Source organism: Camellia sinensis, chromosome 4 (genome assembly GCF_055761805.1).
Source record: "Camellia sinensis isolate YWXY chromosome 4, ASM5576180v1, whole genome shotgun sequence".
Taxonomy (NCBI): domain Eukaryota; kingdom Viridiplantae; phylum Streptophyta; class Magnoliopsida; order Ericales; family Theaceae; genus Camellia; species Camellia sinensis.
The window spans coordinates 60,647,180-60,719,268 of NC_138964.1; the positions used below are offsets into that span (position 1 = coordinate 60,647,180).

The following is a 72,089-nucleotide window of genomic DNA, read 5'->3' on the forward strand; positions in this document are numbered from 1 at the left end:
AAGTTTACAAGTTGAAGTTAAACCGAAATGATGTTTATCGCTTGTTGAAACTTGAGAAAAGTTTACAAGTTGAAGTTAAACCGAAATGATGTTTAACACTTGTTGAAACTTGAGAAAAGTTTACAAGTTGAAGTTAAACCGAGATGATGTTTAACACTTGTTGAAACTTAAGAAAATTTTACAAGTTGAAGACTAAGGTTAAACACTTGTTGAAATTTTATGAAAAAATTTACAAGGTGAAACCAAGGTTATGTCAAGAAAGGTACTTTTGTACTTGCCGAGGTAAATCATCAGTTTGTATAACCGAGGTGTGTCACCCCGAGAAGGTTGCACAAGAATTGAAGTGTATACTAAAGATATATTCTAAGTATGGAATCATACAAGAGTAATACAGAGAAGGCACACATACAAGCATTCAGAAAAGAGAGTTATATTAAAAAGTTGACATATCGGCCAAAGCCTACAATTGTTCCAAAAAGAAAAGTACAAAAGAAAGAGAAAAACATGAAATCAAGAGTCGTCAGCAGCAGGCTGGGTTTGGACCTCGGAGGACTGCTGAGAAGACATCTTGCCAACTTTCTCGGCCGCAAGTTCAGCATCAATTTCTTGAAGTGTTTCATCTATGCTCTTGTCAACAGGAGGCACGTCCGATGACGCCTTCTCTGGAGTGGCATCCTTGGAGACTTCCTCATCCTTCTGATCTTGAGTCAAGTCCAGGACTTGCTCATTTTGAGTAGGTGACTTGGCCCCAGCAGCTTCCTTGGGCTTTCTCACCAAAACCTCCTCCTCGGACTCAGAGTCGTCATCGGCGGTTTGGCTTGGAGTTGGGGGGAATGGCAGAGGAAGGACATCGGCATTCCTGAGGGGGGAGTCCTCGGGGACATCAAGCCTTTTCAGCAAGGTCATCCAGCCAAGGGTGAAACCTTTGTTGCATGCCAGCTTCACTTGCTTTTCATAATCCGCCGTGACGTCGGCCACCCCTTCGTTGTAGCCCTTTTCATCGGCTGCCTTGACTTCGGCCTCTTTGGTGGCCAGAGCGTCTTGTAGTTCTATCTGGGCCTGGGCCATCTTTTCTTCGGCCTCTCTCTTCTGGGCCTCAAGAACCTTCTTGATGGCCTCAACAGACTCTGCCTTTTCTTCGGCATCATTTTGGGCCTTGATGGCAGCCTCGACCTGGTCTTCTAGTTTTTTCATGTTTGATTGAAAAATTTTATTGGCCTTTTGAAGACTGGAGACTTCCCTTTTCATCTCGGCTAGCCTCTCCCGGTTCTCAAAAGATTGTACTGAAAAAGAATGGGCATGCTGGATGGCCTGAAAGTAAACAGGACAGAAGTTGTTAGAAAAAAATTACAAGTATGGAATGAACAGAAAGAAAGAAAAAGTTTCCAGATAAAGACACTTACTTGAACGGAGCGTTGAAGCATCAGAGCGTAGTTTTCATACTCACTCAACTCAGCGTTTCGATCGAGATCGCCGGGGAGAAGCAGAGCAGTAATGAGGGCTACGCCGACGTTGATGTCATTAGCGCTATCATTGGCCATAACTGGCTTACCTTCCAATGTAATTTTTGGGGCCCAGGGGGCATCATGTTTTTTGGACCTCGAGGCGGTTGCAAAGGATGACCTCGGCCTCTTTGATTTCGGAGAATCAGATGGTTGGTGTAGACACCCCATTTTTGACCGTCCTCAAGATTTGGACGTCACCGTTTGAACACTCGGTGATCATCCATGTTCGTGTTCGTCTTAAGTTCTCGGAGGTCTCGGCCACGCGCCTTGCCTCAAGACCTCTCGACTTGCCTGTTTTGTGTTTGGTTTTGCACCAAACACTTGTGTTTTGCTTTTGAGGAGCAGGGAATGGCTTGTTGGCCATCCCCACATCTCACCGGCCATGGCTTGAGGCCACCAGCCATTGTTTTGTTTCCATCGGCCAAATGTTTGGTCGGTCGGCAATCTGTTTGGTCGGTCGACCATTTATTTGGTCAATTTGGCATTTTTGGCTGGCCGACCACTGTGCATCTGCTTTTGATAGATATTTTGTGCTAGCTGTGCTAGCTGGCACCCACTTTGCCCCCCCTCCATACACGTGTATGGAAGGATTTCACTCTTGCTTAGCTTGTTTTGTAAGCTTTGCAGGAGTGATCCTCTATAAAGGGAGACCTTCTCCTCCCTCCTCAAGGGTTAGAAGGTTGAGTTCCAGAGCTCTGAGATTAGGGTTAGGGTTGTGTATCTATTCTATCTCTATATCTTCCTCTCTTTGTGTAATTGTGTGTGTTTGTCCTTACTTTTGTGCATAAACACCTAGTGTTACACTTTCCTTTAGCTACTGAGGTACTAAAGAGTGATTTTCAGAGTTTTCTGAGTGGATTTAAGCTTGAGGAAACAGCTGGACCACAGTTCTTGAAAGGGGTCTTCAAGGGTAAGACCTTTGCTCTTTATTCCCCATTTTTACATAGGCTTTTAGCCATCCTTGCATCTGTTTTTAAGCTTAACTTATAACATATAAAAGTTCTGATTTTAAGTGCTTAAAATAGTTGTTTGAGGTTGCTTTGGTGTTTGGGGTTGTTTGACCCCTCTTAGGCCTTGTTTGGCCCCCATTTTGTGCTATTTTGGTGAGCTCCGGGACCACCTTATTTGGGCCTCCTCACCACTGAAATCCAGAGGGATTTCAGTGGTGGGGATGTTGCTTTAAGGTCCTAAGAAGGAGAGGGTCATCCCCTCTCCTTGTTGCCTTCAATGTTGGCCATTTTAGCCTCATGTGTGAGCATCTTGTTTAAGTGCATGTTGGCCATGTCTTAAGTGTTATTTGTGCTTATTTTGCCATGATTTAGCACTTTTTTTAGTTGGTTTAGACACACCATGCTTTCCTTGCATACTTGTCTTGTAATGCCATTATTTGCCTTAACATGTACTTAGCATCTAGACCACTATGCTTATTTGTTTTGGCTTAGCTTTGTGAAGCTTTTATGCATGTTTTGATGTGCTTGAGGTCTGATTTTGGTCGTTCGAGCCATCCGTGACATGCTTTGTATAGCCACCTTGCATTTTCGCTTGTTAGCCTTGGGTATGTGAGTGTTGAGCATGCATTGCTTGGCTTGTTTCAGTGGTTTGGCACCACTCATAGCATCATTTCAGTCCTTGTGGTATGCTTGTATGCTTGCATTTGATGTTCCTTTAAGGCCTTAAAGAGTTTGTGTTTCATGCTCCATGAATGTGTCATTGCGTATGCCATCATGTTTAGGCCTCTAGGATGCCATGTCAATGTGTTTTTTTGGCTTTGTTTTAACATGCTAAAACTCTGATTTTGGTTGTTCAAATCATGTCATGTTTGGTTTTGCTAAGTGTAGTTCAATACCTCTTTGGTGAGCCTTAAGCTTTGGGCTTGCTTGCATGCCTTACTTGCATGGTTTGTTTGGTTTGGCACCATTTCTAGCATGTTTTCAGAGTTTAACATGTTGGTTATATATCCATGCTTGCCCCTTTTAAGTGTGCTTAAAAGTCCCTCTTTTGTGCCTTAGTCTTTAGGCTAACTTGCATGCATGTTTGTATGTATTTTAGACTTCATGTTCTTGGCATTTGGCCACTGTTTTGGGCCTAGTAAAGAGCTGTCCATCTTGGTGTAAGTCCATCAATCGCATGTTGTTGCATGCTCGCCTTGTGTGTTGTTGCATACTTGGTCTATCGCATGTGTTGCATGCTTGAATCGCATTGCATTTGGCATGCATCATTCCTTTTGTCTTGGTTTCTCAACATGTAATATGTCTTGCACATTTGCATGTTGGCATTGCATCTTGCATGCTTGCATTGCATCTTGCATGCTTGTTAGCTTGCATATGTTGTTACATGCCTCGTATGCTTGTTTACTTAGGTTGTGTGCCTAACATACATTGCTTGTGCCTATGCTCATATTGCATACTTAGCTCGCATGCTTAGGTTGCATTTGGCATGCATGCCTTGCCTCTTGAATTGATTATGATAGAGGTTGGGCCTTATGTGTTTGTGTGCATTACATTTGACATCAAAATGCACAACTTGACTCATTTGGCCATCACGCATTGAAATGCGCAATTGGTGGTCCGAGGGTCAAGGACCATCCTCCTTGGAGTCATGAACATGATAAGGAGGGTGTTGGTACACACATTTGCTTGAAATGCATTGCCATGCCATGTTTGCCCTCTGCTGCTGTCAAAACAGGATTCTACAGAAATGGATGGTCGGTCGACTGCCTAAAGTGCCGACCGACCAATAATATTTGGTCGAGAGCTGAATATTTGGTTGATGACCAATTCCCTATGGTCGGTGGTGTTCCCCCCTTAGCCGGTGACATCCCACAACCCTCAGGGAGTGATGCTGAAACATTCTTGGGATTTGTGTAAGTCTCAGAGGTGAAAAACAGGGAAAACAGAGGCAGCTTGTGCATGGCGGCAGATTTCCGGGCAAAGCCAATCCGAGCATGTGTGCATCCCTCTTCCCGAGGCCTTTTATTGCTTTCAGTAGCTTAATTGATTCATTAATTGGTTAAGTGTTGTATAAATTAATTAATTAGCTTGTAGGTTAATTAATTTGTATTATTCATTCGGTCCCTCCGAGCGAGGGTGAATTTGTAATAAGTGTGGGTGCGTGTGTGCATGTCTTCCAAACCCCACTTCTTTCTCCCTTTTACTTACCTGCTTTTGATGGTTAGTATTAGGACATATTTAATTTAGCATCCTTATGCTATGCATGCGTGCATCCATTCATTTGTATTGCATGCATCGGGCTTGGCGCATCATACTAACTGCATAGTATTTCAAATCCAACTTGCATACGTGTTACTTGTTGCATTCCACATGCCACTCTTAGATTAGCCGAGCCTATTCTAGATTGCATCTTGTATGCGATGCATTAGCCATTTAACATGAACTTGGATCATACATTTGATTGCTAAAATGTTCATTGTTTTGGCTTGGAGTACACTGTAAGTGTTTTATGCTTTAGCATCTCGCATGAGTGTGAATGTTAACATGACAACATGCTTACCATGTGGCTATATGCTTATGTGATATATCTGCCTGAATGCCTGTGGGTGAAGGTTGGATTGTTTGAGTTGGAACAACTCCTTGAAATCCGTGTTTTAGCCTACTTGCGAGTAGCAAATTTCAAACCGATTTCCAAACAAACGGATATGCGATGCTTTGTTCCAAATTAGGCGATCTAGTCTATACTTTTGTGTTGTGCGCATCACATAGTAAGATTAGATAATTAACCGGAATAAGAGCACATAATGTTTTCAAAACTCGATATCATGGTTAGTAGAGGCCGATCTTTGATAGGGGGAGCGAGGGTGCTCACGAAGTGACCTTCCCCAAGCGTACCCAAGTTCCGGAGCCGAGGCAACTTTGGTGATGATGAACACGTGGCCTTAGGCAACGAGTCAGGGTTTCCTAAATTTCCAAAAAATAAAACATTTAGGTGGCGACTCTGTATCTGGCAAAGCAGTCCATGTTTGACACTTCTTTCTAAAAATCAGTTTTTCAAAACGATTTGTCGGATTTGAACTCTTTGATGATTCATCGGTCTTGCATTGCACTATGTGAGATTAGATATAGGACCGTGACATTGAGTTCTGAACTGTAGTAAACCCACCAACGAACAGAACAGGATTCCCTCCCGGGACGTTCGGGGACGTCTACAGTTGGGCCTTGACACGCCTTTTCTCCGCGGTAGGCTGGGACTTGTCACTCTCAGCCAGTTTTGAGATTGGCAAAGTGTCCTCAGTGTCAACCTGAGTCACCTTGGCCTTTGGTTGAGCCTTTTTAATTCTTTTTTGTTTTGGTGGAGGCTGGGTTTGCGTTGGCTGAGCGTCAACGGTTGATGGGATGCTGGCCTGGAGATCTTTTGCAACAGCTTTTTGACGGCCCATCTCAGCAGGAAAAATGGTTCGTCACCGGCGTTGTCATTGGGATATCGGGATCAGGTATGGAGCCGAGGTTGACGGCTGCTCAGCTGGATCAGAGGTTGATCCTTGGTCTGTCCGAGATGTGGACGCGACTTGTGGAGTTATGGCAGAAGGTGGAGAAAGACTTTTCTTCTTCTTTTTTGGGACATCGAGAAGAGCCAACTTATACGTGGGGATGAAGTTGAGAAGCAGAGGGGCCTTCCGCTTGTGGACTAGCAAATTCAGTAGTTTCTTCAAGTCTTTACTGGGAAAGAAAGACTAACAGAAGCCCTTTGGTGGCTGAGGGAGAAAAAAGCATAGACATTAGAGCAGAATGTTGAAAACTTTATGCAAGAAAGCAAGAAAATTTGTGAAGGGTGGCCCTTACCAGCTCCTTCCCCGAAAACTGTTCGACTCAGGGAATAAAGATGGAGGTCATCGTTCGGCTGAAACTCCCAATTACCCGAAACGATGAAGTAATCATCCCCCGCTCCCTTGTTGGAGTCAGGGAGGTCGGCAACAATTTTGTATTCTGTAGACCTCGGCTTGAGGTAATAGATGTGGCCTTTTTCTAATTTCAGGCGACACATGGTATAACAGAACTGGAAGTCGGCAAGAGTAATCCTAGCATTCTCTTGTTTGGCTAAGGCTATGGTACCATTAATAACTCGGTACGAATTGATTGCAAGTTGCATTGGGTTCAACCTATAGAAGTGGAGGATTTCACGGAAGAAAGGGTCGAGTAGAAACCTAAGTCCACACTCAATAAACGCTACTACTGGGAAAGGCATGAGGTTTACATCGGGCATGATAGAGTCGTCATCCCCAGCCAACCTCAGATGGACGTCGACAGGAATGGAAAACTCTCGCCTGAAGTATTCTAATTTTGTCGGGGTGTCTACCCTATGCTTCCACATACCCATGATATCGACTTAACTCAAGGGGTTGGATTTCAGAAAGGTGTTTTAAAAGGGTTATTGGGACCTCGACAAAAATCAAAATTATGTGCTGGCTAAGAATTTGAGGAAATAGTTCCAGTTTTTCCTAAAAATCAAGGGTTCTACAAACAAATCCCAAACCTAAACAAATGGAGCAAGACTGGAGGCAGAAATTTGGAAAAGACACAGAAAACAAAAAATAAGAACGTGTTTCAAAATCAAGAACAAGGGTGAACTACCAAGAACATTGTGACAGAGTGTGTGAAAGGGTACAAGGTCAAGAACAGTTGCAAAATTGCAGAAAAATTGTGAGCAGTGCGAGTATTCAAGACATGGGCAAATGGCAAAATCGTGAAATAAACACATTCAGATGCATGATTCATAAATCAAATGTTTGAGTAAAACAACAATGGCGACTAATGATAAAGTAAAATTTCTTGGAGCGTAACAAGAACTAAAAACCAGAAGGAACGATGACTTACCAGAGGGAAAAAGCCGATGTTGAGATCGCCGAAGTCAGGCAAACGGCGGTAGCGGAAAAAGAGCCTCACCGGAAGAGGTGAAACAGTGGTGGCAGCAGAGCTTCAGAGCTTGGAACAATGGAAGATTAGAGAAGGCAAGACTGAGAAAGAGTTTGAATAGAGACGATGTAAAGTGAAAAGACGAAAGGGGGAAAATTTTTGTTAAAAACCTAAAACGGCGGCAACACAGAATTGATGAGCCTAGAAAAATGGATTTGTCAGACGGCGCACGCAGGCGTGAGACGACTTATAAGCACGTAACAAGTACGATCCAGTGAGGGGAAGGCACATGGCTTAAACGGTTGAGTTGTTATGTATAACAGGTCATACGCGTGAAGAAGCCCATGGGATTCTTAATCTTTATAAAGACATATCGGCCTATGATGATGATCTCGGCTTAAGCCGATGTACTGGCAGGAAGTACCGATATAGGTTCTATCACCTCAGAATGCCGAGGTAATAGAACCTAGGGTGCAGTTGTGGGGATATATTTTCTGAGTACCAACACATGGCCAAGGTGATGCCGACGTGTCAGCCGAGATGTCACGTGTCCAGGTCATGACGCCGAGGTTATCTCGGCAAGGCCGAGGTTATCTCCGAAGATATCGGAATCCGAGATAAGCGGATAAGGGACAAGAGTCCTAGAATGACGAAGGACTTTAGCATGGATAAGGATAACACTCTTAGGGAGTTTATCTTTATCTCTTAGAGAGTCCAGGATAAGCACTGAGCAAGAGTCCATTGAAGCCAGGCTTCTGTTGGGACAATGATTGAGTTAACTATAAAAGAGAGGCACCCCCGTGGGTTTAAGATATGCAATTTATATTCTGAACAATGAATTTAGCACTATTGATTATCCTTGAGAGATATACTGACTTGATCGTCGGAGTGCCCCCGGGTGGACGAACCACCGCCGGAATCTTCTCTTTCTGTTGCAGGTCAGCCAGGTGTCATCTATTCTACCAGTACTTTCCAGCTGATTACTGAGTTGGGCAGTGTGATCGAAAAATCACCCACACACTTGGAAAGGCCCATATTTACGTCGTCTTTTGTCACAAAAACTGAACTAGAATGCATAATATTTTGCATGTGTTTGGGAAGTGGATTTTTTTGTAGTTTTTTTTTAATTGTAGGAGATTATTGAAGAAATTTTTTTTTGTGTTTGAGAAGATAGTTGGATTTTTTTGTTGTTGGATGTGATGTTTGTGAGAGAAAAAATAAAATGATTATGAGGTTTGATAAGATATTTTGTTTGGATTTATTTTTTTTTTGATTTTGTAATCAATTTGTCTTTTAGTGAAAAAAAAAAAAAAACAAAAAACAAAAAAATTTCTTCCCAAACAGCACTTATTCCCAATTTATGTAGTCCTATCTCACTCCCCATTCGCAAATAAAACATTAATTTTATACTTGAAAGCATACAAATGAACCGGGACAGTGTTTGATTGGGTAGATTACAATATAAAATAATACAGAAATCATTATTGGGTAAAATACAAAATGAATTTTTAAGATTTGTTTAAAATAGTTGTTCCTTTTGATTTTAAAAATTACAACCCATTATTTTAAAATTTTAATTGCATAACAACGAACTCATTTCATTAATTAATTATAAAGTGAATTAGCAGCTTTTAATGATGTCATAAATATATTTTAATTATCAATTTTGATAATTTTATTATTGTATAGAAAGATTGTTACGAATTTAATTTTGTGTTAATTTTGTTAAAAGACAAATGCTGACAATAGAATAATTGTAATTTTAGATTCGATTTGTATTTTAAGCAAACATTAAGGGATGTATTTGTAATTTATCCATGATTAATTTATAAGACTCACATTCCAATGTTTTATTACAAATTTTTGTTGTCCGAATTTGATTTTATCAAATAAAATTGATGAATTTTTAATCCTACTACTAATAATGCAAACTAAACATATACATGGGATTATATATTTCAATATCCATTGCAAAATAAATGTGTACAAAAACCGATAATTTTTCTCATTAGTCCAGTTGGATAATCAATTCTACAGTAATTTCATCAATTGTTAATTATTTCACTATTAATCCTACTAATTAAACATGGCCTAAGAACCATCTTTTAATTATAACAATTAAGTCCTCAAAATTCGACTAATATTTAAGTGTGATCCTCTTGTCACTTACCGTTAAATTTTTAGGTGAAAAATATACTCACATGAACACATTTTATGGGTATTAATTAGAGAAAATATTTGGATAATAAATTACAATTTTCTCTCTCAAACTTCCATCAAAATTTTACTTTGGTTCATTATTTTCAACTTTGATTAAAATTTCAAACAGAAGAGTGATGGAATGATCACATTGAAACACTGATTAAAATTTGACAACTTAGTTGCAATTAGAAAATGAGAAACTAACGTGAAATTTGAGTAAAAGTTGAAGGGTGAAAGTATAATTTATCCCTCTTTTTTTTTTTTTTTTAAATATTCAATGATCACAGTGTTAAAACTTGCAAAACCTACTTAATCTCAATTTTTAACAGAATAAACCTTTTACGAACATAACAAATTACATAGTTACAAACAGAAAGGTAAATTTCATGTGGAACAATAAGGTCGTTTTATGCTTAGCCCAATTGAATATGACAGAAGAAAATGAGGGCTTGTTTGTAGGACAATGAGGTGGATTAATTACTTCGCATTGTTTTGGTTGTAAATTTTATTATTCAGTTTATACTTTAGTGATCATTCTATCTAATAAAATTGACATATTTTTTAATACTATAACTAACACAAAGCATACATACAATTAAAATTATATGCTTCTATATATATTGCAAAACAAACATGTACAAGAAAGAATTATGTATCTCACTAATTTAACTAGACAACAAATTCTACACTAATTTTATAAATTGTTAATCTTCTCACTATTAAGTACTAGATTTGGACAAATTATATAGGTAATATTTGACAAAATTACATTTGTAGAGATGATTAATTATTAATGAGTCTGATTTTGTTTATATACTTTCAAAATTACATTTGTAGAGATGATTAATTATTAATGAGTCTGATTTTGTTTACATACTTTCAAAGTCTGTAAACAATATATGGATTGTGATTGGTTCTGAATAATGAGTTCTATATCTAAAAGTCTACTGACCCCAACCAAAATTATGGGCTCTACTATTTTAAACTAATCACAATATGTGTATTATTCACACAATTTAAATAATCAACAAATTCATTTTCATTTTTAATGAAGACAAAACCATAATTAAAGGAGGTTCACTTACTTGTTTGTAGTTAACCATGGCTGCCACTTGTCTCTCCACTATCTTCACTCTTCAGTTGCATATATGCATGCACTAGCATACAATAATTCAAGACAGTAATAAGAGCCAAAACAATAAGGTCAAATAAGGTTCATATTTGTACCATTACAAAAATGGAAAATACTATGCAATTAGAATTTTTATACAAAATTTTATAGTCCTGTTGAAACTAATAGAAGCAGAATACCCTCACATCCATGTTTAATAGAAGGCCAGCACCTAGCCAAGCTACTAGTCAAAGAGCTTACCACGGGAGAATCAACCACCTTATTAATAGTTACTTTATTTGAAGATAACGATTAAGAAATTAATATAAACAAATGATACATTGCCATGTATCTAAGCTGATGATATAAAAATGTGAAAAAAAGCACAAGTAATATATAGTGATCCTTATTTTAAAAAATTACTAGTAATTCACACAATCTTTAAGAAAATGCTAATATGTACCCACTTTTTTGTCATAACAAAATTATGATTTCTACAACAAAAGTCACATAATTTGTGGTGAGTGTCTTATATTATTTTGTCTAAAAAATATGAATCAACAAATTCATTTTGTCATTTTATCAATGAAGACTGACTAGTCAAAGTCAGTTTACTTGTTTGTAGGCTTTGCATTGCACCTACATTTGCCTATAAAGCATTTGGCCTCTCCCCTGTTAATAGTCAGCAAGCATTACAACCTTTGTTTTTGAATCTAGGAGCAAAGATGGTCACTAACAATCAACTCTTTCACCTCTTTTTGTTTCTTTGTTTTTTCCAGATTATTTGTTTGCATGCCCAACTCTGCACTCAACAACAGACCTCTGCATTGCTCCAATTTAAGCAACAATTTTCCTTCCATAAATCTGCTTCCGATGTCTGTGATTATGTCTGTGATTATGTCTCTGATTACTTCTGTGAGTTTGTCGGAATCCGTTCTTACCCGAAGATGAAGTCGTGGAAGCAGGGTTCTGATTGTTGCTCATGGGATGGGGTCGAGTGTGACAACAACACAAGTCAAGTAATTGGCCTCGACCTCAGTTGCAGCTGGCTCCTAGGCACCATCCACCCCAATACCACCATCTTCTACTACTTTCCTCACCTCCAAAGCCTCAACCTTGCTTTCAATTACTTTGGTATGTCTCCAATCTCATCTGAATTTAGTCGATTCACCAGACTGACACACCTCAACCTCTCTGGCTCTGGTTTTTCTGGCAAAGTCCCTATAGAAGTCTCCTTTCTGAGCAAATTGGTCTCACTTGATCTCTCTAACAATGATGGTTTGAGGTTGGAAGAACCTGGATTTGAATTACTTGTTCAAAACTTAACCAAGGTAAGAGAACTTAATCTTGCGAATGTAAACATATCTTCAGTGGTTTCCAATTCCTTGCTCAATCTGACTTCTTTAACACTTCTCGATCTTAGTTGGTGTGGATTGCTTGGAAAATTTCCTGACGGAATATTCCATTTACCACATCTGAATAACCTGCGTATATTCTATAATCTTGCTCTCACTGGTTATTTTCCCGAGTTTATAAACTCGAACAGTCCTCTCCAGTACTTGGTCCTTTCATCCACCAATTTCTCTGGAGAACTACCGGACTCAATTGGGAATTTGACTTCTTTAACACATCTCGATCTTAGTTGGTGTGGATTTCTTGGAAAATTTGCTGACGGAATATTCCATTTGCCACATCTGAATGAGCTGCTTATAAAGGACAATCTTGCTCTCACTGGTTATTTTCCCGAGTTTATAAACTCGAGCAGTCCTCTCCAGTACTTGGACCTTTCATTCACCAGTTTCTCTGGAGGACTACCGGACTCAATTGGGAATTTGAAGTCCTTGAAATTGTTGTTTGCCTCTTATTGTAAATTTTATGGATCCATCCCTACGTCGCTCGGAAACCTTACGGCAATGACTGATTTAGACATCGGATATAACAATTTCACTGGCATGCTCCCGTCTTCACTTTCAAACCTTGGAAATCTCGTCTACTTGCGAGTTTCAGGTAATAATTTTGAAGGTACAATTTCGGATTTTTTACCCAGCAGTAAAAGTCTTCTTTCTTTACATGTTGGTTCAAATAACTTCAGCGGTCCATTCCCATCATTGGTTTCAAACCTAACATCACTGGTTAATTTAGATTTGTTGCATAATCAGCTAAGAGGACCTCTTCCATCACAAATAATTGGATTTCCAAATCTAACGTTGTTAAGTTTAGATGATAACTTAATCAATGGTACAATTCCATCTTGGGTCTTCAGCTTACCAGCATTGAAGCAATTAAGCATCCGTAATAACAAATTGACTGGGCATGTAAAAGAGTTCAAATCCACTTATTTAGCTGATGTTGATTTGAGTAATAACAACCTACATGGTAGGTTTCCAAGTTCAACCTTCAAACTTGTGCACCTTAGTAGTCTCATTCTTTCATCAAATAACTTCAGTGGTAAGCTAGACATGCTCTGTCATGCAATTTCCCTTCAAATTCTTGTCCTGTCTAATAATAGCTTCAATGGTGCTATTCCACAATGTTTAGGAAATTTCAGCATAGGTTTCTCTGTGCTCGACTTGGGGAAGAATAATTTTTCTGGCACCATTCCTAATACATTTGTAAAGGGAAACTACTTTGATACTATCAACCTTAATGGAAATGGATTTGAGGGGGCAGTACCAAAATCTTTAGTCAATTGCAAAAGTCTAGTGGTGCTAGATCTTGGACGTAACAAGTTCTCTGACAAATTTCCATATTGGTTGGAAAAACTACAATGGTTGCAAGTTCTAATACTGAGATCTAACAAATTCCATGGACCCATGCCAACTTCCAAAGCCAAATTTCCCTTCCTTAATTTGCGAGTTATGGATTTGTCAGACAATTATTTTACTGGTCCATTGCCAGAAAAATATTTCAAGAATCTTAATGCTATAATGAATGTCGACGAAGCCAATTTTAAATTGCAATACTTAAGCGGTCCTGGCACATATTACTATCGTTTGACTATAGTAATCAAAGGATCAACCATAGAAATGGAAAAAGTCCTAACCATTTTCACTGCAATTGATTTATCGAAAAACAAATTCGAAGGTCAGATTCCACAGATCATTGGAAAGTTAAATTCAATCCGAGGGCTCAACTTGTCACACAATAGGCTTACAGGTCATATACCAACATCTCTTGCTGATTTGACAACGCTCGAATGGTTAGACCTCTCTTCCAACAAACTCAATGGGGAGATACCTCAACAACTAAGGAATTTGAAATCCCTTGAAGTCTTAAACCTTTCGCAGAATCAACTAATAGGACCAATACCACAAGGCAACCAATTTGATACATTTTTAAATGGTTCCTACACTGACAACTTGGCATTATGTGGACCTCCATTGTCAAATGCATGCAATCCAAGTACACCACAATCACCACCCTTGATGTTTCAACAAGAAGACAATACTTCAAGTGGATTCAACTGGGAAGTCATATTATCGGGTTATATATGTGGGCTGGTGTGGGGACTTGTTATGGGATATCTTATGTTCTCTAGAGGAAAACCTCAATGGCTTGTGAGGATCATTGAAGGTGAACGAAACGAAAGAAGAAAGAGATTTAAAAAGCATGCTCACAGGAACAGAGGAAGGTGAAATTAGCCAATGCAAGTGGTGTCTTTTGGTAAGTATTACAATGAATTTCTGCAATCTTTTGCTTGGTCATGAAAAACTATGGCTTGGTTATGGTTTTTATCTAGTCTATTTTTAGTTTCTTAGCAGTTTATTTGTATCATACATAAAAAAAGCTAGTTTATTTCCTTTGATGTTTATACAAAGCACTTGATTGGAAATCATCATGTGAAAAATTAAAAAATAAAATCATGGATGTAATAAATGAGTAGTGAAAATAAAGGTTTGTTATTGACTGTAGTAGCTGCAATTGAAAAAGGTCCAAGACTTGGACACTTTTTTAATATATATATATATATATATAAATTTACTTTTATACTCTAAACTATAGTCACTTTTTCTACTTCATTTTTAAATTATTAATTGCATCTATTTAGTCTTTATTATTCATTATTTCAGTTCATATAGTCTGATTGGAGACAATTTGTCCAAATCATTAATGCTAAAAATCTAATCTAATGGTTAAAAAAATAATTTTACAATTTGGACAACCAAACACCCATATTTCTCTCTACTTCAAATAATGAATAAGAAAATGAGTGCTTGGTTCGGTAAATTTACACCAACCTCTCCTAATTAAAGTGGGTTAACACTTAGCTTATTTTTATCAGTAACATTAGTTATATGGATGAAAAAATAATATGTTTATCTTGTTTGGTTTAATTCACTTTTCAAAAAGTTGAATATTTTTTTTTATTTTCCTTTTTAGTGAATTTTTTTAATATTTTACGCAAATTTTTTATTTCTTAAATACATCTAATTTAGATACACTTAAAAAGTATAACATTTGTGAAATAAAAAATAAAAAATTCACCAATTACAAAAAAAAATTCAAATATATATATATATATATATTAAAATTCAATACATTTTCATATTTTGTTATATTCAATGAAATTTTTTTTTTAAATTTTCAAATTTTGTTATACAATAAACTATAGTCACGTTTTTTTACTTCATTCCTAAATTATTAGTTGCATCCATTTATTGTTTCTTATTTCAGTTCATATGGTTTAATTAGAGACAATATCCACAAGTTAGCAATAGTGAAATTTTAATCTAATGGGTCAAAATAATGATTTAAGAATTCAGAAAATTTAAATTGTAGAACTAAACCCTATCTTTTCTTATTCACACTCACCCTTTACAACTAAACACCTATATTCCTCTTTACCCCTCATCTCAAATAATTATAGCGGTCCCGATATTTCCTGTTGTTGTTTAACTATAATCCGGACTCGGTTCCGTAGATTCGTTGTTATCTTATCCTCATTTCTATCCCTTACTCTTTTAATTAGAATTTTGGGTTGTGTTGGGCAGGTTGGGAATAAGTGGGTCGTGTTTTAAAACTTAGAAAATTTGCCCAGGTTTTGGTCTCTCCGCTCGAGCGGCGATTTGACGCTCGAGCGGGATTTTGTTGTTGCCTCTCCGCTCGAGCGGCAGTTTGGACGCTCGAGCGTGAATTTCCTTCTCTCAGCATTTTGGTCGTCTGCAGAAAATTCTGGGAGAGTGCACCCGGCGCTCGAGCGGATCTTTGGACGCTCGAGCGTGAACCTGTGTCTGTACGCTCGAGCGGGGTGTTGTACGCTCGAGCGGACCTGCTTTTATATCAGTTCGTGAAACCACCTTTTTGATCACTTTTTGATTTCCTTTCTCTCTCTTACTTTTTCAAAACCTCCATTGGAGAGCACCTCACTCTAAAACCGAACTTCTCTCTTAGGATTGATCTACCTAGAGTGTTTTCCTCACCTTGGGCCTTTGTAAAAAGTGTGTTGATCGTCGAGGGCTTTGTTGAGATCTGAGAAATTTGGGATTTGGAGCACTTCTGAGTTTTACTCATCTTCTCCCTTGGAGCTCTGAATTTGAGGTAGGGATATCCTACTCCTCTCTATGGATTTTGTCTTTAAATTTTGGTAATTTGAGATGTTGGGGTTGGTTTGGTAATTTTGTGAAAGTTTGGGCCATTTGTGTTATTTTACAAAAGTTGGGATTTTATTTGTAATAAACCTAGATGCATGTTTGGTATAGAGAAATGGAATAAATGTTGAATCATTGATGAAAATGGGACCTAAGGGTGGTAATGGTAATTATGGAAAATGACCTAATTACATTGTTTAATTAATTGAGATAATTAATTGTGGGAAATGAGGAAATGAAATGGAATTGTTGAGATTGGGAGTGCATGGGGTTAAAGGGTGTAGTTGAATTATTTATCACTCACCGAATTGAAATGTCGATTGAATATCCATTGTGCATTTATTTCCTGCTTAGAAATAATTGCTTTGGGCTACCGGCGGAGGGTAGTGTTGATTGTTGTAGACAATGCTTGATGATTAGGCAAACTAAAACTAATCAATTGGATGTGTCATAGAGCATGTCGGTTGATAGAATACATTAATTTTATGTATTGATTGATTGCATATGTGATTCTGTGTTTATATGCATTGCTTGTGTATGGGAGGAGATAGGGGATGTACTCCACGGTTTAGGGGAAGATGGGGGATGTACCTCTAAACCGGTTAATGGTTTAGGGGAAGATGGGGGATGTACCTCTAAACCGGTTGTTGGAATGTTGATATAGCTCATATGCTTATCGGTTGAAGTGTTGATACAGCTCATATGCTTATCTGTTGTAGTAGTGATATAGCTCATATGCTTATCTATTGAAAAGTTTGTTTGATTTGATATAGCACTAAAATGTATATCATCATTGTTTGCGAAGTATGGGAGTAGTTTATGTGTTATTGATACAACAAAATAATGTGTATCCACCTTGGATTTCGAAAGTGTTCTAGTGATGAACTATAATCTCATCAAATGTTCTGGCCAGAGTACTGAGCCTTGTTTTCAAACTCAAAGTTGAACAAAAACGAGAAGTGAATTGTAACATAGACTTGGCTGTCATGGAAACGTAGGGAGATGTAAATGGAAGTGTCAGTGTTGACCGTCTATCAGTTGCTAATATTTTAGTCATTGTTCATGGTTGGTTTAGTGTATTTCTACTGGGCTGTGGCTCACCCTATATGGGAATATCATTTTCAGGTACAGGTAGCATGCCACCTCCAAGGACGTAGCTTGGGAGGCCAGAGGCGGACTTTTTTGTTGTTTTACTTGATGTATTACATGTAAATTCAAGCCAAGGGCTTAACGTGTTTGAGTTAGTACTCTTTTGTTGTAACCAAGTGTTAACTTGGAAAGCTGTAAGCCCATAGGGCATTTGCTTTTGTTGTTAACATGTAATACTTTTTGTAATGAAACTCTGTTAAATGAAAGAATGTGGAGCTTTTGAATATCAATGCATGTCTTATTTAATGGGTTTAAAGCTATTATTTTGAGGGCGTTACAACTTGGTATCAGAGCGTACCGGGTTCGAATACTTTGGGTACGTGGGAAGTGATTAGTATCACAATGGGTTTCTCTCGCTTGTTAGAGACTTAGACGTAATGTTATGTACTTTTGTGATAACATGTTTATGTGACTATTTGGGTATGGAATGTAGTTTCTTGGATGTTGATTGGATCCTTGGGTTTCTGGGAGTCCTGTTGGAAAGGCACTTGATCAATGCTGTTTCTGATCGGAACTCTAGTAACGCCTCGGGACTATCATTATCTGGAAATGAAATTCGTAAGTGCTTACATGTTTATGTGCTTATGTGGAGTGAATTACAGTTGTCCATGTGTTAGGATGTAAGTGTTTAGCTTCGGCACATGTATGAGTGTGCTAACGTGTCTCCGTTACTTTTACTAGGATGCCTAGGTGAGGAAGTTGCGATTTCCCTCCTTCCGCTCAGGAAGAGCTGCGGAAACAATTTGTGGAATTACGCCAAGGTACTACACCTTTGGTGCGGTTCGAAAGATGGTTTGCTAATCTGTCGAGGTTTGCTCCAGAATTGGTGGAGACGGAGTACTTACGTTGTTTCGAGTTTGAGAGTAAGCTGCGTGACGACATCCGTGTAAGGATAGCGGGGTCTTGGCATAAAAGATATAGGGCGCTTGTTGAGGCGGCCGCCCATGTAGAGGCTGCAATGCTAGCAATGGGGCAGAGTGGGGAGGAAGCCATCTCGGCGACTCCTGTGACTCAGGGTGTTGGTAGGCCTTTTAAGAGGCAGAGGGTTTTAAACTCGCAACAGGAAGGACGGGCTAGAACTGCCCTTCCAGTGTCAGATTTGGGTTCGGGGGAAAATAAGCAGAGGGGCATCATTTGTTTCAGATGTGGTCTGCTGGGCCACAGGGTTTCGGTTTGCCCACAGAAGAAAGGGGTGGGGTTAGCAGTTCAACCAGTAGTTGTACCACCAGGATCATCCAACCAGTCGGGTTTTGGACCGATTAAATGCTCAGTGGGGAGGCAGTTGTTGGGGTCTTCATCAGCCCAGACTCTGAACCAATCTCGTGCTCAGGCACCGCCTACCTGTTGGGTGTGTAATCAGCCGGGTCATATTCGACGTTTCTGTACTCAGTCGGGAGCTTCTTTAGGGGTTTTGCAACCTAGCCAGGCTCAGTTTCTTTCGACTGGGCAGGAACAGTATCGTTTTGGGGGACTAGCAGGCCAGATTGCGAGGGCCTCAGTAGAGTCGAGTTCCCAAGCCCCAGCTAGGGAAGTTTGTAGTTGTTCCAAGTGTGGGCAGAGGGGGCATACCAGTGGGTCTTGTCCGTGACTTGTAAGCTCGTAGGTTGCCTTATGTTCGGGGATGACCAACTTCGGCGGTCCAACAAGGGACGGTAGTAGTAGTAATACTGATGGGATGGTTTTGTTTTGACTAATCCGTTTTGTAATCAGTGGATTATTGTTTTGTGATCATTGGGTTCCGTTGTGTAACCAATGTGTTTTGGGAAGGTTGAAACATCTAAACTGTTTGTTTATCTATATATATACATATATGCTTTGTTTGTTAATTTCTCTAGAGTGGGTGAATTGGAGCATGTCGTAGCTCTAAAATTTTATTAATGTATAAAGTTGCTAAAAAAAAAAAAAAAAAAAAAAAAAAAAAATTTATGCTTGTGATTTGATTTGGGGAGGATGAGGGCTAGAGAGCCATGTTTTCAAAATTTGGAAGAACCACCGAGGGGTACGTGTCCTAGCCAAGGTAATATTGGAGCGAGAACTGTTTTACTTGCCGAGTGTGTGGAATTACATGAGTACTACCCATTTAAAGTTTTGTGCGTGGTATAGCTTTTGATCTACTGTCGGGTGAACTTGAGAGGATGTGAAGTGTACGATTAATACTAGATGTAACAGGTATTTAATATGGTGTCCTACGGGGGCATGGCACATAATTTTGTCAAGGTTGGACTCGTACCTTCGTGGTAAGTAACATTGTCAAGATTGCAGGTGTACTGATTGGCCGTTTCAAGTGAAGGGATGTCAATCCCTATATAAGGTTGTGATTGTTGTATCGGGAGCGATGTGTTGTGAGTAGCTGGTACTATACCTCGGGCTGTAGTATAATGGATGTCTCCCTAAGTTTTCAAATTTCTTTATTTGGATTGAATGTGATAAGTTCGTACCTTAGCACTGGTCAAGTCAGAGGATATTATCAGAAGCGTTAATTGGGTATATAGCCCATGGTTAGAGTGTGACCCGTGGGTGGAGTCACAGTGGTATGGTGTTTGCGGATGAAGATGTGGGTTAATGACGAGGGAGGCGAGGACTTTTACCCCTCTGGAAAGTTAGAAGAGTGAATCTTTGGAAGCCCTATCGGCGACTTGTGACGGTGTCGGGGTTTGGTTCATGATGGTTGCCTAGCGGTAGTGTGGACTAGTGGTTTAGCACGGAGGCCGGGCCTCTTGATGGTACTCTTGAGATGAGTGACAAGTAATATATAGAGTAACGAGTGGACCCTATGAGTTATTGGAGGATTCGGTGTAGGAGTAAGAGGGCTTGCAAAATAAGGAGGTTTTGCCTAGTACGGTTGAATGTGTTAGATGGGATGGTTTCGAGAGTTGCGCGGTGTTGGCAGGACTATATGAGAATGTTCAAGGGAACGTGAGATTTGTATCTCGAGTTAGTGGGAATGGTACCTGTATGCTGGTTCGTGTGTTGGGCCTTGCTAGATAGTGGGTCCGTGGTGACCCCCCTTGGTTGTATAGGGGTAGTGTTCATATTGTGATTGGTTATCCATTGTTGGGTGTGGGTTATGAGTGGATGCTGCCAACATTCTTTGAAGGAAGAGCAATTCGTGTTCTAAAGTAATGAGTATAGCGTGGGTCAAAGTAGTCCTTCGTATTCGGGATGTTGTGATTGAGGTTGACCATGTCGGTCTTCGGTCAAGGAAGTGAGCAGGCTTGCTAGATAACCATGGCGGGGGATGGTGATTCCCTTAGACGCGATGTTGAGGCGGTTAAATTTTAGGAAATCCAGTGAGATTCCAAAATTTGTGGTTCGTGTAGAGAACTCCGTGGTTGGGGTTAGTGGTCTGAGTAGCACATCAGTGTGTGGATTACTGAGTGTAGAGTTTATTGAGTCGACTAGTCAGCTTGTCGGTATCGGGTGTTGGGGTGGCATTGGTCACCTTGAGTTTAGTCTCGTTCGTTGTAGACTACGTATGTTGATTAAGGAAAACTGAAATTAATCGAACATGTTTTGTCGTTGAGTCTGACGGTTGGAATAATACATCTAATATATGTATTGATTGATCATTGTGAATGATTGGATTTTTATACATTATGAATGTATGGTGTTTAGTTTGATGTTGATACAGCACTATAATGTGTATCATTTGTGTATTTCTGAGCCGTGTTTATGATTATAAAGTGGTTAAGTAAAGGGAGGCGGGATAAAATTGCAAAACCATGAATTTCTTATACCTTATGGCCTATGTGTTGATAGTACTGTTGTTATTTCTATTAACTATCATTCTAGAAATGTTATGTTCTGTGTCGGTTGTGGCATCACTGTATGAGTGATGGTTGTGGATAGTGCTGTTTTGGAAAGAAATGGAAAACAAAATTTTTCCAGTGTTTGGACCATATAAATGCGTTGTTGAAAAGTTGATTTAATTCAAGAATTTTAAAGAATTCCAGATTAATCTTTTGGCAAATAAACTGTGGATGACTCTGCGTTTTGGGTAACACCGTATTTGTGAAAAATGTTTGCAAAGCTTTTGAGTTTTCGTACGAACATGCAAGATTTATTCCGGAACGTTAACGTTGAAAATTTAAACATCGTTGGGAAATGCCTCTTGAACAAGAAAATGTTTTCTTATTATCTACTCTAAAGATTTGCTTTGGTCGTGTTGTTGAGTAGTGACTTAGCTTGGAATGCTAGTCGGTTGTTGGTGAATTGTTTCGGGGGAGGTTTGGTTTGTTGAGACTTGCGTACCTAAGGTGTGGTTGTTTAGAATGTGTTTCCTTGGTTAGTATCTTCCTTACTAAGAGTAAGTCGGAGGTTTGTTGTGAAAGTAATTTCTGTCCTTGGGGCTCGATTGTTGAATGCTCTGTTATCAGTTGGCCTTGTGTTTTGGCGTACCCTTAATTTCGGGGACGAAATTCTTTAAGGGGGGGAGGTTATAGAGGTCCCGATATTTCCTGTTGTTGTTTAACTATAATCCGGACTCGGTTCCGTAGATTCGTTGTTATCTTATCCTCATTTCTATCCCTTACTCTTTTAATTAGAATTTTGGGTTGTGTTGGGCAGGTTGGGAATAAGTGGGTCGTGTTTTAAAACTTAGAAAATTTGCCCAGGTTTTGGTCTCTCCGCTCGAGCGGCGATTTGACGCTCGAGCGGGATTTTGTTGTTGCCTCTCCGCTCGAGCGGCAGTTTGGACGCTCGAGCGTGAATTTCCTTCTCTCAGCATTTTGGTCGTCTGCAGAAAATTCTGGGAGAGTGCACCCGGCGCTCGAGCGGATCTTTGGACGCTCGAGCGTGAACCTGTGTCTGTACGCTCGAGCGGGGTGTTGTACGCTCGAGCGGACCTGCTTTTATATCAGTTCGTGAAACCACCTTTTTGATCACTTTTTGATTTCCTTTCTCTCTCTTACTTTTTCAAAACCTCCATTGGAGAGCACCTCACTCTAAAACCGAACTTCTTTCTTAGGATTGATCTACCTAGAGTGTTTTCCTCACCTTGGGCCTTTGTAAAAAGTGTGTTGATCGTCGAGGGCTTTGTTGAGATCTGAGAAATTTGGGATTTGGAGCACTTCTGAGTTTTACTCATCTTCTCCCTTGGAGCTCTGAATTTGAGGTAGGGATATCCTACTCCTCTCTATGGATTTTGTCTTTAAATTTTGGTAATTTGAGATGTTGGGGTTGGTTTGGTAATTTTGTGAAAGTTTGGGCCATTTGTGTTATTTTACAAAAGTTGGGATTTTATTTGTAATAAACCTAGATGCATGTTTGGTATAGAGAAATGGAATAAATGTTGAATCATTGATGAAAATGGGACCTAAGGGTGGTAATGGTAATTATGGAAAATGACCTAATTACATTGTTTAATTAATTGAGATAATTAATTGTGGGAAATGAGGAAATGAAATGGAATTGTTGAGATTGGGAGTGCATGGGGTTAAAGGGTGTAGTTGAATTATTTATCACTCACCGAATTGAAATGTCGATTGAATATCCATTGTGCATTTATTTCCTGCTTAGAAATAATTGCTTTGGGCTACCGGCGGAGGGTAGTGTTGATTGTTGTAGACAATGCTTGATGATTAGGCAAACTAAAACTAATCAATTGGATGTGTCATAGAGCATGTCGGTTGATAGAATACATTAATTTTATGTATTGATTGATTGCATATGTGATTCTGTGTTTATATGCATTGCTTGTGTATGGGAGGAGATAGGGGATGTACTCCACGGTTTAGGGGAAGATGGGGGATGTACCTCTAAACCGGTTAATGGTTTAGGGGAAGATGGGGGATGTACCTCTAAACCGGTTGTTGGAATGTTGATATAGCTCATATGCTTATCGGTTGAAGTGTTGATACAGCTCATATGCTTATCTGTTGTAGTAGTGATATAGCTCATATGCTTATCTATTGAAAAGTTTGTTTGATTTGATATAGCACTAAAATGTATATCATCATTGTTTGCGAAGTATGGGAGTAGTTTATGTGTTATTGATACAACAAAATAATGTGTATCCACCTTGGATTTCGAAAGTGTTCTAGTGATGAACTATAATCTCATCAAATGTTCTGGCCAGAGTACTGAGCCTTGTTTTCAAACTCAAAGTTGAACAAAAACGAGAAGTGAATTGTAACATAGACTTGGCTGTCATGGAAACGTAGGGAGATGTAAATGGAAGTGTCAGTGTTGACCGTCTATCAGTTGCTAATCTTTTAGTCATTGTTCATGGTTGGTTTAGTGTATTTCTACTGGGCTGTGGCTCACCCTATATGGGAATATCATTTTCAGGTACAGGTAGCATGCCACCTCCAAGGACGTAGCTTGGGAGGCCAGAGGCGGACTTTTTTGTTGTTTTACTTGATGTATTACATGTAAATTCAAGCCAAGGGCTTAACGTGTTTGAGTTAGTACTCTTTTGTTGTAACCAAGTGTTAACTTGGAAAGCTGTAAGCCCATAGGGCATTTGCTTTTGTTGTTAACATGTAATACTTTTTGTAATGAAACTCTGTTAAATGAAAGAATGTGGAGCTTTTGAATATCAATGCATGTCTTATTTAATGGGTTTAAAGCTATTATTTTGAGGGCGTTACAGACAATATCCACAAGTTAGCAATAGTCAAATTTTAATCTAATGGGTCAAAATAATGATTTAAGAATTCAGAAAATTTAAATTGTAGAACTAAACCCTATCTTTTCTTATTCACACTCACCCTTTACAACTAAACACCTATATTCCTCTTTACCCCTCATCTCAAATAATGAATAAAACAAATATGTTTTTGGTTGTACAGTTTAGAGTAAATTACACAGGTCTCTCTTAAAATTTGAAGAAAACAAGCCCTCTTTTATGTTTTTGCTTTCTATTATTAATATGGGAAAGAATTTTATCTAATGTACTGATAATCGGTTCGTAAGATACATTATAGGTCTTATTTTGATAATCTGAATCGTACAATTTGTACAGTTTTTTTGTGTAGATCGTTTAGGATAAAATTTAGATTAATGCCATATATATATATCCATATATATTTTTTCACATTAGTCTTTGAAAAAATGAACGGACAATTTCAAAATTATACTTGTGATTCTTTTTTTTAAACAAATATAATGAAATCATATAGTTATGAATATAATGAATCTAATTATCAAAATAGGATATGCGGTGACTCTATAAACCCCAACAACACCCCTCTAGTAAAACTGTGGACGGGAGAGAATCATTCCCCATTAAAATTGAGAAACACCGAAAATGTTTTCATTGTTTTCATTTTTTTCCCATTGTTTTCATACATTAATTTAAGCTATCTAATAAGCATATATATGGCTTTCAAAATATATTTGGGTGACATGTATGTCAAATCCAATATGCTCAGGGAATTCAGTAATTGTAGCAATTTTTGATTTGTGTCATGTAGTTGTGGTGCATTTCAATTTGATCTAAGCGGTGTAGCTTTTGGAGCCATGGCGAATTTTGGTCAAGCTGATGCATTACACAATCCTAGGAAGTTGCTGATACAATGTCAAAGGTTAGAATATATATATATATATATATATGTTAATGGGTGTGTGCTTACTTGATGAGTGTATTGTTAAATGTGTAAAATATAAATTTTAATTTTGATTTAAAAATAAATATGTTGTGTGATATTTAAGTAGTAAAGATATTGTTTCTCATACTGAAGATCTTGGATTGGAATCTTTTGCTTGGTTCATATTTTTCTTGTGTTTGGAATAATAGAAAACGAAAGTCAATGAATTTTTTAATTTTTTTTATTATCAACAAAAAACAAGCTTATTTAGATATGAAATATTTTTTACTTTTAAAAGGCAGAATACATTTTCCAAACAGTCTTAGTAATGTCACTGTATTACCACCACCACTCTTACCTCCAGCACCACAACATCATCACCATAGCCACCACCACCGTCATCGTCGCTATCACCGTCACCGCCGCCCCACTACCATGCTACCACCTTTACCTCTACCTCTACCTTCATTCTACCACCACTACTACCATCACCAAACATAGAAAAATATTTTCTAACCAAAAAAATAAAGCGTAAATTTACAATTGCCAATATTTGGCCATGCATGCACCTTCTCTATGTATCTCACATGTTAATAAGGCCAAAAATGCCATTTTAATTTGGCAATCAGTTAAAACAAAAAATGACATTTTCATTTGACAATTTGAGATCCATTTCATTCACTATAGTTGAGTGTTGGTTGCTATTTGTATATACATTTGACTTTTAGAGTGTCACTAGTCATTTACTCAATAGTTATTGGCAGCCAGCATATGTTGTTTCTCAAAATCTGATGGGTGGAAATTGGTGATAGTGTGCTTTGGGAGACGAGACAACAATACACTTTGTATTGTTGTTTGTATAGTGTTGCAGATTGTCAATTCAATTTCGGTGGATTCATTTGGTGAATAGTTGTAATGATTGGATTTTTTTTTTTTATATTTACAAAATCATTATATAATTTAATTGAATGGTTATTGTACCACGTGATTAGTATTTTTTTTTTACATATTAAAAGATTATTTGTAAATGAGTTTATGATAACTGAAGTACAGTTTTTAATTTGTTACACACGTTTAGGGTGAAATTTGTCTCTCGAGTTGAAGATCTTACTTTTGTAAAATTTTAAAAATAGTTGTATAGCTCAAACATTATGAAAATTTTATGATGTGTTTATATATGAGTATTTATTTTTTGAAAATTCAAAATTGAACAGTGTTTAGTTTAATTTATAATAGAATTTTTGTGTTGAGATTTGATGTTAAAATCATGACTTGAGGTAAAATTTATTGGGTTTAATTTTGTATATATTTGGGGCATGTTTGGTTTATGGGTGGAATTTTAATTCAAGAGCCATAATTTAGAATCAATCTAATTTGGGTTCATATAACACATGTTCAACTGTTTGGTTCTTTTTAATTATGTGAATGGAAGGTACCACATCAAGAGTTGTTATTATTTATTATACTGTATTATAATAAATGTTTAAAATGTAAATTTATGGTGTGTTTTATTAAATAAAAAAATATATTTTGTGATAAGAAAAAATAAATTATTTTATATTACAAAATATTAAAGTGTTATTAAAATATTTTTAATTGATGTATATATATATATATATATAAATAGATCAATATGTGAATATAAAAAAATAAAAAATAAATAAACAGAGTGGCAACCCACGTGGGCGGCCTCCGCCCCCCTTTCCTTTATATTTTCTTTTCTCTTTCTTCTTAATTTTCTTTTTTGGTAAATTACACTCACTTTCCTTGAAATTTTTGATAATTACAAGAATTTCTCTTATAGTTTTAATAACTATAAAAATTATCTTTATTTTTGAAACTATTATTAAGATTTCCCTGCCGTTAATCTTCTATTAATTTATTTAACAGAATTCTAATGACGTCATGCTAGTGCCATGTACTATGAGTAAAAAATTTCAAAATTGGTTTTATATATTCAAATAGTAAATTTTACTCACATCCCTTGAGGTTTTACAAAAAATTAATAAAGACTCATATATTATTTTAATAATGTTAAACAAAATTAATAAATTTTATAGAATATTTAAAAAAATTCTAAATTGTTAAGACAAGCATACATATAGTAGAATAACCAAAGTATAAAAGAGCTAATAAATTGATCACAATTAAACCTTATACTAGATTAAATCATTTATTTGAAAATTACGAAACAAAGTAAAAAAGATGTTTTGTTTTTTAAAAAAATCACCAATTTTATAATAATTATTTTGAGAAATTAGAGTTTGAATAAAAATTAAAAAATACATATAGGTATTTGATTTTTTTTTGGGTATGAAAAATATATATTTGGAGAAATTATCCCCCTCTTTTCATTTTCTTTATTTTATTTCTTTCATTTTTCTTTGTATTTATTTTCTCATTCATTTTTTCATGTCACTACAACAAATAGCAACATCATATTATTATTATTATTATTATTATTATTATTATTTTCTCTGTTCTCTATTCTTCTCTATTCTTTTTCCTCAAATAGCAACACCCAATATCATCGCAACTTACGAAATATAATTTTTTCTTTTTCTTTTGTAAACATAGTTGTGTATTAATTTTTTTTTAAAGAAAAATAAACATAATAACATTTTATATTTATAATAAAAAAATTGACTTATAAAAATTACCAAATGTTACCTCATAAATATATATTAAAAAAATTATCATTTTATCTTTTCACAATCCTATATTATTCTCAAATTTTAATTATCATTAAAAAAAATAAGTCAATGTATATTTCTCACCTTAATAATAAAATTTTTAAAAATAAATAAAAAAGTAAAAAAATATCTAATCACGTTACAATAAATTAAAATTAGACGATAGAGAATGAAAGATAAAGAAATCATTTAAGAATAATAAACTATTTAAAATTTTCATTTCTTACATCTAATTAAAATAGAATTTTACTTGAAGCAATAAATTATTTGAAAATAATAAAATACTCAAATAATTTGTTATTTGTTACATCTGAAATCTATATCTCCCTCTTTGTTTCTTTCATTTAAATTATTTTTATTAAATGAAATCTCAAAATTAATTCAAATAAGAAACATGGATATTCTTTCTTAATTTCATCAATGGTTGATATATATAATTTTTTACTGTTCAAAGCTTATAGTGGATATATGTATATATACAAAGTCAAGGAAATACAAAATAATAATAATAATAATAATAATAATAATAATAATAATAATAATAATAATAATAATAATAATAATAATAATAATAATAATAATAATAATTGTGAGAGATAAAATGATAATTTAATATATAGGTAAATTGCAATTAAAAAGTATTAAGTGTAAAGGGTATTATAGTCATTTGCACAACCAAGTTAACGCCGTTTGGCTTACATTAACGGGAGGGGGAATCTTGATAATGTCAGAAAAAGTAAGGGTAGTTTCTGTAATTATTGAAACTATAGAAGAGGTGCTTGTAATTGTCAGAAACTGTAACACTCTGAATAAATAACACAATAAGTACTCATTAACTTCCAATTACATTAACTTGATTCCAAATCAACCCATCCAATGTTATATATATATGTATATATAAGGAATAAAGTCTCAACATTTACATTGTCATCAAATCTCCAACATGGATATTCATTAAACTCTAGAGATTTACAAAAGAATGTTCCACATGCAGTTATACATTCAACATTCCTAGAATATGAACCTATAGCATGTGACACAATACATCAAGTACAATTTAATGCCCTCAAGGGCTACAATTTTCCAAGGCTTAAGCTCGGTCATATAAAAGTAGTTTTCAAACCTATACATATAAAGCTCTTGCCTTCTCAAAAATAATTACAACAAAAGAAGAGTCTTGTGCCATCAAAATATATTCCATGCCTCTAACTTGGCAGGCAAACCACATCCTTTCTTGCACAAAATCCCACAGGGTGAGCACAAAGTCCAGTAAGAAAATCTTAGCAAAGTATATACATTTTATACAATCTCCTGAGATTAATGTATATGCCATACCATGTTCAAAAACATATATATATATATATATATATGTATATCTTTTGAAACCTTTGTGAACAATGCAATTAGAGAATTTAACAATTCAATGATTTCAATGTAGTTCAAAAGGGGCAGTAAATACGATTCAGATAATCCCTAAGTTGTCGTCTGTGTCATGCCCCAAAATAATTCACATAATGTAATCATATTAATTTAACATTCACCAAATAATAAAGACAACAATTCTTCCATCTTTACATTTTGAAATGAACATGCTTATACAAAAAGTTCACATGCGGGTATACATTCAATGGTACTAAAAACACATGAATCTATAGCATGTGAAGCATCTAGTCTCAAGTAATTAAAATGCCCTTAAGGGCTTACATCTTCCGAGGCATAAGCCCGGCTACACAAAATGGTCTCTCGGACCCATACAGGTTAGCCCTTGGCTTTACAAAAATTTACAACCAAAATAAAAGAGTAATCTACTCTTCACAAAGCATATCCACGCCCTCAACTCGGTGGGATCACTACATCTTTACCTGCACCAAAGTCCCATAGAGGTGAGCATAATGCCCAGTAGAGAATTCTAACGAAATATATACAGTTATGTAAAACTCTTCAACATTATATGCAAAGGTGATGCCATGCAATGTCATATTAAAAAAAAAACTTATTTCAATGCACAACTTAAAAATCACCATGTTTTCAATAATATTTTCGCAATCTCATCAATTTCAAAGCTTCCAATTCTTTTCAATTAATAGGGGTGGTAAATACGACACTGGTAATCCCTAGGCTAGTGTCTGCACGTAGACTCTGCAAGTACTACCAAATTGTCATTTTTACCGGTATTAACTGGAAGGCTCGACACCTATCCGTGTGGGTTTCTGGTCTTTCACCTTGGACACTTAGGCCAACTTATCAAATTCATCAACACCTCCTAACCGGACTTACCAACGTATTTACCCCATAACACATTTCCATAGTTCTCATTACAATACCTTTTTCTTTCATGAAATAGATATTTTCAATCTAAATTCACAATGCATAATAAAAACAATTGAATGAATATGCAATACAATGATTTCCGTACCTTATAACATTTCTCCATTGGCAAATATCTCTACAATAATGTCAACATTCACATTTCTCATTTCCTCTCTTAAAAGTTCTTTCACAAGATAATCATATGTCATCAACACATAGCTACGATTTCTCATTCCACAAGTCTTAACAATTTAGTCTTTTCAAAACTACATGTAGTGTGATCAAACATTATTCTCCAAGATTTACAATTCTCACAACTCATGACACAACAAATTGCCATCTCTCAATTGTAAATGTTCATGTATTTTGCACAATATTAATACAACTTCTCATTTGTTCATAAATCAAGAACGTTGTAATTTAACAAACATGTGATCAAAATCTATACTCTCTCCTCATTGAATCACAAGAAGAAGGAAGATCCATAGGTTTTGTTCATGTGTTCTAAAATCCCCAAATTTCTAGGGTTCTATATCAAATATAAAACATTTTCCCATTTCTTGGTGAAATCCTTTCCTAAAACATCTTTCTTAGATCAATAAGATGAAGCCCTCAAAGATTGACATTTAAACTTTGGAAAATTTTAAAACCCTCCTTTGAAAAATCTCTACACTCTTGAGCCCCAAACCCAACTTTCAAAATAATTTCCAAAAGAGACATAACATCAACATTTAAACTTGCAAAACATGTATATATAACTCAAGAATGTCCCTACCTGAATGTTTGATGAAGAGGAGAAAATGAAACCCTAGCTTTGATGGTGTTGAAAGGAGATCTCCACCGTACACAACGAAGTTCTAGTGGTGTTCTTCCACTTTGATGAAGAATCTTGGATCAAAATGTGTTTAGATGTGGAGAAATCAAAGATCTCTTGGGGTTTTTGGTGAGAAATGTAGAGAAAAGTGAGAGAGATGTATTTTTAGAGAGAGAGATATATCAAAAGTGATATACACAGCCAAAAGAGGGAAGAAATAACAGAGCCTCGGATTTGGGCTTTTCCCGCACGTGCGGCTCTCACTCCCGCACGTGCAACACCTCCCCGCACCTCACTCGTGCACGTGCATATATTTCGGTCTTTCACAATGGACACTCAGCCCAACTTAACCAATACCAACTACACCCTCTATTTGAACTTACCAATGTATTTACCTCAAAACAAATCCAAAAAGATCTTGCTTCACAAACAATTTCCTTTCTCAAACAATACTTTTCCAAAGCAAGATTCAAAATTAATTGCAACAATAATAAAATGGAGTGGCAATGCAATAATGAAACAATGCATTAATATAGTCCCATTTTCAATTCCACCACACAATCCTCCATTTTGATCAATTTTTCACATCTCTTATCAATATAACATCATGATATATTTCCAAGAGATAATGTAACAACATCAATATTCTCCACATGTTAAACATCATTTTCTAAACATTGGTTTTCCAAGACAAATCAACAATAAGCTTCAAAGTCAACAATTTTCATTTTTGTCCATGAATTTCCTCCTTTAATACAACTATAGAAATTTCTCCATCATTTTTTCACATAACAATTTATTAAGCATAAATTTTACAATATCTCAACATTTTCCCAAAATCCCCAAATTCTAAGTTTTCCACCAAAAAAAGGCTTTTGTTCCATTTTTGAAAAGATTTATTTCAAAATAACACCCACACCTTAGAACATAGTTCATATTCTCAAAAGTTTTGGGAAAAATAGAAAAAAAAAAAATCATTTTCTAACATCATCTACGGTTCATCAAGACAAACCATAACTCAAACATGTAAGAAATACCTCAAACAAACATAATCTTGCAAAAATATGTATAACTCAATGATTATCCCTACCTCAAGCTTGGGAGATGAAGAGGAAGAAAATCCTAGAACTCAAAGTTGGTGAAAACTTGATCCAATCAGTTATAAATGTAGCCCTCGTCCCCTTCTTAGATTTGGTGTAAAAAGCCCCCTCAAACTCTTGATGATTTGAGCTAAATCTTGGAGAGAAGTTTGGATTGGGTGTGTTTATAGAGAGAAGGGAGAGAAAAAATGAGTAGAGAGAGAGAGAGAGAGAGAGAGAGAGAGAGAGGAGTGAAAGAGTGCCCAAAACACGTTTTTGGGCATCAATTTTGAGGCAAAGTGCACAAAATTTGAGACAGACGCGCCGAATTTTTTGCCTCCACAGGCGGTTTGCTCCAGAGAGTTGCCTAGAAAATCCACCAAAATTCGCTCAAGCAGTTTTCTACCCAGAAAACTCTAAAAAACTTGAAAAACTCTGTGAGGATCCGCTAGAGCGGTTTCCAAATCTGCACAAGCGATTTTGCCCAAAAACTTAGAATTAGATTTTGCTACCCAAGACAAGTTCCAAAGCCCAAAAGTCGAAATTTTCAACCCAAAAAAGTTACGAGAGGTTAAGTAAGATTAGGAAAGAAATTTCAACGACCCAACACGACAAACAAAAAGCTGAAAGTAATGCACACAAACTTACTAAATACTAATCAAGTCCAAGACCCGAGGCATCACAGAAACCACAGGGGAGGTGAGTGTAATTTACTTCCCTTTCTTTTTCTTTTTTGGGCCCTTTCCCAGAGAGTTGTTCGTTTCTCTCTCTTTTTCCAATTTCCACCATTGTTGATCAAGTTTTGAGCTTAGAGTGGGAGTCCTTAGAGTGAGATTTTGCATAGTCTTTGTAAAGGGAAGTTGGAGAGCTTGTCGTACTCTTCACAATGGCAGTCTCTGATTCTTGATCCGGCAAGCTTTGCATTTTCAGATTTGTTTTTCTTCATATTTTGAGGTAAGAATTTCTTTGATTCTTTTCAATATATCACTATAGATGGATATGTGGTACTTTCTATTGCATTAAAAAATATATATATAGTTTATAAGTGATTTTCGAAATACATGTAGATGAGATTTTGGGTCTTCAATCAAATAGTTTAATCTTATATTTTGTTGTTGATTATGAAAATTTTAAGCTAAGAGAACATGTTTATTATGGTTGAAATAAAAGTCCTAATTTTTAATTTAATGTTTATGAGAATGAAAAGAGAAGATGATTTTTTTCTTATATAAATATTGAGTCATGTTGTTTTTTTGTGAATAAGAAATGTGAAATGGGAAGAGAAGGAAATTTCAATGGTTGATCTTGTGATGCTAATATATGATGAATTGATGCTATTAAAAGTTAGTTGTGAAGTTTAAAATGAAAAACCTTAATTTTTATTTGATGGTTATGTAGTACGAAAAAGAGTTAATGTTTATGAATGGTTGAACTAGATATTGTTATTGGTACATTAACAAATGTGATAGTTAAAAAGTAATTAATAGATTATTGTAATAATCATTGTGAACTAGAAATGAAAAGTAGAGAGAGCATGAAGTAAGTGATTATTGTGAAATCGGCCTACATTGTAAATATTGGTGATTGAAAATAGTGGAATCAATTGTGGACATTACGAAATGATATAATTGTTAATCTAACTCTAGACAATATTAGTAATATTGAGGTATGGAAATGTTATGAGAATCACACTGACTTGTTTATAATAATTTATATTATTACTATTAAATGCTTAGAGGTTTTGTCCTTGACCATTGGTGGATAATGATATTATTTGTTGTGGAATGGATGTGAAATAGGTTGATATGAAACCTTGTGTTGTTGATTATCTACATAATTACATAATTATATGAGAATGAATGGAAGGAAATTGAGATGCACGTGTTATGGAATGTGATTGTGCTATATAGAGGTAACGCAATCCTTCCAGCTAGCAACCGATAAAGTGGGCTAATGTGCTATATAGAGGTAATGCATTCCCTCCAGTTTGCACCCGGTAAAGCAGGCTGTGCTATATAGAGGTAATGCGTTCTTTCCAGCTGGCAACCGGTAAAGTAGGCAAACGTGGGTCTTGGCAAGACCACAATGGTAACGTGGAGCTTGGCGAAACCACAAGTTGTTTACGAGGTTTTATTGCTAATGTGTGTATATTTGAAGAGATTATTGTTGATGAAAATATGTATTGAGAATATAGTCGAAGTTGTGTTATGAGGTAGATATTGAATTCGGTAATAATGAGAGTGTTGTTTGATGTAAATGAGTAGCACGGGATTACAAAGGATTAATTGTGGATTGATTTTGAAAATAGACAAAGTGATGAAATCATTGGGATTATAAAAGATGAGTCATAGAGTTGCCGAAATGGTTAATGTGTGTATGATATTCGAGATGCGATTTAGAATTTAAGATCTTTTTGAATTGAAAATGATGAGTTACAAAGGTCTGAAAATGGATTTTCTTGAAATGGTAAAAAAGGATTCTTTTGAGAAAAAGTATACGTATGTATGTATATTTTGGATATGAAAAACAACACTATATATATATATATTTATTGAGCTGGAACATTCATGATCATATATATCTATAATATACTATTGTTTAGAATCATTAGGATCGCTGGACATTAGTGTTCATCCCATATTGTTAACCATTTTTCAAGTGAGAAGTTTGGAATATTGTTCAAGACCATGGAGTCTCCTTATTTGTTGGCCATGGGGTCTATTACTTGTAGGCGGAATGCCATTTTATTGTAATAAGGGTTGATCCCTTTTTATTTAGTTGTTTTGTTTTATTTTCTTCTATGTAAGCCTAAGGGCACATGTTATAAATTATTGTAGTTGAACAGTTCATCACCGTACATACGAGAGATAACATTTATTACTTAACTATTTATTATTGCTTCCACTTTTACTATTATTATGGAAATGGATTATAATTAGAGATTAAATAATAATATTTGAGTAATAAAATTTGGGGCATTACAATAGTGATGTGTGTTTTTAAAACTTTAGTGCTCTTTTTGTTGCTGCTTTTGGCTGGTGCTTCGAAGTCTTCTCTATTTTTAGTTTTTGGCTGCTTCAAATTACTGTTTGGGTGCTTATTTGGCTGCTTCAGTGGAGACTAATTTGGATCTATTATCTTGGTTTTTCAATAGCTTGTTTGAATATAATTTGTTGGTCTATTTGGTGAGATCTCTACTCTTAATTATTTAGAATTTATTTTAGGGTAGTTGTGAGACTTTATTATTTTGTTTGTAATCATTTGAAAACTTTTGGTTGATAGTAAAATCGGACTACGGTCCCCGTGGACGTACCTTACATTGAGGTAACTATGTAAAAATTCTTCTGTCATTGTTGATTTGTTTTTCTGCATTATTTTTATTTCCTTCGATTGATTTACATTTGTGGAAAATCATTTATTTCTCTAACACTTTCTATCAAATTTTTAATAATGAGTGAGGAAAAAATTACATAAAGACAAGATTTGAAGTTTGAGAACTTATTTGTTACAATTAAAAAGTACAGGACCAAAGGGAAATAAATTCGAATGAAAAATTACAAAGTGAATATATATACATGTATATAAGCTTTTGAAAGTGCAGTTGGCAGTACATGTGTGGTTTGGGTAGAAAAGGATTGTGAATTTATGTTTTTATATACCCTTTCAGTAATATCGCTTGACAGTCATGCCAGGATTTTTCGTTTGCTTCTCTAAAATGGGTTAATCATTGCACTTAGATTGGAACTTGATGAAAAGTTTGAACGGCTTAGTGTCACAATTAAAAGGTTAAGAGATAAAGGGAGATAGAGTATAAAGTAGGTTACTAAGGCTTTATTTGTTTTGACATAAAATATTTTACATAAAAAATACTTTTCTTGTAAATTAATTTTACACAAAATGTTTATGTTTTTGTTTTTGTGTTTCGGCATTTGGTTGACACTTGAAACAAAAATATTTTATTGCGTAAAAGAGAAATTTTGATTCAATAAAGTATCATTTATGATTTTTTAGTGAGTTAAGATACTTATTTGCAAAGGCTTAATGTGTTGAAAAGATAGCGAGTGATAGTCAACTTCGTAAAAATTGACTTATATAATTTTTTAAAAGTAAGTCATTTTTAAAAAAATGATGCAAAAATATTTTCTTTAAAAAATATTTTACTTACTTTCTATTTGACAAAAATATTTTACGTCAAAATAAACGGAACCTAAGTGTAATTTGCATATCAAATTTTGATTGTAACATTGCTATTTTGATATTAACCACGAGAGATACCAATTCTTATGTTGTAAAAAGATTTGGCACCGTTGATTATTGCACTTAATGGACTTTCACAATAGTTATTGTTTAATTGGTATGTGCTTAAACATGAAAGTGTTTTAAAGATGCATTAACCTTAAAGCTTTTGAAGACAATGAAAGCGATTTTAAACTGAATCTACTCCAGTGCCAAATAGGACCTTCAATCCCATCCTAACTCCTGTTGAATAATTTATATTTAAATATATATATTTTTTATTTTATGAATTAATAAAGAGACGTGAGTTGTGAGTTTAAACCAAGTGGTGTAACTTTTGAGTTTAAATCAAAAGTAGTAACTTTTGAATCTACGGAATAACCCATCCCAACACAAAGATGGAAAAGGTTGCCATTTGGAGATGGAACTTTTTGTTTTCTATCTATAATTTATATTTCCTATTTCTCCTCTTCTACTTGGTGGTTTAAATCTAAAAGTATTTGAGATCTAATTTCATTAGTGCATAACACAGTTAAAGAACAGTCATTAGATTGCTAACTCAGTGCACACCTGGAAAACCTAAACTCTAGATATGTGATTTATGATTATCTCCAATTTGATACACAAATCAAAATCATGGATACGACAATTCTCAACACACTAAGTCAAATCTAAGTTAATGCTCATTTTCAATAAAATTCATTTTGCTTTGAACTCAGAAATCAATAGATGGAACACAAGGGATTTAACGAGGAAAAAAAAATTCCAATTGGAGTCCACCAAATGCAATTGCTAAAAAAAAAAAAAAAATACAAGCCAAAGAGGCTATGAAAACCTACTAAGACAAAGCTCACCCAATCTACCTCCTAGTGAATCCATACCTAGTTGATCCAGAGATGCTATCACATCTTCAATCCAATTTGCTTTTAGAATTTGAAACTTGTTAAGTTGATTCCATAACCTCGAATAAAGCTCAGATTCCACCAAAATAACACTGAAGAATGATCACGAATGACTCTCCTTTGAATTGAAAATCAATCACTTGATATGTATGAGATACATCGCTCAATTATCAAGGAAAAACTCAAAGAACTCAATCCTATATCTTATTCTCCGTTTGAGGAGCTTTCATAGAGAAATTCAAAAGAGTTAGATCTAGATCTAAAGAATTGGAATAATTATTACAAATTGAGTTCGAGTTGACCACTCGAGTGATGTGTCAAGATAAGCAATAGTAACAAACTTTCAACACTTGAACTACTTAAGAAACTGTGACTTCGCTTGAGAGCTCATTTCTTCGCTCTAGCAACCAATGCAACTTTCCAGTATCTCAGAAACTAGTCTGAGAAACTGCAAGCCTAAAGAGTTTGTAACACTTGAACTCTTTGAGCTAATGGGATTACCTTTGACTCCCTTATTATCATAATTATAATCTCTTTAGTTGATGTTAGAACATTGATTGATGTGGCATTGCGACGATAGAGTAAGATTGGACCAAAAACATTGATTCAGATAATTGTTCCATGAGTAGTCCTCACACTTTTACCTTTTTCTCTCTCCACACTTTGAATCTTGATGTGAGGCTAGAACCATTGGAAAGCTTATTTTCGGGGTTTCGATTTGGATACAAAAACGACCTAAAACATAGTCTGCATGAGATAGTTATGGCCGTTTGAAATTTGTAACTTTGAACTTTGGACATACTTTGCTCGAGCGCAAGATTTACTGCTTGAGTGGTCTATAGACCCTTGCATACTCTGAATTTCAAAATCGTCTCAGATCCTACAAGCATAAACTTATCGCTCGAACACGCTTTTGATCGCTCGAGTAATTTGTTCGAGAAAGTGGAGATACTGGAAGCATTCATTCACTGATCGAGCATAGCTTTGACCACTTGAGCAGTCTGTAATGCCCCTAGATAATTGACATAAAATAACTCTGATTAATTTATTCAATCAACCAATCTTAGTTCAATTGGACAAATCTCTATGTTTGTATTCCATATAATATGAGAGATTTACAAAAGGGGTCCATATGCAATAAACATTCAATCTTCTTAAAGTATGAATTTGCACCATGTGAGACGAATAATAAAAAAAAAAGAGAGAACAATATAAAAGAATACACTGTCGGCTATAAGTTCTAGGGCTTAATCTCGGTTACACAAAAGATGGTTATCAAACCTATACAAGTAAAACCCTTGGTTTGACATAAATGAACAACAGAAGAAAAATAAAAGAGCCACATGCTCTCAAAACACTTCCCACTCCTTTAACGATCACCGCGTCCTTTCCTGCACAAATCCACCAGGGGTGAACACAAATCCTAGTAAAGAGATTTTTAACAAAGTATGTAGTTTTAAGCTGTTTTACAATATGAATGCTATGCGATGTCATGCTTCAAAACCCCATAACTTTGTCCCTTTATAAATCACATGCAATCCTCTTTCCAAAAACACATTCTTCCAATGAATTAAAAATGCACAAACAGGGCGGTAAATACGACTCAGATAATCCCTAGGCTGGTGCCTTCAAATAGGCATACCAAGTACTACCAATCCCTACTTTACCGGCTCCTAACCGGAAGGCACATGGTACCTACTCCACACGTGTTTTCGGTCTTTCACCCTAGACACTAACACCAACTTAAACAATACCAAACTACAACCCCGATCTGGACTTACCAAACATATATGCCCCAAAATATTTCCAAAGTCATCAATTGTTTTCTCAAAACAATAACTCAATTTCTAAAAGCATAGCCATAATAATATATATTCAAAAGCTATGCAAGTGAATGAAATGCCAATGCAAAAAGTATATAATCTCATTACACAGATTTCCAACAATACTCAACATTTCCGCAATGTAAAACAACAATCATTATCCACATACATGTGACATATGACACATCTTCATATTCACAATTAATATCCCTTTTCTATTCATGTCCAAGCATATATAAATCATGTTATCCATATCAATTTTTCAACAACAAATTTCATCCATCTCGTTGATATCTCAATCAACACAACAACATGTGAAAGTTCATCATTTTCTTAAAAAATTCCAACACTTGAATAATCTTTCACAAAATCGACTTTTTCCTAATTTCTCAAAAATCTAGGGTTTGATCACAATGTGGATTTCCCTCATTCTCAAAGATATTTTTCCTCCATGCACTCCCAACAAGCACACAAGTTCACAAAACAAATTAATTTGGATAATATCATAAGAAAATCACTTTTTCAACATTTTAAACATTGAACACCTCATATCTCAATCCCCTTATCATATCAAAATAAGCAAGCACATGCTAAAATCACATATATAACTCAAAGAAACTCCTTACCTCAAGTTAGGAGAAGAAAATGTGAGAAAAACTGCAAAATCAATGGTGTCGAAATCCGATCTGCACCGCACACTACGTAATCCCTGATGAGCTCTCCAAATTAAATGAAGACACAAGGGCCAAAAATTCAATGGATTTGAAGAGATCAAGGAATTTATGAGGGTTGGTGGGTGTATTCTACAGAGAGATGAAAGAAAAGAGAGAGAAGTGAAATGTAGAGAGAGAGAGAGAGAAAGGAATGAAAAGTGAGGGAGAAGTGTTTGATGGCTCAACTTTTAAGTGATTGGACACATTTATTGAAACTTGTGACGACCTAGTCTTTATTTTCTTCGTTCCATTCTCTTTTTGCTTTTGTCAGGTTTAAAACGCTCGAAAATAATTCTCAAAATAATAGTTCTTGTTTTGTTTTGTTCGGGGTTAAACCTCTCTTGTTTCGGAGGGTGCACGGTCGAGCCCGGAGTGCCTGGGAGCGAGGTGGAAAAATTCTAGGCTGCAAACCAGGGGCCGCACGTGCGGGGCCTTGGGCCGCATGTGCGGGAGGGAGGTAGCACGTGCGAGAGGCTAGGCCGCACATGTGGAATTCAGGGGAGTGGGAGAGCTGCACACTGCCTAAAAGCCATGTGCGGGGGTGAGGTATGGGAGAGGAGCACCGCACGTACGGGGTTGGAGGACGCACGTGCGGGGGAAGATGCTCCACACGTGCGAGGAGGGGCGCTGCACGTGCGGCAGACTGGGCAACCCGAATCTCTATTTTTTTCCTCTTTTTGGCCGAATGTGTATCTCATTCTAGGCATTTCTCTCTCTCTCTAAACCTTATTTCTCTCCTTATTCTCTTTAGGAACCCTCACCAAAACACTAAAACACTTTTATTCTTGAAATCCTTGGGTTTAGATCATCATCATCTCTCACAATCTTGAAGATCTAGGGCAGGAGCTTCACTTGGTGTGGTAGAAATCAAAGCTCTCTCTCATCCTTGAAGTTAGGGTTTCATCTTCTCCTCTTCATCAAACATTGAGGTAGAGTTTCCTTTGAGTTATATATATGTTTATGTAAGTTTGGAGTCGATTATATGAGCTCCTCTTGTGATCTCGAAAAAATGGGTTTGGTGGCTCAAGAGATTGATGATTTTGTAGAACAAACTCTATCTTGTGTTGTTTTAAAGGCTTTTCTTGAAATTTTGGGCAACATGGGTTGAGATTGAAGTATGTGATGAGATTTTATAAAAGGGATGAACAATGTTAGGGTTTTTTTTGTGAAAAACCTAGAAATTGGGGGTTTTGGTAATGGTGGGTAAATCAAGGGATTTTCTTGAAATAGATAAAAGGGTGAGTGAAAATTTCCTAATTTTGTTGTTACATGATAACTCCAGATGAATAAAGGTTGGAAACCTCACTTAATTTTTCATTGGTTAAATGCATACATATATATATATATATGTGTGTGTGTGTGTGTGTGTGTGTGTGTGTGATTACAAATTGCACAATGTTGGGTTCCATGATATATGAGTATTGTGGTGAAAGGAAATTGGTGTTCAAGCATTTGCTATAGCTTTGGAATATTGGGAATGTGAAAGTATATGAATTGTAGTTTCATTGTTGTATAAAGATCCATGATAGCAATTTTGGATCATTTTATGAATAACTTTGGGAAGGGAAAATGAGGAATGTAATCGTTGGGTGATGTTGTTGGCATAACTTGAAAATTGGAGGAACACTATTGCATTGCATACGCATTCAATAGATAATTTGCATCTCGGAATTGAGATTGGAAACATTCACATTTTTAAAGGGCTATATATATATATATATATATAAATATATTGAAATGAGAACTAATGGAAATGTTTATGGGGTAAATACGTTGGTAAGTCCAGTTAGGAGGTGTAGATGAAATTGATAAGTTGGCCTAAGTGTCCGGGGTGAAAAGCCGAAAACACATGCGGAGGAGGTACCACTTCCCTTCCAGTTAGCAACCGGTAAAGTGGGGTACTGGTAGTGCTCGTAGAGCCTACTTGCAGACACCAACCTAGGGATTACCTGAGTCGTATTTACCACCCCTTATAATTAAGATTGGATGTTTGGAAAATTGATGAGATTGCAAAATGTTAATGAAAACATAGTCATTTTCAAGAAAAGCATGACATGTGATTTTTTTTGAAATGGCATTGCATGGCATTTGCATTTGCATTTGCATTTAATATTGGATATCTTACATAAATGTATATACTTTGTTAATGATTTCTCTACTGGGCTTTATGCTCACCCCTATGGGATCTGGTGCAGGTAAAGATGTGGTGATCCCGTCGAGTTGAGGGCATGGATTTATTTTGTGAAGAGTAGAATGCTCTCTTATTTTTGTTGTAAATTTTTGTAAGCCAAGGGCTAAACGTGTATGGGTCCGAGAGACCATGTTGTGTAACCGGGCTATTGCCTTAGAAGATGTAAGCCCTTAAGGGCATTTTCGTTGTTTGAGACTAGATGTTTCACATGCTATAGATTCATGTGTTTTTCTCATCATTGAATGTATATCCACATGTGGAACTTTTGTATAAAACCTAGGAGATTTATGATGTAAAGGTTGGAGAATGGATATATATAGTTAACGAATGTGGTTTGGTGCATTATACATGTTGGGTTTATTTCAGGGCATGACAGAACTGACTCTAGACAGACCACTCGAGCGCTAAATTCAAACTCCCAGAATCTCTCTTTTCTATAGACAGACCGTGTGACGGTGAAACCTTTGCATAAGCGGTTAAAGCACACTCACAGTATTACAGACTTCAGAACAAAGAACTGGAAGAACTAGTTTACTGCTCGAGCGACAAAAGGACCGCTTGAGCGGACTCAGCTTACAAGTGATGCAAAAATCAACCTTAGAGCATTCCCACATTCCCGAACTGACTCCAACACCCAAAGACGCAAGTTGACACGTCAAAAAACACATTAGGACAAAAATGAATAGTCACAAAGAGAAAAATAGATGACAACCTCGTAGAGCTCAATAGCAACAAGGACCCCACAAGAAAAGACATTTCGAATTAATATACTCAATTTGCTTTAAAAAGACCTGGGACATAACAATCTCCCCATCTTAGGGAATTTCGTCCCTAAAATTAAAGTACTCCTCTAACCATGAAACAATTCCCAAAACCCAACAACGATAACAACACACAACCATGAGATTAAACTCCAAATGACAATAACAATTTCCATAGTAGGCCTATAAATGGATCGGATTCGGATCGGATCTGTCAAAATCTGAATCCAATCCGATTATGACAAACCCGAATTTGATCCAAATCCGTTTATCCCATATCCAATTATAGATCACCTGAAGTCGAATTCGATAATTTCGGATATCCGATCCAATAATCCGATCCAATCCATTTATTTATTTATTGGGCTATAATTTTATATAATTTGATTTTTTTTTTCATTTTGTGTTTTCTTCATTCAAATTGAGAATAATCAGATCGGATTATCGGATCAGATTAGAATTTTGCATATTCAATCTGTTTAATAAATGGATTCAGATTATCGGATCACCGGATCGTTTTGTAAACGGACTTGGATTTTAGGATTGGATTCGGATTAAATCTAATCCATTGACAACCCTAGTCGATAGTGAATAAAAAACATGACAATTCAATTCTAATTCAATAGATCATACTCTAATTAACTTTCCAAGAATTATCATCATATTCTCAATAGGGTCATAGTAACTACCCAACAACAACTGCAACAATAATCATCGACATGAAATTTTAGTATTAATTCCGATGTTTTCAACAATAACTTTCATGTCCAAAATCATATCAATTTCAATAATACGTAATTAAGAATAATAACATTCAACTCCCAAAACAACATTAGAGAGTATTAACATTTCAACCTAACTAAATATTTATAAACAAATCTGAGTACTTGGAGTAGACTTCCGCCTTCCGTTCCCAGGTCACTTCCTCAACCCCGTGGTGCCTCTACAACACTTTCACCAAAGGTATGGTCTTGCCTCTCACCACTTGTTCTTGGGCACCTAAAATTTGAATAAGTCGCTCTTCGTATGAGGCATCATCATCTACTTCTAGGTCAACCCAATCAAGTACATGCGAAGGGCCAGGTTCATACTTCCTACGCATAGAGACATGAAACACGTCATGAATCCCAGAAAGTTATGACAGTATGGTCAAACGGTATGCCACCTCCCCAATTTGCTCGAGAATTTCAAAAGGTCCAATAAATCTTGGAGATAGTTTCCCACTCCTCCTGAATCTCATCAAACCCCGCCTTAGCAAAATTTTAAGAAACACATGGTCACCGACCTCGAAGGATAGAGGTCGTCTCCTCTTATTGACATAACGCTTCTGTTGGCTTTGAGCCATAGCTAACCTCTTTCAAATGAGAGCAACTTTCTCAGTCGTCTCTTGAATTAGTTCTAGGCCCAACATCGGTGCATCACCTACCTTGGCCCAACAAGCTGGTGATCTACAAGGCCGGCCATACAAGGCCTCAAACAATGCCATCTCAATACTCGCCTGATAACTATTGTTATAGGAAAACTCAATCAACGGTAGGTGTTCCTCCCAAGACTCCTTGAAATGAAGGACACAAACTTTAAGCATGTCCTCCAAAATTTGAATAGTGCGTTCAGATTGCCCATTGGTCTGAGGATGATAAGCAGCGCTAAGGGTCAATTTAGTTCCAATGCCTCTTGAAGGCTTTGCCACAACTGGGCGGTAAAACTAGGATCTCTATCCAAAACAATGGTCACTAGGACCCCATGAAGTCAAACTATATCTCTAATGTACAACTCTGCCAGGTAGTCAACTGAGTCACCAGTGCGCATAGGAATGGAGTGCGTATACTTAATCAACCTATCAACAGTCACCCAAACGGTGTCATTGCCCCGTTGCATTCTCGGAAGCCCAACTATAAAATCCATGGTAATATGCTCCCACTTCCACTCAGCTATAGGTAAGGGTTGTAACAAACCAACTAGTTTTTGGTGCTCGGCCTTCACTTGTTGACAAGTAAGGTATTTCGAAATAAAAAAGGTGACATCCCATTTCATACCCCTTCACCAAAACTGTAGACTAAAATCATGATATATTTTAGTGTCTTCTAGATTACTGCAAGGTGTGAATGGTGAAACTATCAGAGTACCTCCTCTCTTCATGATTTTGGCACAACCAAATGCTCAAAATACCTCACACTCAAATCCGAGTGGATGTTCAAACCATTCTCTTCCTTTCCGTTGGAGATCCTCTCATGGATTGTCTCCATCTCACAGTCACCCTATTATGCCTCTTTGACTTTGTTAATCACGGTGGGTTGTGCAATCATGGTAAATAAAGTAGCACCTTCGCTTGACTTGCCAAGATACAAGTCAAACTCATGGATATCACCCAACATATCCCATTCCTGAATGGCTACACTTGACCATACTACTCACAGATTTACGACTCAAGGCATCAGCCACAACATTAGCCTTCCCCAGATGATAGTGTAACTCAAAATCATAATCTTCCATAAACTCCATCCATCTCTGTTGATGTAAATTCAAATCTTTTTAGGAGAACAAGTGTTTTAGGCTCTTGTGATTAGAGAAAACGTCAAACTTCTCATCGTACAAATAATGTCTCTAAATTTTTAAGGCATAAATTATTGCCGCTAGCTCTAAGTCATGGGTAGGGTAGTTCTTCTCGTGGGTTTTCAATTGTCATGAGCCATAAACTATAACCTTCCCCTCTTGCATCAACACACAACCAAGCCCATCCCACGATGCATCACAATACACGATATAACCCAGATCCCTTTTCAGAATTATCAAAACCGGTACAGTAATCAATCTAATATTAAGTTCTTGGAATGACTTTTCATAAGTCTCATTCTATACAAACTTGATACCCTTTCTTGTCAACTTGGTCAACGGTGCGGCCAATTTAGAGAAGTCCCCCACAAAACGGCGGTAATACTCGGCTAACCCCATGAAACTTCGGATCTCAAAAGCATTCTTGGGTCGTTCCCTTGCATGACATCTATCTTAGAAGGATCAATAGTTACCCATTCCCCCGACACAACATGGCCCAGAAATTTCACCTCCGAAAGCCAAAACTCGCACTTTTCAAACTCGACATACAATTTTTGCACCCTAAATAGATCGAGTACTAGTCGCAAGTTTTCATCATGTTCTTTCTCAGTGGGTGAATATATCATGATAACATCCACAAAGACAACTATGAATCAATCTAAGAACTCTTGGAAGACTCGATTCATCAAGTCCATAAATGAAGCTGGTGCATTGGTTAAACTGAAGGCATGACTAGGAACTCATAATGGCTATAATGCGTACGAAAGGCCATTTTCTAGATGTCCTCTTCCTTAACTCTTAACTGGTGGTACCCCGATCTCAAGTCTATCTTCGAAAAGCAACGGGACCCCTTAAGCTGGTCAAATAAGTCATCTATTCTGGGGAGAGGATACTTGTACTTAATTGTAACTCAATTCAACTTGTGGTAATCAATACACAACCTCAATGACCTATCCTTCTTCTTTGCAAAGAGAGCCGGCGCTCCCCAAGGTGATGTACTAGGGTGAATGAGGCCCCTATCTAATAGTTGTTGGAGTTGGATCTTAAACTCATGCAACTCAGTGGGCGCAAATCTATATGGTGCCACAAAAGTTGGTGCTATGTCGGGCATTAAGTCAATGGGGAATTCAATCTCCCAATGAGGTGGCAACCTGGTAAGATCTTCAGGGAAAACATCGGGGTATTCGTAAACTACCCTTGGTAGGTCATCCCAAACCATGCTACCCTCATTGGCGAAGAAAATGAAAAAAAAAGAAACTAAGTCATCTGCAACCTTATATTCATACAACGGTGGGATCGAACTATCACCCCGATCATATAGGAACTAAAAACAATCCCTAGTTGGTGTGCATATAGACACTTTGTGGTGCTGACAATCTATCATGGCCTGGAAGTGTGTCAACTAATCCATACCCAATATAACATCAAAAGTATGCATGTCTAAGATGATAAAATCAAAAGAGAGTCAGCGATCTACGACTTTAATCTTGAACAGAATTGAACAGAACAAAACAAAATTACCTCTCACAACAGAGGTCCTGGCAACTGCTCTGGCGCAATAACAACATATATACACCCTTGTAGTCTCTTGTCAACCTGCTCGTCTCTAAGAGTATAGGCCTGTTGTACTGACTAAGTCGAGGGGGCTCCCTAAATAGCTTGTGAGGTCTAGACTGAATGAGCCTGTTGGTGGCTCTGAGTTTGCCTTGACCCTAATGCACCAGATACACCTCTCAACTGCCGGTATGCTCTCCTCATATGGCCAGACTAACCACACTGGAAAACATGTAGGTCCTTGTCTTCTACTCTAGGATTGACTCTGGGATCGGTTAGGTGGTGGTGGTGGTAGTGGTGGTAACATCTGTTGTCCTCCTTCCTTTTACGGACATGCATTAGTTTTGTGACCTATGGCCACATTTAAAACAAGTAACTCCATCCTAAGCATTTTTTTCTCAGGCCAACACTAAGCAATGGGAAAGTGGGTCTAATCTGCTGTGACTGGGCTGGGATAGAGTGGAGCCCCTGTGACTCTTACCCCTTAGACATTCTGGAAATTGATGGCAAATGCTTTCCATGTCAGCCCAACTCCGCCTTTGGCAAACTCTGCCTTTGGCGTATTTCCATCATTGGTTCATATCCCTTTCAAGTAGTAACTACTAGGGTTACCCTCAGTTCCATGTTATCAATGAGAAGCATCTCAAAGGTCTTCACAGTTTGTTCAAGCTACTCGTCCACCTTCTTGTGCTCTGGACCACCGTGAAACTCATCCAATTTGGCCCGCAAGAAATCTTGGGTAAGAAAGCCCACCCTCATCTCTACGGCGTTCTCTCAGTCTTGGTTCTCTGCCCTTATGATATTTATGGACTCTCTCAAGGCCCCTGCCATTTCTTAGGCTAAGGCACCTACAACAGCTTCAGAATGCCCACTTGTTCCATTTGCTCGGCCGCATTAGCTTGGCCGAACCCCTCTTCTTGCATTGAAACCTCATAGATTGGCACTTCATCAACACCTCGGTGAGGCCTACCATGCCTCTCGCATCTACCATAACGTGCCTGACCTCGTCTTGACATCCTAATTATGGAATATAGTGAACAATTCAGCACACAATCACATATGTGCTCGCAACTAAATCTCATACGTCCCGTCACAGTAATTTACAAACTTTCATTTCATGTAAACACTTTGTTTCACTCCATGTAACCACTTAATACATACGGATTACTTCTTCAAGATGACACTTGTCCTTCAAATAAGACTTCAAGGAATTTTATAGGCGCAAATAACATCCTAAAAGTTCAACTACATACCCATCTAGTCATGTAAGTATGTCATCACGCAACACCTAAAACACAGAACATCTCATAATTTAGCGAAATGCACCCATTGTGGAAAAACCAGTTCTTGCGAGCCCCAAGTATTCAAACTTGGTAGCTCTAATACCAAGTTGTAATGTCCCTAGATAACTGACATAAAATAACTTTGATTAATATATTCAATCAAACAATCTTAGTTCAACTGGTCAAATCTCTATGTATATATTCCATATCATAAGATAAATTTACAAAGGGGGTCTACATGCAATACATATTCAATCTTCTTAAAGTATGAATCCATAGCATGTGAGACGAATAATAATAATAAAAAGAACAACAATATAAAAGAATGCCCTATGGGCTACATGTTCCAGGGCTTAGCCCTGGTTACACAAAAGATGGTTATCAAACCCATACAAGGAAAGCCTTTGGCTTGACAAAAATGAACAATAGAAGAGAAATAAAAGCTCATCATGCTCTCAAAACACTTCCCGTGCCTTTAGCTAGGTAGGATCACCACATTATTTCTTGTACAAATCCATTAGGGGTGACCACAAAGCCTAGTAGAGAGATCTTAACAAAGTATATTTGTTTTAAGCAGTCTTATAACATGAATGCTATCCGATTTCATGCTTCAAAACCCTATAACTTTGTCCTTTTAGAAACCACATGCAATGTTCTTTTCAAAAACACATTCTTCCAATGAATTCAAAATGCACAAACAGGGCGATAAATACGACTCAAGTAATCCCTAGGCTGGTGTCTACAAGTCGGCAAATCGAGCACTACCAAGTAGGCTCCTAACTGGAAGGCACGTGGTACTTACTTCGCACGTGCTTTCGGTCTTTCATCGTGGACATTTAGGCCAACTTAAACAATACCAAACTACACCCCCTATCCAAACTTACCAAACGTATTTATTCCAAAATATTTCCAAAGTCATCAATTGTTTTCTCAAAATAATAAATCAATTTCCAAAAGCATAGCCATAATAATGGATATTCAAAAGCTATGCAAGTGAATGAAATGCCAATGCGAAAAGTACATAATCTCATTATATAAAATTCCCACAATACTCGACATTTCCTCAATGTAAAACAACAATCATTATCCATATACATGTGAAATATGACACATTTTCATATTCATGATCAATATCTATTTTCTATTCATGTCCAAGTATATATAAATCATGCTATCCATATTAATTTCTCAAAAATAAATCTCATCCATTCTATGGATATCTCAATCAACACAACAACATGTGAAAGTTCATCATTTCTTAAATAATTTTTGTACCAATCTATTCGGAGAGACCGCTCAAGCAGTCTATTGGTCGCTCGAGCAGTGATGCAAAGCTCCCAGTATCTTGTATGTTTGTAGGCGAGACCGTTCGACCAGTTAAGTGGTTGCTCGAGCATAGAATTGAGACTCCCAATATTTTCATTGTAGCTCTACAAAACTTCTGAGACCTTGCATTTGCTGCTCGAGCAGGCTCTTCAATTATGAGCACTTCGCTTGAGTGGTGGAAAGTTTGCTTGAGCGGTCTATTCGGAACAACACATTTAAAAGTCGATCTAAACACCTTTTCTCTCACTTTTTCCATATCTTTTTTTCTCTCTAGCAACCATTCCCGAAACCCTAGCCCAAAAATACATGATTTATCTTGTTTTTACCCTAGATCCACCATAGATCTTCCTAAAGGGTTAAAGAACAAGTTTGGTTCTAAAGTTTTACTGATTGTTTCGCAACTTCTTGGAAATTAGAGTTGGGTTTTCATCCATTGCCTTCAAATCTTGAGGTAGGGGAACTTTTTACTCATTATATTTTTTATTTGGAATATATATGTGGTATTTTCATTATATCTATATAGACATCTAGAAGTATGAAGATTGGTGTGTTATCTAATGTGTTTGATCTAAATGGGGTCATCTCTTATGAATTACTTGAAGAGTTTATGTTTTGTGTTGATAATTATGCTATGGGTGATGAGAATTGACCCTTAAATACTTTAAAGGGGAAAAGCCCCAATTTTCTTAAAACCCTAGCTTTCAAATTTGCTCAATAAAGGGGATTTGGTTCAATTGGCCTCCTAATCTTGAAATAGGATGTATTGGCTTGATTTCTATGTTGGAACATGAAATGTTGAGAACCCCTTATCACAAAATCTTTGAGATGAAGATGGGCATGACTTGAAGAATTACCTTAATTGGAAATGTTTAAATTATTGGATTATTGTGAATTGAAACCACCTTAGGGAAATTGAGATTTGTAAAGTCATGCATCATATGCATTGACTTGGGATTGTTAATGATTGGAAAATGTTGGAAATGAGTATAGCGTATGAGTTTGGGTTGTGAGTTGGGCCTTGGTTGAATTGTGTTTTGTATATTGGTACCCGCGCGGGGAGTCAAGGTGCCCAATTGCCCTGTCTTGTGCATATCACCGGACGAATGTGGGAAAAGTTTAAGGGTGTCCATGAGGTTTCCGTTTTTAGATTTGGCAAGTATAGAAAACATGATTTTGGGTATCCACGAGCCTACCGTTTTTGGAGTCGGCAAATGTGGAAGAGTAAGGTCTTGGGTGCCCATCGCCCCACCATTGTTAGAGTCGACAAATGTGGGATTATTTTCTATACAAATATATATATATATGTAAGTATGGCATGCGGCTCTGATTTCAGAACCTCATAGCGTATTTATACCCCATGTTTTGGACGATAATTTGTTTTTGACATTACTCAGTTTGGCATTATGGTTTTACAAAGGAGTGGACATGGGTTTTTCTCATCTTTTGCATGGCATGATCATATGTATCTTGATTAATTATATAATTTTTTAATGGCATTTCCTACAGGGCTATTGCTCCTGTCACGCGCCGTATTTTATTACTCGGATAACATTACCAATATTCATTAATTAAGTCCATTTACAAATGACCATTCATCCTTTGATGAAATGATGCATAATTAAATATACATATTTTCTCTCGTTATACAACAATGACATTTACATACAATTAAAAGAAATGCCCTGAGGCTTACAATAAAAGAGAGGACACCATTCTTTACCAAAAAAAAAAACACTCAGCCAAACAAACAAATGAAGTAGTACAATCCATCACTATATTACACTTACGAAATGGAAAAACCCATTGTTTGATCTTCAAATACGAAAAGCATTCCCTGTACATATGTACAGGCAGGGGGTGAGCAACCACTTGCTCATCAAACAATCTCATATTAAAACATTAAGAGATATGCAGGTACTAAGATAATCATATATATACCTGAAACCATACCATGTCAAAATCTATACGATTCCATTACATCATCTCTTAAATTCCATTTATTTAATTGACCACAACTAGTTACCTTAAATAAATATACATGTTTTAATGGCAACAGAACATCCTTTTTAATTCATTCAATTACCTCATTGTCAATTGAATCAAATAAATAAACAATTCATAATGACATCTAACAAAGCATCAAATAAATTTTATATAGTCTTATGAGATGAATGCATATGCCATGTCATGCTCAAAATATTTTTCTCATCTTTTGAAAATCTTATGCACAATACCAATTTGAAAACACATTAATCCAACAATTTCAATAAAATTCCAAGGTGGTAAATATGACGCATGTAATCCCTAGGCTGGTGTCTGCAAGTAGACTATACAAGTACTACAAAATTGTCATTTTTACCGGTATTAACCGGCAGACTCGACACCTATCCGTGCGGGTTTCTGGTCTTTCACCATGGATACTCAGGCCAACTTAACAAATACCAACTACACCCCCTATCCGGACTTACCAACATATTTACCAAAAACAAAACAATAGATCTTGTTTCATAAAACAATTTCTCTTTTAAAACCATAACCTTCCAATGCAAGATTAAAAAATCAATTTCAATAGTGGTTCGATAAAATGATAATGCAAAATGTATAATCGTTCATATGATTCCATTTCCAATTTCCTCCACACAATTCTCCATCGTGATCCATTTCCATATCCCTATCAATGTAATATCATGATACAATCCCAAGAGATAATATGACAATGCCAATGTTCATGTATTTACCACATGTAAATCAACAACTTCTAACTTAGTCTTTTCAAGACAATTCAACAATATTCCTTGTATAAAACAACTTTCCAAAGTCAAACATTTTCTTACCTTTCCAAAAATCTCCTTATTTAAATACCAGCATGGCAATCCCTTACTAGTTATCAAAACTAAAACTTCTAAGCAATAGGTTCATCAATAGCAATAACATATGACACCAATATGGGTTCAACTTTTCATCGATTTCTAACTCACATACTTTATCAATGAAATGTAATTACAATCTTTTTAAAACTCATCCACATTCCAAACATTAAATAGAATCAAATTCTCATTTTCTCATGCAAGAGAAATCTCGAGATCTTCAAGTTCAATCATAATTCTCAATAAGCATAAGTGAATATTCTAACATTTAATCAATTATATCAAAATCTTCTCTTGACTATAAATATAAAATATAACGTGAGTGTTCACTTTCCGATTATTAACATCAACCGCATCAAATTAAACCAAGGAAAAGTAAATAAATAAATAAAAGTTTTGATAACTCATTCTTGTTTTAATCCCGTTCATCCATTTGCTCCAAATGAGCAAAATCATATTCTTTTCTTTTATTGTCAAAATCCATCAAAACAATTCGAATATCTCATATATGAATTTTAGGTATTATTATGAGAACATAACTCAATTAGTAAAACTATGTACCAAATACCATATCACATAAACTTAATCTCGCTTAATTTCCCCAAATCTCATTCTTGGTCAACATCATCAGTTCTAATCTCATAATATTAAAAGTTAGAAATTTAAAACCCAATAACACCCCTTTAATTATGAAGGATTTTAAATATTAACCAAACTAATTTAATTCATCAAATTAGTAAATCCATTAAGTTCACCATCTTCCAAATTAATAACACCAAACATAAATTCACATGACTCATCACTCAAAATAACCACGCATTTCATGCCTAGCCAATTTTCCCAAATCTCTATAAACCACAATTTCACAACTTTTCTAAAATTAATAAATTAACATTTACAAAACATCATGAATATCACACTTTTAGAGTCTTAAATCCCAAAATCATTCTATAATCTCAACTTAACAATTCACACCATATTCATCAATATCAATTTATTTTTCTTCTCAAAAATAAATTCTAAAACTCAAAGATGGGATAAATATTTCAATATTATTTTCCCAAAATAAATTATCTAACCATAATAGGAGGTAGATACAACTCATACAACTATTTATTTTATTTTATTTTCGGATTTTTAACAAGTATTTCCAATAGAAGATGATTTTTCCAAATGAATTTCAAAATAACAATATTCTTAATATTTCAACATAATTTCTCTTCCAAAAATTACCAAACAAAAATCTGGAAAATATATATATATATATATATGTAATGTCTCCTATGAATATATATTTTCTCAAAATAACCCTAACATATTTTTAATGTAATAATATGAAGAAAAGCAATCCGAAAATACAAACATCACCCGATCATGAATCCGAGAACACCATTGCGAAGATCACGATGAGCTCTCCAACTTTTATTTACAACACTTTTAAAAAATCTCACCCTAAAGGCTCCCATTTGAAGCTCAAAGATTGAGCAACAATGGAGGAAAATAAAAAAGAAGAGAGAGAGAGAGAGGGACGGACACAGGGGCTGCTCAACCAAAATCAAAAATAGATGAAGAAAGATGCAAGTGATGGGGATAAGGAAAAGACGGAAAGAAAGTGACAGCCCACATGGGCTTTGTCTCTACGCTCGTTTTCCAAAATATATATATTGCAATAATTTTTTAAAATTTTGTAACATAAATTATAAAATCATATAATTTTTCTTACGATAAAATATAACATTTTTGCACATCACAAAATATAATTTTTTGCTCATTATGAAATATACACCCATTTTATTAACTACAAAAATATATAATTTTTCACCATATGGTACACACCATAAAATCAACTATCAAATATTTATTATAATACTATATAATAAATAATAACAACTCCCAATGTGGTTATTACCAATCACATAATAAAAAAGGACAAAACAGCTAAACATGAGTCATTAACCAAACTCAAATTAAATTAAATCTAAATCATGGACCTCACCCATAAGTCAATTATGGTCCAATTATATATACCACGAATACTTTCTTGATTGCTTGTAAGTTAAGTTTCTAAGTTTGTTCTCACCTACCTTTCTTTTGGTTGCTGCTCTTCTATTTATATACTCCCTTGGCCCTTAAGGTATGTCCCACTCTTATTCCGTCGTGTGATTGTTAATTCGACCTTCCTTTTGTTGTATTCCAACTTCCATTCGGCCCTACGCTCAATTGGCTTTATGGCCAATTAGGATACTTGGCACCTAGAATGTAAGGGGAGAATGTCCTGATTTTGTGAATATGTACTCGGCCTATCTGAATCCCCTATTATTCGGCTCCCACAATTGCCCCCCAAACACACCACTAACACCAGTTAGTCGGCGTGTTTGGTTTCGAATTTGGAAAGTCAAAAATTCGGCAGTTAACCTCATTCCAACGTGTGTTAGAATGCACATGTTTTTTTGGTCATAATTACAAGTTCTCGCCCCTTCGTACGATTCCTCCATTTAATGTGATTTAAAACTTTGTCTCTTCAAATGTATGTTTTGAATACTCAAAGTTTCTGGTTCGCATTTTAGTACAACTCCTTCACTTCGCGACCTTTGCAACTTCCTCTTGTTTTTCATTATCCTTTCTGCTTCTCGTAAGTTCTCTTCTCCTTCACTCCCAATATCATTTCCTTGTTTATTTTTAGTTTTGCATAATCCGTAGGCTAGTTAGTATGGCAAAAAATCTGAAAGATCTCCTTTTTGAGAACCGAGTCTCCGGCTTCTGACGCCACTATTCCATCCCTGATGACGTCCATCTGTCACTTGTGGTAGACAGCACCACCGATATGGAGAGGACCGATGAGAGTACAATCATCTTTCCTCTCCTATCGATTGCCGAGGGCGGAGTGCGTTTTCCCCTCCACCCATTTTTAAGGGCCGTCCTCCGACACTGGGGTCTAATCCCTTCCCAGCCCAATGTGAACTTTTTCCGCATCATAATGGGGATTATAGAATTGAACCGTCATCTTAGGATTAACTTAGGTATACCTACAATTCGGCATTGTTATGCCTTAGCCAAGTCTACTGGCCAGTTGGGATGCTATTTTCTCAGGGCTAAGGATACTGATCATCACCTAGTGACTATGCTTGCCAGCTCTGGCAAGCATGTTGATGACGTGATGGTCGTTGTCCGAGGTAACTGAGAATTTGGCGAGGGTGAAGATCGCCTAGATCCCATGCTAAGGCGAAAAGGCAAACCAGGTGGCCGTATAGCTCACTTTGGTTTTTCTTATTACCTTATTTGTATTCGGCTTTCCTTCCATGTATTTACCGTTTTGTTTATGCAGGTAACGATTTGAAGAAAGTGTTAATTTCATCCGACAATGCTGTACTTTCGAATATTAAAGTTTCTCTACAGTTCGTTGGCCGTTCAAACCTTCAAAAACAAGGGAGGGCGGCCTATATTCTCCTGCGATACGCGTCGTCTTACGCTATGTTTTCGGCGGCGGACTACATTCCAATTTTGAGAGGTGAAGATCATCTTACCGCCTTTATCTTTCCCAGCTTCAAATACATAAAGGAGGTTGGTTTACAAGCCTCTGATTTGGAACACGAGGAAGAATAAGCAACCGATCTGGTCACCGAGGACCTAAACCAGTTGGAAGTGTAGATAAGCGAAGCTTTTAATTTGGCCTTTGAGGAAGCCAGATTCAATTCATCTAACCTTTCATCCACCTCAGGTCAAGGGGATGTCTCCTTCGAAGACATTTTTACAAACTTAGGGGACTTATCCGGCTCTTACCCTGAAAACATGGCTGGCGAGTCGCTCACCCAATTGGCCAAACAGAGAAACGCCGAGAGAATGGTTGCCCGAAAAAGAGCTGAGGTCGAGCGAAACCAACCTCCACCCCCTCCACCTGACGCTAGGGAAGAAACTCCTCTACCTGTTCCTATTGAAGAGGTGGTCCAGAATGAAGTAGCCGAAACGAAACCTGTTATCGATCAACAAGAGGGTCAAGTGACGGAGCACAGGGGTAAAAAGCGCCGGCCGATCATGAAGCCATTTATTCAGAACACCCAGTGGATAAACAGCCACGCTTGGAAGAATTGGACTTGGTTGTGCTATTCATAGTATAACCAAGGATAAAAAACATGCCGATTGGCTCCGATGCATCGGCTATAAGAGACCCGGTTGTGGCCTTGAGCCTGGTTTCCTCCATGTCTGTGCCAGTTGACAGAGCAGCTTTTAGGGCAGAGGCCGATCTACTGGCCATCGCGTTAGCTGCTTAATCGGCGATATTGGTACGTGATCCTTTATAGTTTTATAAGGTTAAACAAAGGAGTGTTTCTATATTAGCCTACTGACCCTTTGTTTTGTAGGCGGCGGGGAGGATAGCTGAGATTGGACGTCGCCAACACGACGTAATCGAACAGATCAGCTTTCTTACAACTGAATTGAAAAACGAGAAGGGAAAGGTAGCTGAGGCCTCTCTCCAAGCCGAGTCTGAGGCCGCGAAAGCGGCAGTAGAGAGAGCTAGGGCCGATGCAGAAGCAAATAAGTCCAAGACGGTTGACAAACTGAAAGTGGCCGTTGAGGAAAAGGCGAAAGCGAATGAAGAAGCGCTTAGATTGGCCAACGAGATGATTACCAAGCTAGAAGCCGACCTGGAAGAGTCGAAGCGTGCAATGGAAAATGCCGAGTCTGTGCTTTTCGAGTCGCTCCAAGCTGGCAAGGATACGGCCTTGGCGGGCTACGTAGAAGAAGTGCCGAAATTCGAAAATAGGGGGTTCAAACACGGTTGACTCAAAGCCTTAGCTGCCGCTAACGTGGTATCAGAACAGCCGATTCCGTATGACCAGGTAGACGTTGAGCCGCTGGAGTCTGACTCCGAAGACTGACTTGAATATTTCATTTTGTTTTTGGTATTAAGTGTATGTAGGTTTTGCTAAATGTATTAGATTTTTGATTGTTCATTTTTGTGAGAAGCTGATGTAGGGTAGTTTTCATTTGTAAAATGAATTCTAGTTGTGCTCAATTTACGAATGAAAATTATTTTTGCTCTTTGTGCTCAATGAATGTGCTTGTTAGCAGCTAAGTAAGATGTAAAATCATGAAATGAATGGAACAAGCTACCGAATTAAATATAACTGTAAAGTGTTGCAACTTAGCCGAATATATTAGTGAATATGCCCTTGCCCCAGCAAGTTAATGACCCAGTCAGCCTAAAATGGGCAGTTCAGGAATTTGTTGGGGCACAATGGCAATTCGGCTGAGCTCTGATAGTTCCGTCAGATAGATTGATGAATCTACCCTTGCCTCAGCAAGTTAATGAACCAAACAGCCTAAAAATGATAGTTTAGGAATTTGCTGGGGCACAATGGCAATTCGGCTGAGCTCTGATAGCAAGCTACCGAATTAAACATAACTGTAAAGTGTTGCAACTTAGCTGAATACATTAGTGAATATGCCCTTGCCTCAACAAGTTAATGAACCGGACAGCCTAAAAAGACAGTTCAGGAATTTGCTGGGGCACAATGGCAATTCGGCTAAGCTCTGATAGTTTAGCCGAATAGATTGATGAATCTGCCCTTGCCCCAGCCAGTGCTTGAACTGGAACGCCAAATACAATTAGTTCATGGAGTGGCTGTGGCACATGAGTAGATCGGCTCCAGGCTCAGATATTTGGCTAGTTCGATTAATAAATTTGTTAGTTCATGGAGTGGCTGTGGTACATGAGTAGATCGGCGCGAGGCTCAGATATTCAATCGGTTCGATTAATAAATCTCAGTTCTTGGAGTGGCTGTGGCACATGAGTAGATCGGCGCCAGGCTCAGATATTCAGCCAGTTCGATTAATAAATCTACCCTTGTCGCAGCCAAAGCATGAACTGGAAGGCCGAATGCTATTAGTTCATGGCGTGAGGCTTTTGAAGTTTAGCATTAATGAAATCGCCTTGGGGGTGCTGCACTCGTAAGGAATAAATGGGGTGAGTGCTTTGTGCACATAGGTCCTACTAGTGTGCTCAGACTCAATAACTCAAACTAGTCTGTTGAGGAAGGTTAGACAAGTGCGAATGTCAAATAAACTATTCTTCAACAGCAGAGGAGAGGGGAAGACATTGGCTAAGCTGGAAGTAGAGATGAATTGAAGTGGTGAGCCTATGCGCACGGGCAGTAGGACGTCGAGGGAGCGGGAGAGATGCCAGTCTCCACGTCGTCGAAGTAGGTCGCCCAGAAGGGAAAAACAGCAACGGGGCAAATCTCCTCAACCGCGCTCCAGCGGAGAATCCGGTGCGACACCGTGCCTATTGAGTTTTGCGGTTTTTGTGGGGAACAAACCGATGACAGAAGCAGATTCAATCATTCACGACCCAAATGTGGCAGTCGAGTTCGCTCGACAGATTTTTCCACCAGAAGTCCAGCAGTCAATGGTCGGTCGATAGGATTTCGAAGTGTTTCAGGAAGGCGTTCATGGGGCGGTGAAGGAGCTGTACACCGCCTATGAAATCGGTATGCATCTTTGTGCCACACAGTGGGATATAGAGCAGAAAGACGAACGCATTCGAAGCTTAGAGGCTTGCGCGAAGAAGGCTGAGCGCAAACTAAGAAAGGTCAAGACTGCCGAGGCACAATCGGCCGGCCATCCTAACCCGATCGTAGAGGAAAGGGTGACCCAACGGCTAATAAGTCATGCGATTGCCAATCGAGATATGGCTAGCATGTTTGCAATTAAGACTGCCAAGTCCAGGGCTTATGAAAAAGGCTTTCACGACGGCAGAAAAGTCGGGATAGACAAGACCAAGGAAAAACTCGCCGAGTAGTTCTGTCGATACGAAAATCGTGGATTCAAGCACAGTTGGATCAAGGCACTTCAAGCCGTGGATGCTCTCCGGCAGCAGGCGTTGATTTCGCGTCGCCGTTATATCAAGGTCATCATTTTCCCTTTTCGGCCTTTGAAGTCGAGAAGAGTGACGATGAGGGAGATGTTGAATTAAACTAGACATTATAACGCTCCAACGCAGATTGGGTGCAAGTTATGTATTTATTGGTTAATTTAATAAAACACTCTATTTTAAATGTTTGCATGTTTCAATTTATGTTTATACATTCTGTGCCAGTCGATTAATTTAATGAAACATTTTATTTTTGAGTGCTTGCATGTTTTAATTTTTGCCAACTATGCATCGTGATACCCATGAAGGGCGCTCCGAATCCGGAATATTATTTGGTCCAATCATGACTTGCACAAATGGGGCTCCGAATTTGGAGACTTTTTTATCTTGCCGATTGTGATATTCACGAAGGGCGCTTGGAATCCGGAGGCTTAATCAGCCTAAACGTGACTTGCACGGATGGGGCTCTGAATTCGGAGACTTTTTTATCTTGGCGAAACGTGATATCCACGAAGGGCGCTCTGAATCCGGAGGCTTAATCGGCCCAAACATGACTTGCATGGATGGGGCTCCGAATTTGGAGACTTTTTTTTATCTTGGCCAATCGTGATATCCACGAAGGGCGCTCAGAATCCAGAGGCTTAGTCGGCCTAAATGAGACTTGCACGGATGGGGCTCCGAATTTGGAAACTTTTTTTTATCTTGGTGAAACGTCATATCCACGAAGGGCGCTTCGAATCCGGAGGCTTAATTGGCCCAAACGTGACTTGCACGGATGGGGCTCGGAATTCAGATACTTTTTTTATCTTAGCCAAACGTGATATCCACGATGGGCGCTCGGAATCTGGAGGCTTAATTGGCCCAAACGTGACTTGCACGGATGGGGCTCCGAATTTGGAGACTTTTTTTTTTAATCTTGGCCAATCGTGATATGCACGAAGGGCGCTCCGAATCTGGAGGCTCAATTGGCCCAAACGTGACTTGCACGGATAGGGCTCCGAATTCGGAGACTTTTTTTTATCTTGGCCAAACATGATATCCACGAAGGGCGCTTCGAATCTGGAGGCTTAATCGGCTCAAACGTGACTTGCACGGATGAGGCTCCGAATTCAGAGACTTTTTTTTTATCTTGGCCTATTGTGATATCCACGAAGGGCGCTTCGAATCCGGAGGCTTAATCAGCCCAAACGTGACTTGCACGGATGGGGCTCCGAATTCGGAGACTTTTTTTTATCTTGGCCAATCATGATATCCACAAAGGGCACTCCGAATCCAAAGGCTTAATCGGAACACTTTTAATTTAATGAACTATATTTCACAATGAGAAAATAGGAGACTTTGCATTGCAAAAATGAAATTTGTACATGGTGAACATTCAAAACAAGTATCATGCCCCACAGGTCGGGTTAATGATAGAATTTACGTAAATGCGTGGAGTTCCAAGGATGTGGCAGGCTTCTTCCAGACATGTCTTTGAGCCGATATGCCCCTGTTCCCGCGATTGAGTCGATTTGATAGGGGCAGTCCCAGTTAGGACCTAATTTTCCATCAGCTGGATTCTTGGCAGCTGGAAGAACTTTCTTCAGGACCAATTCGCTTGGTACATAGCAGTGTAGCTGAACACGTTGATTATACAACTTAGCAAGCAGCTGTTGATATCGTGCCATGGATGCAAGGGCATGGTCTCTTCGTTCTTCAATCAGCGTTAATCTAAGGCCAGCATCATGTCATTTCGGCCCATGTCAAAAACTTTTGATTTCATAGTTGGGAGGCCGATCTCTAGAGGGATGATTGCCTGGGTTCCGAAGCATAAAGCAAACGGCGTTTCCCCAGTGGATCGCCTCGGAGTAGTGCGATGAGCCCACAACACACTCGGCAATTCTTTGACCCATCTACCTTTAGCTTTCTTCAGCCTCTTCTTGATGCCATCCAAAATGGCTTTGTTGGAGGCTTCACCTTGACCATTACTCTATGGATAAGCCGGGGTGGAGAAATAAGGTCGAATATCGTATTACTACACAGTTCTTGGTAGACGCCACAATCAAATTGGGTGCCATTGTCTGAAATAAGGGCTCTTGGAATGTCGAATCGTGTTATGATATTTCTCCATACAAAACGCTTCACATCAGTATCTCGAATGTACGTTAGTGCCTCCGCTTCGACCCATTTTGTGAAATAGTTTGTCATGACAATCAAAAATTGCTTGTTGCCCAAGGCGCGAGGTAATGGTCAAACGATGTCAAGTCCCTATTGGGCGAACGACCAAGGACTGGTTATAGAGCTTAACTCTTCAGCAGGCAAATGGGTTAAAGGGGAAAATTTTTGGTTCTGTTCACATTTCTTGACATAACACCCGGCATCAGCTCTCATTGTTGGCCAATAATACCCCTGTGTAATAGCTCGATGAGCCAAAGGGTGTCCGCCAGAATGGGAACCACAACTACTTTCATGTATTTCAGTCATGAGTTCCTCCACTTTGTCCAGATGAACGCATTCCAAGTATGGGCCAGAGAGGGATTTCTTGTAGAGCTTTCCCTGCCGACCCAAGTAGTATCGAAGGGCCTTGTTTCGCAGCTTGTGTGTCTCTTTCCTATCCGTCGGGAGCTGTTCGGAAGATAGGAATGCAGCAATAGAGTCCATCCAACTCGGACCTAATTCTATGACATTGATCTGGATGGACTCCAAAGGGCCAATGCTCGGCTTAGGGATGAATCTCACTTCAATTGTCTGTTTAATCTCTGAGTAAATGGCAGAGGCTAGGCAAGCCAGGGCTTCTACGTATGTGTTTTGATGGTGGTCAAATTTTGCCAGCTAGGAATTTGTTGTTTTCATATAAGCTGCCATACGGTCGTTTTTGGCTGCGTACTCCCCCTTTAGCTGATTGATCACCAATTTTGAGTCACAAAATATAAGCAAATGCCGAGCACCCAGGAGATGTGCATTCCGTAAGCCGGTTAGCAGGGCTTTGTATTCGGTCTCATTGTTCGACGCTTCGAAGTCGAGTTTGACAGCCTGCTCGATTATTGCTCCGTTGGGAGCCATGATCACTACTTCGGCCCCACTACCCCGTTAGTTGGATGATCCGTCACAATACAACTTCCAAATGTCCCCCATATAAATTTTCCAGTTTAGCTTAGGTTGGATTTGGGCAGGCTTAAAGTCGGCAAGGCATCCAGTGAATTCGGCCACAAAGTCGGTGAGCACTTGCCCCTTGATAGAAGTTCTAGGCAGAAATTGAATATCATACTGGCCGAGCTCGAGAGCCTACTTTGAGACGCGCCCCAATGCTTCTGCACTACGAACTACTGACCGGAGGGGATAATCCGTTAGTACCCCAATGGGATGCCCTTGAAAGTAGCGCATCAGTTTTCTTGTTGCCATGACGAGTGTAAGGATGAGTTTCTCCAATGGAAGGTAACGTGTTTTGGCATCAACCATTGCTTTTCTCACATTATAGACTGACCGTTGCTTCCCAAGTTCTTCCTTTATCAGTACGGCGCTGACAGCCCGGTCAGAAACTACCAGATATAAAATGAGCGGATCACCTGTCGAAGGTGTTGTCAAAAGTGGGACTGATCGGAGGTAGGTCTTCAAACCGTTCAGAGCGGCTTTGCACTCGGAGGTCCATTCAAAAGCTTTACCTTGCCGGAAAGTATAAAAGAATTGTTGGCAGCGATCTGTAGAACGACTGATGAACCTGTTGAGTGTGGCGGTCATCCCCATCAGCTTTTGAACCTCCTTGACCGACCGAGGGGAGCCGAGTTCTAGAATTGCCGTGATTTTCCTAGGGTTGGCTTCAATTCCGCAGTGGTTAACAATGTAGCCAAGGAATTGCTTGATCCGATCCCAAATGCACACTTGAAAGCGTTCAACTTCATTTTATACTTGCGTAGAATGCCGAATGTCTCCTCTAGGTCGGCTAGATGAGTTTGCTCTTCTTTGGACTTGACCACCATATCGTCAATGTAGACTTCCATGGCACGGGCGAGTTTCTCCTTGAACATGGCAGTGACTAATCTTTGGTAAGTTGTCCCCGCATTCTTTAGCCCGAAAGGCATAACCTTGTTGCAATAGGTTTCTCTTGGGGTGAGGAATGCAGTTTTTTCTTGGTCATCTGGATGCATGGCAATTTGATGGTAGCCTCTGTAGGCATCTAGGAAGCTCATTCGTTGATGTTGTGCCATGGCATCTACGAGCTGGTCAATTTTGGGGAGGGGAAAGCAATCATTAGGACAAGCTTTGTTCAAATCCGTGAAATCCACACAAACACGCCAAGTCTAAGTTTTCTTCTTTACAACCACAGTATTTGAAAGCCATGTAGGATAGGTCACTTCACAGATTGCCCCAGCATCGAGAAACTGGTCAACTTCTTCAATAACGGCAGCGGTATGTTCTGCGGCTGATTACTGGCTTTTCTGAATAATCGGCTTGCATTTGGGGTCAACGTTTAAACGATGTTGAGAAACAAATGGATCCACACTCGGCATCTCATATGGTGTCCATGCAAATACATCAAGGTTGCCAAGCAAGAAGGAAATTAGTTGCTCCCTGTCGACTTGATTCAAGGAGGCGCTGACCATGAATAACCTATCAGGATTCCCGTCGATTTTAACTCGATCCAAGGCTTCTGTTGCCTTTTCACTTGGGAGCCGCCCAACATCATCGAGGCTTTCTCGATCCGTTACCTCTATAGAATTCACTTCCAGCTCTCTTGGTGTCTTTGCGGCAAGAAGATAACATGCCTGCGCCAATTTCTAGGAACCTTGAATTTGCTCGATGCCACATTCAGTCAGAAAGTGAAGTAGTTGATGATATGTGCTAGGCACGGCCTGCATGGTATGCAGCCAAGTTCTGCCTATGATAAGATTATACGGCGAAGGCAGCTTGACAACCAAAAATTCTACATCGATTGACTGGGAGCCGGCCCGAACTGGTAGTGTGATTTTGCCCAACAGATATTCCGGATTAGCATTGAAGCCAAATAATGGATAAGGAGCTGGAGATAGGTCCGACTCAGTGAAGCCGAGTTTGATGAACGTCTTGTAAGAAATAACTTCTGAGGTGCTCTCCGGATCAATGAGAACACGCTCAATGGTGAACAGGTTTACACATAGCTCGATGACCAACGGATCAATGTGGGGAAGTGTTATGCAGGCCAAGTCTGAATCATCAAAAGCAATGCTCGCAGCTTCATGAGGCTGTTTTACTGGAGTGAGTTGCTTTTGGGGGCTAGGATGCGACTGAATTGTATGCACGGCGGAGGTCGTCGACAAGCTGTATATCATATGGATTACGCCGAGCGGAGGTGAATCCTGTGGTAAAGCAACTGTTTTGTTTGAGTTGTTCTTTCGGATGTGTTGCTAAAGCCGACCGTCTTGTACTAACTCCTCAAGGTGATCTTTCAAAGCATAGCAACTGTCGGCATCATGACCGTGATCTTTGTGATATTCGCACCGCCTAACCCGTCTCCTTGTGTCGGGAGGTCCCACCATCTTGGGCGGCCATTTGAAGAACGACAGATGTTGAACTTTAGTCATAACTGTGCTAATCGGCTCTGACGATTCCGTATATTTCTAGTCCGCGTGCCTTATGCGCCAATCCACTTAAAGTTATTCATTAGCTCGGTGGGAACATTGGTCATTTGATCGGCGCGAATCTCACCTCTTGTATCGTTTAGCCCGACCCCGTGGTTCAGGGCTTCGTGACGGTACAGAATTTATCGGCTGAACGATTTTAGATGGGGCCGTCTTGCTGGCGTTCTGTCCAGCTTTGACCCGCAAGGCGTGATCTTCAACTTTGCAATATTCCTTGACTTTTTTCATTAACAACCAGACAGTTTTGGGAGGCCTTCTGGTCAAGGAACTGTGGAGGGCACTATCAGGATGCAACCCCATTTTAAAGGCAGTGATGGCCATGAAATCATTGCAGGCATCGTCTACGAGATTAAAGTATTCCCAATAGCACACCGAATACGCTCGTAAGGTTTCTCCTAGTTGGATTTGCAATGCCCAGAGAGAATCAGCCTGCTTCGGATGGACCTCATTGGTAATGAACCTTGCCCTGAAGGATTTTTGGAGTTGATGGAAGCTCTTAATCGATGTTGGTTCCAATTTATAATACCATCTGACAGCCAATGATCCCAAACTGCTCTGAAATATTCGGCACATGAGGGCCTCGTCATCCGCATGCAACGTCATGGCTTGCTTATAATGGCGGATGTGATTAGTGGGGTCTGATTTCCCGTCGTACAGGGTGAACGATGGAGCTTTGAACTTTTTGGGTAGTACTTCCTTTGCGATTCATCGCACAAAGGGATCATGTTGGTCCACTTTGTATGAACCATTTCGTCTTCGCTTACCCCGTGCACGTAGACTCTCTTCGAAGGAACTGGAAGTTTCGACTCGTCCTTTCTTTTTGAGTTCTGGGGATAATGAGTCAAAATCACTGTCACTATCTTGTCTCCGAACTCGAGGTCGTCGACCACCCTCTCTCAGAGGTCACCCCAGATCTTGGCATGCAGCTTGTTGGGATTTTGCCACTTCCAAGGCCAAATCCTGACGAAGGCGCTCGTTCTCAGAGATCATGTTTTCCAACCTCTATTCGTTTTGCTTTGCCTGTTCCATGATCACTTGCATTGTCTCATGTGCTGAAGTCGAGGGTGAGGTTTGGGCAACTGAGTCGAAGTTCAAGGCACGTCTTGCGGCGATGTTCTCCGGTCCCAGCATGTTGCTTGGAGTGAGGTCATCTCTCGGTGTAGTTTCGTCTGCGACTATCAGAGGATCTTTCGTTACGCCCGCCATGGATGTAGCTGAGTATTCCCACGGACAGCGCCAATTGTGGAGAAGTGGTTCGGAAATACTTTTTGGATCTTGTAGGACGCTCGTGATCCTCAGCTAGTCACCTGAAAAGGAATGGACACTCCGGTCAGGGGTGCCGGTATTAGCACTCCGACGAATAAGTTAGTGGATACTCTCTTGATTGCTTGTAAGTTAAGTTTCTAAGTTTGTTCTCACATACCTCTCTTTTGGTTGATGCTCTTCTATTTATATACGCCCCTGGTCCTCAGGGTATGGCCCACTCTTAATCCGTCGTGTGATATTTAATTTGGCCTTCCTTTTGCTGTATTCCAACTTCCATTCGGCCGTACGCTCAACTGGCTTTATGGCCGATTAGGATATTCGGCACCTAGAATGTAAGGGGAGAATGTCCTGATTTTGTGAATATGTACTCGGCCTATCTGAATCCCCTATTATTCGGCTCCCACACTCTTCATTATCATTCTCCAATTCAACAATTTCTCATACTAAGCATTCAAAATAAAACATTTATAGCAAAATATCATTCTTTCACTATCTTGTGCTCAGATTGACAATACATATATTACATGTGATCAAAATTTTAGTACTTCTTACACAAGGGAACATTACAATTTAAAATAAACAACTAAGCATGTCCAAACAAATCTGGATATTTGGAGCGGATTTTTGCTTCCTGTTCCCAAGTTACCTCCTCAATTCCATGGTGTCTCCACAACACCTTCACTAGAGGTATGGTTTTGCCTCGTAACACTTGCTCTCGGGTATCTAATATCTGGACCGGTCGCTCTTTGTAGGAGGTGTCTTCGTCTACCTCCAAGTCAACCCAATCTAACACATGAGAAGTGTCGGGTTCGTACTTCTTAAGCATGGACACATGAAACACATCATGAACTCCCGAACGTTGTGGCGGTAAGGCTAACCAGTATGCCACTTCCCCAATTCTCTCCAATATCTCAAAAGGCCCAATGAACCTCGGAGACAACTTACCTCTCTTGCCGAATCTCATCAAACCCCTCCTAGGTGAGATCTTAAACACATGGTCACCCACTTCAAAAGATAAAGGTCGTTTTCTCTTATCGGCATAACTTTTCTGTTGGCTTTGGGCCATAGCTAACCTCTTCCGAATGAAAGCAACTTTCTTGGTTGTCTCCCTAACAATCTCCAGACCCAATAATGGTGCATCCCCCACCTCGGCCCAACAAACTGGTGATCTACAAGGTCGGCCATATAAGGCCTCAAACAGTGCCATTTCGATACTAGCTTGATAACTATTACTGTAGGCAACGGTAAGTGCCTCTCCCATGACCCCTTGAAATCTAGGACACAAGCTCTAAACATGTCCTCCAAAATTTGAATAATACACTCCGACTGCCTATCAGTTTGAGGATGGTAAGTGGTGCTAAAGGTCAACTTAGTTCCTAATGCCTCTTGAAGGCCTTGCCACAATCGGGCGGTAAAACGAGGATCTCTATCCGACACAATGGTTACTGGAACCCCATGAAGCCGAACTATCTCTCTAACATACAACTCTGCCAAGTGCTCAACTGAGTCGCTAGTATGCATTGAAATGAAATGTGTGGATGCAGTCAACCTATCAACAATCACCCAAATGGCATCATTGCCCCGCTGTGTTCTGGGAAGCCCAACTACAAAGGCTATGGTAACATGCTCCCATTTCCACTTGGCTATTGGTAAGGGTTGTAACAAACCCACTGGTCTCTGGTCCTCGGCCTTCATTTGCTGGCAAGTAAGGCACTTTGACACAAAGGATGCAACATCCTGCTTCATACCCCTCCACCAAAACTGACTGCTAAGATCACGATGCATTTTGGTGCCTCCCGGATGTACCGCAAGACGTAAGTGATGGAACTCCCGAAGCACTTCCTCTCTACAAGATTCAGGTACAAACAAATAGTCTAAGTAATGTACACTCTAGTCCGAGTGAATGTTCAAACCCTTCTCTGCCTTCCCATTGGAGATTTTATCACGAATTAACTCTACTTCACGGTCTCCTTGTTGTGCCTCTATAACTTTGCTAATCAAGACAGGTTGAGCACTCAAAGTAAACAATGCTGTACCCTCTTCGGACTCACCTAACTGCAATTCAAACTTGCCGACTTCACCCAACATAACCCAGTCCCGAATGGCCACACTCGCCAAACTACTCACGATTTTTCGACTTAAGGCGTCGACCACTACATTGGCCTTCCCCGGCTGATAGTGTAAATCGAAATCATAATCTTCTAGAAACTCCATCCACCTCCGTTGACGTAAATTCAAATCTTTTTGGGAAAACAAATACTTCAAGCTCTTGTGATCGAAGAAAACCTCAAACTTTTCACCACACAAGCAATGCCTCCAAATTTTCAAGGCAAACACTACTGCGGCTAACTCTAAGTTGTGGGTAAGGTAATTCTTTTCATGGGTTTTCAATTGTCGTGAACCGTAAGCTACAACCTTTCCCCCTTGCATCAAAACACAACCAAGCCCATCCCGAGACGCATCACAGTAAACGATGTAACCCAAACCTTTCTCCAGAATGATCAACATCGGTGCCATAGTCAATCTAGTCTTAAGCTCTTGGAAAGACTTTTCACAAGCTTCACTCCATACAAACTTAACCCCCTTTCTAGTCAACCTAGTCAAAGGCGCGGTTAGTTTAGAGAAATCCCTCACAAAACGTCGATAGTACCCCACCAATCCCAATAAACTCTGGATCTCAAAGACATTTTTAGGTTGCTCCCAATCTTGTACGAAGTCTATCTTCGAAGAATCTACAGTTACTCCCTCACTTTATACTACATGGCCCAAAAATTTCACCTCGGTGAGCCAAAACTCACACTTCTCAAATTTGGCGTACAGTTGATGCTTCCTAAGCAAATCAAGCACTACTCTCAAGTGGGCCTCGCGTTCCTCCTCAGAAGTCGAATAAATTAGGATGCCATCCACGAAGATGACCACAAAATGATCCAAATACTCCCTAAAAATTCGATTCATAAAATCCATAAAGGAAGCCGGTGCATTAGTCAACCCAAATGGCGTTACAAGGAACTCATAGTGGCCATAACGTATACGAAAGGCCGTTTTCTGGATGTCTTCCTCCCGGACTCTCAACTGATGGTACCCCGACCTCAAATCTATCTTGGAGAAGCAACAAGACCCTCTAAGTTGATTAAACAAGTCATTTATCCTGGGTAAAGGGTATTTGTTCTTAATGGTAACTCGATTCAACTTGTGGTAATCGATACACAACTGCAACGACCCATCCTTCTTCTTTGCAAAAAGAGCTGGCGCTCCCCAAGGTGATGTACTAGGGCAAATGAATCCCTTGTCTAAAAGCTCTTGGAGTTAAATCTTCAACTCATGCAACTCTGCGGGTGCAAATCTATATAGCGCCATAGAAATTGGTGTCGTTCCAGGCATTAAGTCGATGGTGAACTCAATCTCTCGGTGGGGTGGCAAACTAGTAAGGTCCTCGGGAAACACGTCCGGGTATTCACACACTACCCTTGGCAACTCAACTTGAGTCCCATCACTCTCACTATCCAAGAGAGTAGCAAGAAGACCACTAAGCACGTTCCTACTACAAGGATCACACACCGGTGATAAGGCCAAATCAACCCTGTCCCCCAGAAAGTAAAAACAATCACCACTCGATGTGCACACTGTGACCCTCTGACGAAAATAGTCAATCATTGCCTGATACGAAGACAACCAATCCATGCCTAGAATAACATCAAAACTGGACATGCCTAGCAACACAAAAGCAAACGGGAGTCTACGCCCGGCAACCTCTATCTCACAACCACGACATTCCCGATCTAAGTCAACTGTACCCCCAACTAGTGACTCTACTCTGAGCGGAGACGCTAACTGTGTGACTTCTAACCCCAATGTAGATGCAAATATAGCAGATATGAATGAATGAGACGCACTCGTATATATCAACACACTAGCCAAAGAATTACACACAATAAAAATACCTCTCACAACTGAGGATCCTGGCAACTGCTCTGGCGCGGTAGCAGCATAGACGCGCCCCTGTGGTCTTTGATCAACCTACTCATCCCTCAGAGCATAGGCCTGTTGTACTGACTGAGCCAAAGTGGCTTCCTAATGAACTCATGAAGTCTGAGCTGAGTGAGCCTGCTGGTGGCTCTGAGTCTGCCTCGACCCTGATGCGCCAGATGCGCCTCCTAACTACGGGCAAGCTCTTTTCATATGCTCTGACTGACTGCATTGATAGCAACTAGGCCCCTGCCCTCTACTCTGAGACTGACTCTAAGATCAGTTAGGTGGTGATGGTAGCAACATCTGTTGTCCTCCTCCCTTCTGCGGACATGCAAAGGCCTTGTGACCTGGTTGGCCACACCTGAAGCAAGAAAACCTGCTTGGCGTACTCTTTCCCGAGCCCGCACTAGGCAAGGGAAAGGTAGATCTAGACTGTTGTGGCTGGGACTGGGATGGGTAGGTGTTTCTACTCTTCTTATTGGGCCTATTGTCTCCCTGCGACCCTTAGCACCTAGACCTCGAATTTTGAAGCCTCTCCTCCATGGCCTCCACCGTAATCTCCACATGTGCGGCTTCCTCCACAAGACGGTCATAATTTTGGATCATGTTCCCAGCGACCTTGAACAAGATCTTGGTTCTAAGCTTTTTCTCAAACTCAATGCAATGACGTTCCTCCGTCATTAGCAATTCCGGTGCAAACCGGGACAAACTAGAAAAGGCCGCTTCGAACTCGACCACGGACATATTGAGTTGCTTAAGGTCTTGGAACTCCTGCCTCAACCTCTCCCTAGCAGTGGGAGGAAGATACTTGTCTTGGAAGGCCACTACAAATGCCTCCCATGTCGGTTTTATCCGGCCCTTAGCATATTTCCACCATTGGCCTACGTCCCTCTTGAGATAGTAACTCGCAAGAGTCACTCTAAGCTCACTATCTTCTATGTGAAGCATCTCAAATGTCTTCACAGTCTGTTCGAGCCATTCATCTGCTTTCTTTGGCTCGGGGCCACCATGGAATTCATTCATTTTGGCCCGTGAAAACTCCTTCATGAGGAAGCTTGCCCTTGTACTTCTTCTTGCCCCACTTGCTCGGCCATGTTAGCTTGGCCTAAACCCTCTTCTTGTACCAAAACCTCATGGACTGGTACCTCATGTACACCTCGGCAACCTCGACCACGCCTTCTACCCCTACCACCACGTGTTCGAATCCTTTCTGACATCCTAATTGAGAATCAAAGTAAACAATTTAGCGCATCTGTAACAAGCCCGCGGGGGGACCTCGCTACAGCTCGGACTCGATTTTGTAGTCACGGTTCTTAATCTGAACCAAAGAGTCCAAATCCGGCAAATCGTTTTGAGAAAACAGATTTTTGAAAGAAGTGCCAAACATGGACTGCTTTGCCAGATACAGAGTCGCCACCTAAATATTTTAATGGGAAATTTAGGAAACCCTGACTCGGTGCCAAAGGCCACGTGTCCGTCGTCACCAAAGTTGCCTCGGCTCGGGAACTTGGGTACGATTGGGGAAGGTCACTTCGTGAGCACCCCCGCTCGCCCGATCAAAGATCGGCCTCTACTAACAATGATATCTATTTTTGAAAACATTGTGTGTTCTTATTCCGGTTATTAGCCTAGGTTACTATGTGATACGCACAGCATACAAGTATAGATTGAGTCGATTGAATTCGAGCAAAACATTTCGTGTTTGTTTTTGAAAGATGGTTTGCTACTCGCAAGTAGGCTTAAAATGCAGATTTTGCCACCCTCAGGTGGGCTTAGTAAAGATGGTTTTGCCACTATCTAGTGGGCTTAAAACACACATTTGATGAATTATTCCAATTCAAATAACCCAACCTTCACCCGCAGGCATTCAGGCAGTTATATCATATAAGCAATTAGCCTCATAGTAAGCATGCTATTCATGGCATTCACTCACACGCATGCAAGGATGCTAAAGCATAAAACTCACCGAGTACTCCAAGCCAAAATAGGAACTCATTAGAAATCATGCATGATCCTAATTATACAGAAGTGCCTAATGCAACACATGCAAAATGCAAACTATAGCAGGCTCGGCTATTCTAAACATGGCATATGAAATGCTACAACTAACATGTATTCAATTTGGAATTGAAATACAAATGCAGTTAGTATGATGCGCCGAGCCCGGTGCAAGCAATACAGATGAATGAATGCAAACATGCTATCATACTGTATGTTAATTGAAATATGCCCTGATCTAACCATCATAAGCGGATAAATAAAAGGGAGAAAGACGTGGGGTTGGAAGACATACAACACACACACGCACAGTTATTATAGCATTGCCCTCGCGC

The 72,089-nt window shown here is 38.5% G+C and overlaps 2 protein-coding genes across 2 annotated transcripts; one reads left to right on the top strand and one right to left on the bottom strand.

Moving 5' to 3' along the window:
* The first annotated feature begins 5,849 nt into the window (after positions 1-5,849).
* Positions 5,850-55,659, top strand: LOC114260656 (receptor-like protein 9DC3). Its single transcript, XM_082923314.1, has 6 exons — positions 5,850-5,952; positions 11,311-11,366; positions 11,465-14,316; positions 24,838-24,948; positions 54,624-54,688; positions 55,382-55,659. Exons 1-6 carry the CDS (start codon positions 5,850-5,852, stop codon positions 55,657-55,659), a joined length of 3,465 nt encoding a protein of 1,154 aa, XP_082779440.1.
* Positions 55,660-63,681: 8,022 nt separating this feature from the next.
* Positions 63,682-64,212, bottom strand: LOC145823793 (uncharacterized). Its single transcript, XM_082923315.1, has one exon. The coding sequence runs from the start codon at positions 64,210-64,212 to the stop codon at positions 63,682-63,684; it is 531 nt and encodes a 176-aa protein (XP_082779441.1).
* Positions 64,213-72,089: the final 7,877 nt, after the last annotated feature.

What these genes read in the sequence shown, in the direction of transcription:
- LOC114260656 (XM_082923314.1), top strand. Translation starts at nt 5,850, where the DNA reads ATGGGATGCTGGCCTGGAGATCTTTTGCAACAGCTTTTTGACGGCCCA. An exon ending in GCTCACAGGAACAGAGGAAG is followed by an intron (nt 14,317 to 24,837) that starts GTGAAATTAGCC and finishes TGTGTCATGTAG; the next exon opens with TTGTGGTGCATTTCAATTTG. An exon ending in TTGCTGATACAATGTCAAAG is followed by an intron (nt 24,949 to 54,623) that starts GTTAGAATATAT and finishes TTCGCATTTTAG; the next exon opens with TACAACTCCTTCACTTCGCG.
- LOC145823793 (XM_082923315.1), bottom strand. Translation starts at nt 64,212, where the DNA reads ATGATATACAGCTTGTCGACGACCTCCGCCGTGCATACAATTCAGTCG.